Raw genomic sequence first — 72,089 nt, 5'->3', positions numbered from 1 at the left:
AGCCCCTAACTTATTTAGGGGCTTCAATGCAAAGGGGGTGAATACATATGCACTCACCACTTTTCAGTTGTTTTGTTAGGAATTTTTGGAAATAAGTAATTTTTTCTCATTTCACTTCACCAATTTTGACTATTTTCTGTATGTCCATTACATGAAATCCGAATAAAAATATTTTAAAATTTCAGGTTGTAATACAACAAAAAGGTAAAACGCCAAGGAGGATGAATACTTTTGCAAGGCACTATATAGTGATGCCTCTAGCACTGAGATGCAGTGACTGCTGCACCACTCGGGAGCCCAACATACACCTAGCATCTGGAAACGAGTCACATATACATGGTCAGTTCCAATCGTCTCCAATGCTCAAGTGGTTGCAGTCAGAGTGTGCTTCAATAGAAGAGAGAGATTAAGGAAGGAGACCAGAGAAAAGCTTAGATAGAAGAAGTGTGGTTGAGGAAATGTATAGATAAGCTTGTTAAAGGGGTTGGAATCGTGTTGTTCAGCTTCTGATGGCATGATGAAATGCTGCGTCGCCCCCGTCTGCCTGTCTGTCTGTCTCTTCCCTCACCCCACTCTTCCCCTCTGCTTACATTAAAGTTTGTGATGTGCTGTTGTTGTACAGAGCAGATCAGTGATCTGAGAGTAGGTTTATCAGTCATGCTGAGCTGAGGAGAAGGATGCCGCGGTGAGAGAGAGAGAGAGAGAGATGCCACCCTGCTCCATGTCCCTAGCAGGTAGCACAGTGGAGGCTGTTGAGCCTTCCTCCCATCACCAGCTTCCACTGAGGTAGCCTATGGTACAGTACAGTCAGGGGCCATATTGAAAGGTTGTCAGAGACGGAGAGATGACGGGGTAATTGTTGCTGTTCCCACTGGCCTGTGAGGATAATTTCACGCCAGTATCCATTGATCCTTTCTCAACCTTAAGGTTCGCCCTGAACTTCCCTATTTACTGTCGGATAAAGCCAGTTACCACAGAGCTCCAAGCCTCCAACATGAATCAATATCTAGACAAGTTACTGTACACACGCACCCACAAACACACAGACACACACCAGTCCAGCCAGCTAAGCCAGTGGGTGATATCCAGGCCTGTGCTGGGCATGCATGGGATTACTTCTCTTGGTTACACTTAGGCTTCATACAGTAGGCTGCATGACCTCAGTTATTTTACCTGTTTGTTATTGGACGAATTCAATAATTTGCTATTTGTGGATGTGATGACGAAGGATGGTTGAGATACTAGGAGTTTGGGGCATGTGCTTGATACATACCACGATCAAACCAGAAAGCCCAGCACTCAAAAGCAGTCAAATTCCTTTACCTTGATGTTTGGAATGCAGTGTCTGTAATCAGTCTTGGATTTATTGTTGTTGTTGACTTGAAGATGGGCGAGGAGAGGAGGGAGAGGAGGCATGAGCCTGTTTGGTCCAGCAGCTGTGATCTGCGTCTGTTGGACAGCCTACGTATGCAGGAGGAGGAGAAGCTACATATGGAAGAAGAGGAGCTACATATGCTGGCCAGTCTATGGCAGGAGCAGGAGGAAGAAGAGATGGGAGGAGTACCAGGTCTCAGTGTCTCTCAGGTCCACCAATGTAACATCAGCATCAGCACCAGGAGTGATGACACATCCACCTGGACACACATAGCAATGGTGAGTCATGTACTCCTCATAGACCCAATGCATTCCTCTGGCTCTCTTCATAGGCTATATGATTGAGTCCTAGAATACAAAATCAGAAAGTGTTTACAAAGACTTTAGGATTGTTGACTTTGACTTGTAGTTTGAGAAAAGTATGGCTATTATAAGCTTACATTCTTGTTTAACAACGTTGAGTTGACATGAACATGTGTAGGGGAATATAGAAATCCCCATCAACTGAGGAGTGGTCACCAATATGTAGGTGGATGGAAATTATCCAATCATTATGTAGAAATTATTTTGAATATAATAATAAACTACATTCATCAATCTGACTCCAATATTATGTGTATATAAATTATGTGTATATAAAATATTATAAATGCAACAGGTCCTGTACATCTGGTGGAATCTAGTTAAGGTAGTGAGCCTTACATCACCTCTCAGTATGACTATAATGAACTTGTGTCTTACTTGCATCATTATACAATCATTAAGAGACTAGATACAAACAACTAATCCTGGAAACCAATGTTATAGCATTAATTTATTGAGGGAAGAGGATTAGAGATGTCAAGGTGGTACCCAAGCATGTGCTATGTGTATAGTGTAAATAACAACTACCAATAGACCTACTCAATTAAAAGTGTTCAGTCAATCAAATACTAACTCTGCAAAATGAGCAATGCATTTACTCAATTCAACTAATATAGTGTATTAGTCACCAACAAATTAACACTCAAACAATTACAGTGTAGATGAGATACACGAAACATTATAGAATAAAAGGAGCCCTATGTCGCACCCTCTGAACTATCCGCCATCCAATTAACAAAATAACCCAGTTTCCCAGTAATAATAAATCCATATCACTTACAGTACAATAAAACATGTACAAATATACAGCTCTTTATGAACTCTTGAAACAATCCAAACATGACAATTTAATTCACACGGTAATATTATATCCTCAATAAAAGTTTTCATCAGTCTTCTCCTCCTCCTGTTAGTAACCCCAAGACATTCATGGGAACGTCTCTTCCTCGAGATTTCCACAGATAAGGTGTGTTTGTGATAACCCACAATGGTCAGCCATCCAAACAATGTCATTAATCGTGATTGAGTCATTATGCTGGTCTCCGACACCAGCCAGTCGCGAGTATCACCTTCTCTCATTCTTCCATTACGCATGCCCTCTGTATCCGTGTGAGTTAAGACTGGTTTAAACTTAGTCTGACATGTCTGTAGGTAATAATAATGTGACAAGTTTCACTGGTATAAACAACATTTAGTTTGTTCTCTGGTGGAATGTTTGTTGACCATCGCGCCCTTTGTCATTCTGACTGAGACAGCGACGAAACAGTGCACAAGTTAAAACATTATCAAGTAGAATGCCCTGCTTTAGTTTTATCACATTCACAACCGTAAGCTATTTTCTGTAATTAGCTAGTTAGCCATTACCTGCCCCAGTATTTGTGCGTTAGAGATGTCGACGATGAGTATGACGTATCTCTTCTCTAATGCCTGGGGAGCGCTGCAAGCATTATAATGTCAAAATACACAGTTTATTAGGTACACCATCTTCACTGATCAAAAATATGAACACAACATGTAAAGTTTTGGTCCAATGTTTTATGAGCTGAAATAAAAATCCCTGAAATGTTCCATATGCACAAAAAGCTTATTTCTCTAAAATGTGCACAAATTTGTTTACATACCTGTTAGTGAGCATTTCTCCTTTACCAAGATAATCCATCCACTTGACAGTTGTGGCATATCAAGAAGCTGATTAAACAGCATGATCATTACACAGGTGCCTCTTGTGGTGGGGACAATAAAAGGCCATGGATGTCTCAAGTTTTGAGGGAGCATGCAATTGGCATGCTGACTGCAGAAATGTCCACCAGAGCTGTTGCCAGAGAATTGAATGTTCATTTCTCTACCATAAACTGCCTCCAACGTCATTTTAGAGGATTTGTCAGTACATCCAACCGGCTTCACAACCGCAGACCAAGTGTAACCATGCCAGCACAAGACCTCCATATCCGGCTTCTTCACTTGCGGGATTGTCTGAGGGGGTTGAGGATGGATGCTGAGGATTACTTCTGTGTGTAATAATGCCCTTTTGTGGGGAAAAACTAATTCTGATTGGCTGGGCCTGGCTCCCCAATGGGTGGGCCTGGCTGCTAAGTGGGTGGGCCTATGCCCTCCCATTCCCACCCATGGTTGCACCCCTGCCCAGTCATGTGAAATCCATAGATTAAGGCCTAATTTATTTATTTAAATTGACTGATTTCCTTATATGAACTGTAACTCTTTGAAATTGATGCATATTGCGTTTATATTTTTGCTCTGTATAGTCCCAGCTCGGACTCCCCTTTGCCTCCAAAACAAATATTTTTTGGTCTCACGGTAATTGACCGTTAATTAACATGAACACATTTATCATCTCCTGGCCTACAAGCCACTGATGCAGACCTTTGGAACATCTACATTTTAAAAAGTTTAATAAATCCATGTAATATAGCCTACACCTTCACAATAAATCCATTATTTATTTTATACAGGTCTAAAGAAGCATAATATGAAGAAAATGTCTGTTTCAGAAGAAAATAATAGCATACTCTGAGTTGTCTTTATGGATTCCGTGGGCTGAAGAAATTTGGCTTGGCACCTAAAACCCTCACAAACATTTACAGATGTACAATTGACAGCATCCTGTCAGGCTATATGCCGAGCCATTGCCTATTCACCCGCTATAGTCGAGAAAGCGAGGTCAGTAAAGGTGCATCAAAGCTGGGACAGAGAGACTGAAAAACAGCTTCTATCTCAAGGCCATCAGACTGTTAAATAGCCATCACTAGCACATTAGAGGCTGCTTCCCTATCACTGGCCACTTTAATAATTGGAACACTAGACACTGTTTACATATTTTGCATTACTAATCTCATATGTATATACTGTATTCTATTCTACTGTATTTTAGTCTTTGCCGCTCCAACATTGTTCGTCCAAATGTTTATACATTCTTAATTCCATTACTTTACTTTAAATTTGTGTGTATTGTTGTTAAATTGTTACTGATATTACTTATTAGATATTACTGCACTGGAGCTACAAACACAAGCATTTCAATACACCGGCAATAAAATCTGCTAAACATGTGTATGTGACCAATACAATTGATTTGATTTGATGTTAGGTCCTGATGTGACTATGCCAAATGGCTGTTGGCTACACTAGTTCATTTAGCAGACAAGATTGGCTTAGAATTCTGTCGCATAATTTTATATTATTTTATAGTGTGAAGAATACAATTGAACAAAGCTGAATAAAATGTCAATATTTTCTCCAAACAATTTGAGGGCGCACACGTGTTGAGCGGTTAACAAAGAAATAAGTATTCATATACAGTATCTTGCAAAAGTATTCATCGCCTTGGTGTTTTTCCTATTTTGTTGCATTAAAACCTGCAATTTAAATGGATGTTTATTTGGATTTCATTTAATGGACATCCCAAAAATTGTCCAAATTGGTGAAGTAAAAAAAATATATATATTATTTCTAAAAATTCAAAAAAAAAAACACCTGAAAAGTGGTGAGTGCATATGTATTCACCCTATTTGCTTTGAAGCACCTAAATAAGATCTGGTGCAAACGATTACCTTCAGAAGTCACATACATAATTAGTTAAATAAAGTCCACCTGTGTGCAATCTAAGTGTCACATGATCTGTCACATGATCTCAATATACCTGTTCTGAAAGGCCCCAGAGTCTCCAACACAACTAAGCAAGGGGCACCACCAAGCAAGTGGCAACATAAAGACCAAGGAGCTCCCCAAACAGGTCAGGGACAAAGTTGTGGAGAAGTACAGATCAGGGTTGGGTTATAAAAAATTATCAGAAACTTTGAACATCCCACTGAGCACCATTAAATCCATTATCTAAAAAATTGAAAGAATATGGCACCACAACAAACCTGCCAAGAGAGGGCCACCCACCAAAATGGACCAGGCAAGGAGAGCATTAGCCAGAGAGGCAACAAAGACACCAAAGATAACCCTGAAGGAGATGCAAAGCTCCACAGTGGAGATTGGGGTATATGTCCATAGGACCACCTTAAGCCATACACTCCACAGAGCTGGGCTTTACGGAAGAGTGACAAGAAAAAAAGCCATTGCTTGAAGAAATAAATAAGCAATCATGTTTGGTGTTTGCAAAAAGGCATGTGGGAGACTCCCCAAACATAAGGAAGAAGGTGTTCTGGTCAGATGAGACTAACATTTTGCTTTTTGGCCATCAAAGAAAATGCAATGTCTGGCGCAAACCCAACACCTCTCATCACACCGAGAACACCATCCCCACAGTGAAGCATGGTGGTGGCAGCAGGGACTGGGAAACTGGTCAGAATTGAAGGAATGATGGATGGTGCTATATACAGGGAAATTGTTAGGGGAAACCTGTTTATCTTTCAGAGATTTGAGACTGGGACAGAGGTTCACCTTCCAGCAGGACAATGACCCCAAGCATACTGCTAAAGCAACAATCGAGTGGTTTAAGGGGAAACATTTAAATGTCTTGGAATGGCCTAGTCAAAGCCCAGACCTCAATCCAATTGAGAATCTATGTTATGACTTAAAGATTGCTGTACACCAGCGGAACCCATCCAACTTGAAGGAGCTGGAGCAGTTTTGCCATGAAGATTGGGCAAAAATCCAGGGCTAGATGTGCCAAGCTTATAGAGACAAGTCCAAGAGACTTGCAGCTGTAATTGCTGCAAAAGGTGGCTCTGCAAAGTATTGACTTGGAAGGGGGGTGAATAGTTATGCACACAAGTTTTCTGTATTTTTTTTCTTATTTCTTGTTTGTTTCACAATGAAGTATATTTTGCATCTTCAAAGTGGTAGGCATGTTGTGTAAATCAAATGATACAACCCCCCCAAATATCTATTTTAATTCCAGGTTGTAAGGCATCAAAATAGGAGAAATGCCAAGGGTTGTGAAAACTTTCGCAAGCCACTGTAGGCTTAATATAGAATTGTTAATATAACTTCAGTTTTTCTACAAACGTGTTTTGATTTTTAACCTCTCAAGGGTAGGTGGGACGAAATCGTCCCGCACTATTCAACAGCCAGTGACACATCAGAGCGCCAAATTTAAAACCATAAAATGTCATAATTCAAAGTTCTCAAACCTATGACTATTTTACACCATTTGAAAGACAAGACTCTCGTTAATCTAACCACATTGTCCGATTTCAAAAAGGCTTTACAGCAAAAGCAAAACATTAGATTATGTTAGGAGAGTACATAGCCAGAAATAACCACACAGCCATCTTTCGAGCAAGCATATATGTCACAAAAACCAAAAACACAGCTAAATGCAGCACTAACCTTTGATGATCTTCATCAGATGACACTCCTAAGACATTATCTTATACAATACATGCATGTTTTGTTCAATCAAATCAATTTATATCAAAAACCAGCTTTTTACATTAGCATGTGATGTTCAGAACTAGCAACTAGCATACACACAAATTCACTTCCGGTGAATTTACTTAATTACTCAGGATAAAACGTCCACAAAATACATAACAATTATTTTAAGAATTATAGATACAGAACTCCTTTATGCAATCGCGGTGTCAGATTTTAAAATAGCTTTTCGGCAAAAGCACATTTTGCAATATTCTGAGGAGATAGCCCGGCCATCACGGCTAGCTAATTTGACACCCACCAAGTTTGGCCCTCACCAAACTCAGATTTACTATAAGAAAAATTGGGATTACCTTTGCTGTTCTTCGTCAGAATGCACTCCCAGGACTTCTACTTCAACAACAAATGTTGTTTTGGTTCGAAATAATCCATAGTTATATTGAAAAAGCTCAGTTTTGTTCGTGCGTTGAGGTCCCTATCCGAAGGGGGATGCGCGAGCAAATTTCGTGACAAAGAAATTCAAAATATTCCATTACCGTACTTCGAAGCATGTCAAACGCTGTTTAAAATCAATTTTTATGCGATTTTTCTCGTAAAATAGCGATAATATTCCAACCGGGCGACGTATTCATTCAAAGACTGAAAGGACAAAATGGAGAATTCACATGAACGCGCATCTCCAGTGTCACTGTCCTCAGCCTGACCAGTAACAAACAGAGCTGCTGTACTTAGCCCAGAGACTGCAGACATCTCATTACACTTTCTGGCGCCTTCTGAGAGCCAATGGAAGCCTTAGAAAATGTCACGTTACAGCACAGATGCTGTATTTTTGATAGAGAGGCTAAAGAAGGACAATAAATTGTCAGACAGGGCACTTCCTGTATGGAATCTTCTCAGATTTTGGCCTGCCATATGAGTTTTGTTATACTCACAGACACCATTCAAACAGTTTTAGAAACTTTAGAGTGTTTTCTATCCAAATCTACTAATTATATGCATATTCTCATTTCTGGGAAGGAGTAGTAACCAGTTTACATCGGGTACGTTTTTTATCCGGACGTGCAAATACTGCCCCCTAGCCCCAACAGGTTAATATAGTGTAAGGCTGCATGATGAGACTCTCATTATGATTTGAAAAGAGTTTTGCTTTTTTGCCAAGCTGTACGCACTCCAATAGTCTTTCATTCACAATTAGACAAGCACTTGATGATGCCTTGAATTTCATGGCGGCATCCTCTTTGTGGCCGTAATGCAGCCTAAAAAAATCCATACCTTTTATGGCCCGGAGTGCTGCGTTGTGCCCTTCTCCTTGACTGCTGCGCAATCTGAAGCGCCTCTCACTGACATGGCTCTCCAGCATGTGATCGGGATTTCTCACAGGCTACAAGTGAAGACAGACATATCGGGGACGCAACTGCACGCGTCCTTATCCAATTCTGAGGTGCAAATTGAAGATATTAGAAGAACTGTCCTGTTACGGCTGTTATAAGGATTGGACCAAAATGCAACGTCGTTGTTGTTCCACATATTTATTAAAGCGTGAAACTGAATGCGATACACTTAATTACTAGAACACACAAAACAACAAACCGTGACGCAGAGAGACAACACACTACTCAAGAAATATAATCACCCACAAACAACATGCAGAAACACCCCTACTAAATATGACCTCCAATTAGAGGCAACGAGGACCAGCTGCCTCCAATTGAAGGTCAACCCAATAAACCCCAACCTATAAATAGACAAACTAGAACTACAACATAGAAGAGAAAACGTAGAACAAACACAAAAACACCCCCTGTCACGCCCTGACCACTCTACCATAGAAAATAACAACTTATATTGGTCAGGACGTGACATGTCAACATTTAATTTTTGTCAGCCAACAAGATGAGTAGGCCTAACGAACAGCAAAAGCCCTAGCCTATATCAATCTACTATCCCCCATAGTACAAAAGTCGACCTATTCTATTCTATGCGATAAATAAATATTCCAAATATAGTCTGGGACAGTTGTGGAGTGCAGTAGATCCGAAATGAATACAACCACTAGCATCAACAAAACATTTGTTATGCAATGTGGCTGACGCAAAAGATCAGAACGTTTTTCGTAAGATGTTGATAAACTATAAGGCTTTTTCTTCACAATATAAGTGCAACAATGCCCACATGGCAGTAGGTTATAAGCGCAAATGTTCCATTAGTGGGAAAACAAATGTGATTATCTATGTAATGCTATTATTTTTATGGTGAAAATGAACTTCCCCAAACTTGAAATTCACGCCCTGCTTATGTATACCACTTAGGCTCTAAACCCCTTGTAAAGTGGATTAATGTGCTTAATTTTAAGAAGTTATTTAGCCACTTTAGTTGTGATACAAACCTTACATTAAACATTAAGGCCTATGGGCTAGGCTAGATGAGGTGTGCGACAATGATTCAAAAAAGTTTCTTATGCTGGGCATCATTCACAAGCATTTTGCTACACCCACAATAACATCTGCTAAACAAGTGTATGTGACTTATAAAATGTGATTTTGATTTGATTTAAGTGATAATATATAATTCACAAGTGACAGGCTAATATTGACACCCATCAGACTATTCTTGATTTAATTTTGTCTTTACTTATACTAAATAATGTATGTGTGACATTTCTTTTGATTTAGAATGGACCATTATCATGCACCTGTCTCGAAAACAGGGGCAGCGGAAAAAACACGTCATCTATGCACTTAAATAGCGAATGAAGGATGCTTTTCCTGTGGTTAATTTTCATGCCAGCCAGGTAGGCTTTACTCCTGTTGTAAAGATAAACAATGTGCTCAAAATTAGTACAGTTCAGAAATCAATATATAGTAGGCCCAGCCTATAGAAAGCTGATGGGATCCTCCTCTTTTTATTAGAGGCCATCACTCTGTTTTCTCGCACAATTGCATAGCCTAGATAAATGTTGCGCAATTATGAGCCTGTGGGCTCTCATGAAGTGTTTGATTCGATTTTTGATTACATTTGCAAAGATGTCAGAGTGATTAGAGGGACATTAGAGTGCTGAGTACCAGGCATTTAGCAAGTTTGGTAGGCTTCTAATGACCATCAGCAGCATAAGAGCTTGGAAAAGCCTAATTACCATGACTAAATGGTCACGTGGAATTTGAAATGCCATTTTGCACACCACTGTTGCACTGTGCCATTATTTGCCTGTTTGTGGCCCACCTGAAAGCTTGCACGATTATTGCCATTCTCCTTCAACCTCTCTCATCAACGAGCTGTTTTTGCCCACAGGACTACCACTAACTTGATGGTTTTTATTTGTCGCACCATTCCTGGTAAACCCTAGAGACTGTCGTGCGTGAAAAGCCCAGGAGGGCGGAAGTTTCTGAGATACTGGATCAGGAACTGTCACGGGTGTCGTAGGGTTTAGACCAAGACGCAGCGGGAAAATGTATACTCATCTTCTTTTATTAAAGGACAAAGAAGAAAAACCTAAAAACGCGTATACAAAAAGCCACGACGACAAAGAACAGACCGGTAAGGCACAAAGCTATACACAGCAACAATCTCCCACAAAATCCCATGACAAAAACACTCCTAAATATAGGACCTTCAATCAGAGGCAACGATAGACAGCTGCCTCCAATTGAAGTCCCCAATCCCCAATACCAAAACATAGAAATACAAACGACTAGACTGAACATAGAACTAAACTAACATAGAACAATTACCAAAACCCTGGACTAATAAATCAAATACCCCTCTACATAAACAACCACCCCAAACCATATAAACCAAATACCCCCTCTACATGAACACATACACAAACACACCCTGAACCACATAAAACAAATACCCCCTGCTACGTCCTGACCAAACTAAAATAACAAATAACCCCTATTACTGGTCAGGATGTGACAGGAACGCCTGGCACCGACGATCATAACACGATCAAAGTCGCTTAGGTCACTCATTTTGCCTATTCTAACGTTCAATCGAACAGTAACTGAATGCTTCAATGCATGTTTAGCAAGCCACGGCCACGTGACTCACTGTCTGTAAAAGCAATCAAATTTCGTGAACAGGGTGGTGTACCTAATAAACTGTCTGTGAGTGTACATTCGATAATCACCAAATATGGCGTTTCACTGAGCAACTATTTTCATATACTCCCGGTATGTTTTTTTTTTTTAAATGTCTAAAATAAAAATGTATAATCAACTGAAAAAAGGTCTCTTCGGCACCCCCAATGTATTGAGCTGTTGTAGACTTCCAACCATTGCGTGGCAGTAATAACTTACAATGGAGGTGCCGCAATTTTTTGGGTTGCTGGTCAATTTTTATTTCAACCTTTTTTGGAAATACATAGTTGCTCAGTGAAACTCCATATTTTGTGAGTAACAAATGTATTTTGACATTAGCACGCTTGCAGAGCAATCTAATGGGAGTTTGAATCTACACTTCCTGGGCGTTAGAGAAGAGACACGTCATACTCATCTTCGGCATCTCTAATGCACAGATACTGGGGCAGCCATTACCTTGTAACAATTTTCTTGCTGTAAATTTATTTGCCTGTAACAATGTGTAACCCTCTCACCAGGCTCGAATATGACTCTCACAATATTAACTTATGTAGAGTGCCTCAACAGCATGGGATGTTAGGTGAGAAGGACATCTCCAATAAGAATTCCTATTGTAAACTATCTAGGGTTATGACAATAGGGTATTAACTTCAGATTAAATTATTATAGGTTTCTGTTATTGAATCAGGATAAACCATCCCATGCATTAAATTAAATTGAAACAATCAATGACTCCACCAAGGCAACATACGTAACGTTCCATATGTGTATTAAAACATTTTCAAACACAACATCAAAATAAATAAAAAATAATAAACCCCAATGAGTCGTGCACAACCCGTGTCCAAATTATTTCAAGTTTGCTTAAATAAACCATTGGCGCGCGTTGGAGCTCAAAAACAAAATGACGACACCCAAAAATATCCAGAAGCACCTCACGTTGTGGTTACTCACTACTTGTTCGATATTCCCTCAGCGAAGTATGGCAGTTCCATGCAGGTTTCCTCACAAAGTCCAAGGCAAGCACAGCTACCCAGGCAGACAGTACTCCTTAGCCATAACCGATATCCCATGGGAACACGAACTCGTTAAGCTTCCCAAGCAAATATATCCCGGTGTCACACGATGCTAGGCTAACCTCAAGGCTGGCAAATACCTCCACGACGAGACGGTAGCTTCAGTCTTTACTAAGTTTTAACAAAATTATAACAACTCTTTTATAAAATAAAACATGTATTTCCCTTCATATCTTAGTAGGTATGGGTTTTGTTCTAGTTCTGTCGTCTTCTTTTATAATTTTTCTTCACCAACCATCCTAAGGTAAAACTTCCATCCTTTCATTAACGTCTTTTTCCCTCTCTCTTTCCCAGGCCTCCCGTTAACCAGGTCAACTCCCATTGGCCACAACTTAACAAGCGATCTTATTGGTCAAAACTTAAACTTCAAAGTAAAACAAACTATTCACTTATACATTAAATAAATATTTCTTCAAAAAGCATAATGCATTAACAACATTACAGTTTAGGAGCAATTCAATCATCTTTTAAATATAATACCAATTAATTATAACAAATAAACTCCATACCTGGTTCAAACAAGGGTATTACAAATGAATAAAAATGGCAGCTATGCTCTGGGGCCTCATTTATAAAACTGTGAGGAGGATTAACATCAAAAGGTAGCGTACGGACAAAACACAGGAAGTGCTTACGCACAAAAATATTCTGATTTATATCCCAGTGCGCACGCAGGTCCCACGCTGGTTTTCCTTTATAAATCCCAATCAACTCAAAATTTGGCGCCCGTGGGCGAGCGTCTTGTCCCACCCTTTTAACGCCCATAGTTGCCTATAAATAGTCAGTGAAAACGCCCCTAATTAAAATTCATCCATCCTGACTGCATGACGACAATGATGGTAAATCCCGACAGAAAGGCTAAAAAAAGAAATTTCACCCAGTATGAAATGGAAGTTCTTGAAGCAAGAAAACATATATATTGTTTGGTGGACACAGTGGGCATTACAAATGTGGGCATTACAAATGCCAAAAAGGCATTAGTGGCAGCATGTGGCAGACGCTGTGAATGCTGTTGGCTCAGAAGGTTGGACCCTCTCAGAAATAAAAAAGAAGTGGTCTGACATAAAAGTGGAGGCCAAAAGGCCTTACAAAGACAAAGTGTTTGTGCCACGGGTGGGGGAAAGGGGACACCGGATCTCAACTCCCTTGATGAGCGACTTGCTGCTATTATAGGAGAATCCCTCCTGAGTGGAGTAGTGATACCTGGATGATCCAGGTATGTAATTAGTATTCCCTCGTTTGAAAAGAGTAAACCAAATGCATTCAAGTTGTTTAAAAATGTATTTACACAAACAATTGTGACATTTTCTATTGTTTTTAGTCGCTGCGTGTTCCAGCGTGGTCGGTGGTGCTGCAGCTGAGCAGCAGCTGATTTCTGCGGGTGCTTCTCTGTAAAGCTGAGCCCAGTACAGCACAGAGATCCAAGAGAACAGCTCTTGGTAATCGGAAATGGCTCATAAGCCACTCATCATCATTGGCCAAGAAATCTTACTGGTCTGTGAAAATCCGCTGTCACCGAATTCTTCCATTCGCCAATCTTCCAACAGTGCCAATGCAGCCATTGTGTGTCATTACGCATTGTAATAGCATGCCTTTTTATACCCACCCATTTGATCTACCCAATTGCATAACACCTTCAGTTGTGGTAATTACCCTGATTGTAACTGACAATGACAGGGCCATTATCACATTGACAGTTCTGCGCAACGAACATGTGATAACAATATATGAAACTGTGCACTGCCCGACTGAGGCATCGAAAACGATATATTTAGATTTATTTTACACAATGGTATTAATTTCAAAGCGTCTCTCGAGTTTCATCCTTCTGCCATCGGAGTCGCAGTTTCTCATTTCTCCAGTTTATGTGTGTACGTATGGGTCAAAGTGTTCGTGGAGGACCACACATTCTCCAGTCAAGTTATTTTTTTATAAATCCCAAAGTTTGCTTAGAAAGTGGAGTACGTCTTCTTTTGTGCCTACGAAATGCTTATAAATGAGGCCCCTGTTCATTATTTGAACTGGCTAGCCAGCTAGAAACTAACCAAGACATGTTTTAGAAAGTCGCTTTTTGTTGCCTAGCTTGCTAGATTGATATATACTAAATTCATTTTTTAACGGATGTGATTATTGGTGCTAAAGTACAGCAGTTATGATATTTGGACCACCAGAATGGCGATGTCTGGCAGCCTTTCCTTTTTGTGTTGGGTTTCCCTCTTGCTTGTGGGAACAATAGAGAAACAATAGAGAACCCCCCACTTCTGATCCACCTATTGAGATGTGCCTTTTGTTAAGTAAATCAGGTGATAAATGAGGTGAAAAGGAGTCTAGAGTGCGACTTTAATGATTATCCTCAGAAGCCCTCTCTCCAGTCCAGACTTACTCTAGTGAATCTTGCCACAGGCCATCACACATTATTATGGTGTAGCCTCCATTAGCATTACAAGCGCACTGTAGAGAACTCAAGGCCTTTCCTCTTGGTAGGTTCACTCTCCAGTGAATGGGGCCATTACAGACACTATAACTGTCGGGCTACTACCATAACACGCACACGTACACACACACACACACACACACACACACACACACACACACACACACACACACACACACACACACACACACACACACACACACACACACACACACACACACACACACACACACACACGCACACAGACACACAGACACACACACACTGCATAGGGGGATGGTGGTGCTCATACATACACATACTGTACACAGTTAATTGAAGGAAGCAATGAAGTGGGCCCAGATACTATCTCTCCATTGTCCAGGTCAAATTGACCCTTGTGGACAATAAAGTATATCATATCAAATCATATTATCATGCCTTCCTTCATCCATAAGCTCTTATTTAAGCTCTTATTGGGCCTTATTGGGCCTTCTTATTGGGCCTTCCCACAGCTCTTATTGGGCCTTCCCTGTAGCTCAGTTGGTAGAGCATGGTGTTTGCAACACCAGGGTTGTGGGTTCGATTCCCACGGGGGGCCAGCACAGAAAAAAAAAAATAATGTATGAAATGTATGCATTCACTACTGTAAGTCGCTCTGGATAAGAGCGTCTGCTAAATGACTAAAATGTAAATGTAAAATGTAAATGTAAATTTACAAGCAGCTCTCCTGAATGATAATATAAGGTGCAAATTAGGCTTATTCTCTTCTCTCACTAAATTCAATTTCAATTTTCAATTTAAGGGGCTTTATTGGCATGGGAAACATATGTTAACATTGTCAAAGCAAGTGAACTAGATAATAAACAAAAGTGAAGTAAACAACAAAAATGAACAGTAAACATTAAAGTTCCAAAAGAATAAAGACATTTCAAATGTCATATTATGTCTATATACAGTGTTGTAATGATGTGCAAATAGTTAAAGTACAAAAGGGAAAATGAATAAACATAAATATATGTTGTATTTACAATGGTGTTTGTTCTTCACTGGTTGACCTTTTCTTGTGGCAACAGGTCACAAATCTTGCTTCTCTCTCTCTCTCTCTCTTCCTTCCTATCTATCTCCCCCCTGCTCACCTTGATTTACTGTAGTACTCCTCTGCACTCGGTAGTAACATATGTCGCAACAGCGCCACCATCAGGCAGTTGACGGAGGTTCAATGAAGGTGTTTGTCGCTACACAGATTGTAATTAAAATATAACTAGTTAGAAAAGATGACAACATGCTAAATGTGTGTGGAGGATACTTTTTATTTATTAGTCTCGTGACCGAAAGCCTTTAAATTGAAACGTTAGCGGCCAATGTGCTTGTGAGATTGGGTTCTAAGTGCCGAGATTAGTATGTGATTGATTATAGCATCATTAGTAGATCATGACGTTCTCTTTTCCTCATCTGTTGTGTTGTGTTCTGTTGTTGTCAGCCAGAAAATCAGGGCCATCAGTACCAGAAGGAAATGAACCCACTCTTAGACTCCAATCCAAGGTGAGCATACAACGGTTGGGGTTATTTCCACAAATTCAATTCCAATTCAATTCCCTCTCCCTGTAAATTCCATTTAATTCAAGTGAAATTCCAGGTCAGTCTTTGATTTCAGAGATAACTGGAAAAGGACACTTCCCAAAGAAAATGTGTGTGCTTGCTAGTCTTGAAGTATTTATGGTTGTGAAATAGTGGTAGTAGTCGTAGTAGTAGTGACTGCAGTAGTAATGGTAATAGTAGTAATGGTAGTAATAGGGTTGTCATAGGCTATGGGTTAGTTAAAGTGAGTTATTTTTGGGGTGGTGTGTAGGTGTGGAGTTATTATAATTGTTTTAATACTTTGATATTTTTTATCATTAGTCCACTGTTGATACGGTTCCAAAATGTTTTACATGTCAGCAATCAAGTTTTCTAAATATTGGACTTTCAAGAAGCAGAGTGTCACCAGCCACATCATCATGATAAAGCAAAATTCTAAATGAGGTTTCTACATTATGTAAAAGCATATTTTCCAATTAAGATGCATTACATAAAAAATTGTACAGTGTCTTTTTAGGAGTGTTAAGTTTGTGATGACGACATGCAAGACATCTGTCATTCATTCACTGCTGTGCCCACAAACATTTTGATATACTGGTAATATACAGCTAGCTAGCTAATGATGTAGCAAACATGACTGAACAAGGTGTAAAAAAAATGGTTAACGGCCCGCGAATAGTTTTCGAATGTGAAATCCGTACCCCCCGTACCCCCAAAGAAAAAATGTTGCGCCAGAAATATGGGTGTGATCTTTTGAACTATTTGGCCTAGAAACAAGCCGTTTTGAATGTGCACTTTGGAATCAGCACTCGGAAAACAACGGTACAGCCAAGCCTTATTATTTCAACAATTGTATTTCATTTTTTTTATTATAAGATTCTTTTTTTTGTTGCACAGGTGCTCCCAAACTAAAACTGCAGGTCACACAGCAAAACATTACGATGCGTATGTGACCAAATTGGTCGCGTTTTAGAACCCTGCTTATAAAGTATGAATGGCAAAGGACAAGAATGACAAGAGACAAAAGACAAGATGCCTCCCCCACAGCTCTGTTTCTAGCCACTAAGCAACTTTGCAGTATTTTTTTGTTTGTTGTTGTGTTATTTCTCCCAATATTAGACCAGAACGTTTTTTTTTTAATTATTACCTACATCCAGAAAGAACTTTTGGATATCAGAAATTGATCCTTTGTTGGTACCCCCCAAGGGAATTGAACTTATCCCAGAGGCTGCTCCAAGATGCCGCTGGTGGGGAAGAGGTATTCAGAGTGAACTTTTAGTCCTACTCATGAAGCGTACACACCATCCACCACTTCCGAGTATATTACACACTAATGTTCAGTGTCTGGACAATAAAATAGATGAGATCAGGGCGAGGATCTCCATCCAGAGAGACATCAAGGACTGTAACATACACTGTTTCTCAGAATCAAGGCTCTCTCTGGATATACTGTCCCCGTCCATACAGCCAACTGGGTTCTCAGTATGTCATGCTGATAGGAATAAAGAACTCTCCGAGAAGAAGAAAGGTGGAGGTGTATGTTTCATAATAAACTACTCATGGTGTGATTGTGGTAATGTACAGGAACTCAGTCTTTTTGTTTACTCAACCTAGTATACCTCAAAATTAAATGCTGACCGCATTACCTCCTGAGAGAATTATCTTCGGTCATCATCACAGCCGTGTAAATTCCCCCTCAAGCCGATACCACGACGGCTCTCAAGGAACTACACTGGAAACTAGAAACCACATATCCTGAGGCCACATTTATTGTAGCTGGGGACGTTAACAAAGCAAATCTGAGGAAAGCGCTACTGAAGTTCAGTCAACACATTGCCTGTAGTACTCATGCCTCAAAAACTCTCAACCATTGTTACTCTCCCTTCCAGGATGGCTAGACGGCCCTCCCCCACCCTCCCTTTGGCAAATCAGATCACGACTCCATTCTGCTCCTCCCTTCCGATAGGCAGAAACTCCTGAGGTGGGCTGCTGCCGAGTAGGTCTCATTCTCTGTGGCCAATGTGAGCAAGACATTTAAGCGTGTTAACCCTTGCAAGGCTGCTGGCCTAGACGTTACCCTAGAGTGTTTACAGACATATTCAATCTCTCCCTATAACAGTTTGCTGTCCCTATTTGCTTCAAGATGTCCACCATTGTTCCTTTACCCAATAAAGTGAAGGTAACTGATCTATATGACTATCACCCCATAGCACTCATTTCCGTCATCAAGTTAAGGATCATTTCACCTCCTCCTTACTCGACACCCTAGACCTACTGCAATTTGCATACCGCACCAATAGATCAACGCAGGATGCAATCGCCCAAATGCTGATGCTCTAGATACTCAACTAGTCTAAAGAAGGCCAGTTTTATTCCTTCTTTAATCAGAACAACAGTTTTCAGCTGTGCTAACATAATTGCAAAAGGGTTTTCTAATGATCAATTAGCCTTTTAAAATGATAAACCTGGATTAGCTAACAAAACGTGCCATTGGAACACAGGAGTGATGGTAGCTGATAATGGGTTTCTGTACGTCTATGTAGATATTCCATTAAAAAAATCAGCCGTTTCCAGCTACAATAGTCATTTACAACAATAACAATGTCAACACTGTATTTCTGATCAGTTTGATGTTCTTTAATGGACCAAAAATGTGCTTCTCTTTCAAAAACAAGGACATTTCTAAGTGACCCCAAACTTTTAAACAGTAGTGTATATATTTATACTCTGAACTCTGACATTGTTCGTCCTATTATTTCTATATTTCTTAATTACATTCGTTTACATTTAGATTTGTGTGTATTGTTGTGTATTGTTAGATGTTACTGCACTGTTGTAGCTAAGAACACCAGCCTTTCACTACAGACGCAGTAACATCTGCTAAATTTGTGTATGCTACCAATAAAACTTGGTAGTAAAAAGCTGTGTTGAACTTTTGAAGTTCAGTCAGTCATCAACATTGGTTTGGTGTTTGTAGCATAAACGTTTCAAGAGCAGTGGCAGATCCAACATGGAAGTTTGAGTGGTTGAATGTTGCTATTTGCAATGCATGAAATCATTTTGAATTAATACACTATTTAATCTTCTAAGTGTTTTGATCTGTTGTCATTTTCCTTGGCTGAAATATGAAATTATGAAATATTTTTCCGCAGAGCCTTCTCAGTACATGATAGGTACAGTTCTGACATGACAATTTCACCTGCCCTTTCCAGGAAAGAACAACATCTACACCAGGTATTTAGATTTCATGAACAGTTTCACTTGCCTGGCTTCCCAAACTCCTTGCTCCTGCCAAACGCTACGCCACGCTCCTGGACATTAGTTTCTTCTCCGCAATGAGTGTGGACTTGAGAACTTCCTCAACGATTTCTAGAAAGCAATCGCATTCTAACCGTTCTGAATGGCCCAAGAAACCGATGGGTTGGGCCAAAGCCAGAACACAGCTGGGTAAAGAACCGTTTTGAAAATTAGTTAAATCAAATCAAATCTAATCTATTTATAAAGCCCTTCTTACATCAGCTGATATCTCAAAGTGCTGTACAGAAACCCAGCCTAAAACCCCGAACAGCAAGCAATGCAGGTGTAGAAGGACGGTGGCTAGGAAAAACTCCCTAGAAAGGCCAGAACCTAGGAAGAAACCTAGAGAGGAACCAGGCTATGAGGAGTGGCCAGTCCTCTTCTGGCTGTGCCAGGTGGTGATAATAACAGAACATGGCCAAGATGTTCAAATGTTCATAGATGACCAGCAGAGTCAAATAATAATAATCACAGTAGTTGTCGAGGGTGCAACAGGTCAGCACCTCAGTAGTAAATGTCAGTTGGATCATTGAGAGTATCTCTACTGCTCCTGCGGTCTCTAGAGAGTTGAAAACAGCAGGTCTGGGACAGGTAGCACGTCCGGTGAACAGGTCAGGGTTCCATAGCCGCAGGCAGAACAGTTGAAACTGGAGCAGCAGCATGGCCAGGTAGTCCTGAGGCATGGTCCTAGGGCTCAGGTCCTGAGAGAGAGAGAGAGAGAGAGAGAGAGGAGAGAGAGAGAGAGAGAGAGAGAGAGAGAGAGAGATACTTAAATTCACACAGGACACCAGATAAGACAGGAGAAATACTCCAGATATAACAGCTGACCCTAGCCCCCCGACACATAAACTACTGCATCAAAAATACTGGAGGCTGAGACAGGAGGGGTCGTTCGCTTGGATACTGTGATTGGTTAGAAATGATCCAATCGCTCATTTTGACGTCACCACAAACAACTTCAACGATGGAAGTCTCAGACTGAAGTACAGTATGTAGCAAACATAAAGCAATGGAAGAATTCAGTTGGAGTCGTCAGGTAACAGTTTCACAGATCCAGGCAAAAGTACATTCTCGGCAAGGTATGGAGGTCTCATGAACAGTTTTACACTGTTTACTTCAGATATAGTTGAAGTCGGAAGTTTACATACACCTTAGACAAGTACATCAAACTCAGTTTTTCACAATTCCTGACATTTAATCCTAGTAAAAATTCCCTGTCTTAGGTCAGTTAGGATCACCACTTTATTTTAAGAATGTGAAATGTCAGGAAAATAGTAGAGAGAATGATTTCCCAGTGGGTCAGAAGTTTACATAAACTCAATTAGTATTTGTTTGCATTGCCTTTAAATTGGTTTACTAGGGTCAAACGCTTCAGGTAGCCTTCCACAAGCTTCCCACAATAAGTTGGGTAAATTTAAATTGTTTTACTTGGGTCAAATGCTTCAGGTAGCCTTCCACAAGCTTCCCACAATAAGTTGGGTAAATTCCTCCTGACAGAGCTGGTGTAACTGAGTCAGGTTTTTAGGCCTCCTTGCTCGCACAAGCTTTTTCAGTTCTGCACACAAATGTTCTATTGGATTGACGTCAGGGTTTTGTGATGGCCACTCCAATACATTGACTTTGTTGTCCTTAAGCCATTTTGCCACAACTTTGGAAGTATGCTTGGGGTCATTGTCCATTTGGAAGACCCATTTGCGACCAAGCTTTAACTTCGTGACTGATGTCTTGAGATGTTGCTTCAATATATCCACATAATTTTCCTCCCTCATGATGCCATCTATTTTGTGAAGTACACCAGTCCCTCCTGCAGAAAAGCACCCCCACAACATGATACTGCCACCCCCGTCCTTCATGGTTGGGATGGTGATCTTCGGCTTTGGTAATGGTGATCTCCCCCTTTTTCCTCCAAACATAATTATGGTCATTATGGCCAAACAGTTCTATTTAGACGTGAGGACATTTCTCCAAAAAGTACGAGATTTTTCCCCATGTGCAGTTGAAAACCGTATTCTGGGCGGCCTTTCAGGTTATGTCGATTTAGGACTCGTTTTACTGTGGATATAGATACTTTTGTACCTGTTTCCTCCAGAATCTCCACATGGTCCTTTGCTGTTCTTCTGGGATCGATTTGCACTTTCGCACCAAAGTACGTTCATCTCTAGGAGACAGAACGTGCCTCCTTCCTGAGCAATATGACGGCTGCATGGTCCCATGGTGTTTATACTTGCGTACTATTGTTTGTACAGGCATTTGGAAATTGCTCCCAAGGACGAACCAGACTTGTGGAGGTCTAGAATTATTTTTCTGAGGTCTTGGCTGGTTTCTTTTGATTTTACCATGATGTCAAGCAAAAAGGCACTGAGTTCGAAGGTAGGACTTGAAATACATCCACAGGTACACCTCCAATTGACTCAAATGATGTCAATTAGCCTATCAGAAGCTTCTAAAGCCATGACATAATTTTCTGGAATTTTCCAAGCTGTTTTAGGCCGCAGTCAACTAAGTGTATGTAAACTTCTGACCCACTGGAATTGTGATACAGTGAATAATAAGTGAAATAATATGTCTGTAAACAATTGTTGGAAAAATGATTTGCGTCATGCACAAAGTAGATGTCCTAACTGACTTGCCAAAACTATAGTTTGTTAACAAGAAATTTGTTGAGTGGTTGAAAAACTAGTTTTAATGACCAACCTTAAGTGTATGTAAACTTCCGACTTCAACTGTACCTCTTGAAAAATTTCATCAAGTAAAACCTTGTGATAATTCAGTAAGAACACTTCTGTAATCTGACACATTTGTTCGTATTACTGCACAGCTAGTAGTAGGAACCAATATAATTTGATGAGCAAGGTACAGTACGGTCTGAAATGATTGGATTCCCTGTTAAAGCTAGGCAAAAAAATGGTGTAAAATAAACAAGACAAATATTGATCTAAATTGTATTCTCCAAAAAATGGAAAATGTATATTATTTTATACTAATACAAATGCTCAGGAAAATAGATTTTGTGTAACAAGTAATAAGAGGTATCAATAACTCCAGGCTCCCGAGTGGCGCAGCGGACTAAGGCACTGCATCTCAGTGCAAGGGGCATCACAGCAGTCCCTGGTTTGAATCCAGGCTGCATCACATCTGGCCGTGCTTGGGCGGCACACAATTTGCCTAGCGTTGTCAGCGTTTGGCCGGGGTAGGTCATCATTGTAAATAAGAATTTGTTCTTAACTGACTTGAATAGTTAAATAAAGGTTTAATAATAGAAAAATCTGAAGGATTGGGATCAAAATGATTGGATCCCCTGTTTTCAATACTCCAGCACCCTACCCTTGAGGGGATAATAAAACTGAGGCTTTTTCTAAAATGTCTTCTGAGATTTATCACTGCTCATTGTTTGTCTATTGTTACTGTAATTTTTTTTATAACCTGCCCAGGGACAGCTGTTGAAAATTAGCCGGCTGGCTAAAACCATCACTTTTACTGAAACATTGATTAATGTGCACTGTCCCTGTAAAAAATGTATTAACTCAACTCAAACATTTGGAGGGATCTTATACCTTAGCCCTACTGTAAAATATGGTGGTGGATCTTTGATGTTGTGGGCCTATTTTGCGTCCACCCGGGAGCCCTTGTTAAGGTCAACGGCAACATGAACTTTACTAAGTACCAGGACATTTAAGCCAAAAACCTGAAATGTTGCTGCAAGTGGATCTTCAAGCAAGATAATAACCCCAAGCAAACATTAAAATCCACAACGAAATTGTTATGACCATCTATTTTGCAATGACCATCTTGAACTCCATCAAAAACCTGTGGTTTGAATTGAAGAGGGCAGTCCATAAGCACAGACAAAGGATATCAAGGATCTGGAAAGATTCTGTATGGATGAATGGTCTAACCTTTTCCGCAAATGCATTGTTCCTTCGAAGGACAAACCCACCACTGGTGTGCATGGCCAAAGACTTGTATTTTTATGTCATATGACCAGGGGCGGAAATCCCGGGGGGGACGGGGGGGACACGACCCCCCCATCCTGGGAAAAATATGATTTGTCCCCCCCAATATATCACTGAAACATAACTATGTAATTGAAATAATATTAATAATACACAATGAAAGCAATTGTGCTGATTATAGATACTTAATAGCGCATTTTTAAGTTTCAAAAGATTGCGACCCCCCCACCCTTTGCCTCACAATGGTTTGATCCACTGCCAGTTCCTTTGTTGGCAAGGTAACAGGTCGTGTCTACTGTCTGAAAGGCACTCAATGAACGTAACTGACGTGAGGTTAATCCAGTCAATCGCGCACACACACTAGCTGAATATGCAGAGCTAGCGCGCAAATATTAACTATTAAGCTAGCTAGTACCTATTCCCTTTATGTGGCCTCGTCAAAGATGGAATCTTTGCTATCGTCAATTTATTCCAAGAATCAGCATGCAGATGATGTAAGTTAGTGCTTCAAAGTCCCTGTGATAAGGTTAGCGATAAACTGAAGTCCAAACTGAACAGAACTACACTCTCTTCTACCATTGTCTTAAATATATTTAATGGTCTCGTTGCAAAAGCTAAATTGTCGCAAGGGAACTTTTATTTATTTATTTTATTTAACCCGGGTAGCAAAGATTATAGCAAACACCACTGAAACGGAATTGGTGCTCGCTAGCTTTGCAAATTCAGCTATTGTTGGAAGCCAGCCAATATGAAACAAACTATTAAAATTACAAAAGGTTGCAGCATATGTTGTGTAAATGGTGAACTCATACAGCTGTCAACTCTTGTCATTTTAATCCGTTTCACATTTGCTAGCTACCTTTTAGATCGAAGCCCAAATAGAATGATAAAAGATAAGATGATAGAAGCCCATCTCCTACTGTAAATAACCTACACACTGTGTGTGTGTGTTTAGCCAGCCAACCAGGTAGAAAAATGGCAGACATCAGAGTATTTTTAAGTACACCAAAACGCAAAGTAAGAACCCTAGTAGCTTAATATCTCAAAGACTAGTTGATAAAATGTTCATAAGAAAGAAATGAAATTCTAATGGAAATGTTTCACAATGATGTCATTAGGCAGAGCAGGAAACAGATGGCACACAGACAGCAGAGTTGGGGACAGATATGCAGGGACAGACTGGCAGAGACAGGGAGTCTCAGGTAAGTTTGTTGAGTCTTTGTTTGGCAACATTATGAAAGGTTCTCCATTTTTTTTACTTGTAAAATAGGAACATAATTGGAAAATGCCATGGATACCCCCACTCTCAACTTAAACTGGTGACTGAACTAAGATTTGTTAAAGGCAATGGTATTGCGGTTGTGATTAGTTGTGTAGTTTTGGGTACCGGTAGTTAGGAGTACGGCAAACACCTTATTTCTTTGGTTCCTCAATATACATTTACCATATTACAATGTAGGCTATGTGTTACAGCACTACTTTTGGTGTCCCCCTCAGGAATTGCTCTTGAGAAAATTTCATGTAATTGTCCCCTCCAAAGTTGATAGCAGATTTTCGCCCCTGCATATGACCATAGTACTAGTAGTTGTAGTAGTATTGACTGTGGTAGCAGTAAGCAGTAAGTAATAGTAGCAGTGATAGCAGTACACTGCAGTAGTAACAGTGAATGTTGTAGATAGGTTGGCCTATAGTCAGGTAATCATATGGGTTAGCTAAGGTAAATGAGGTAGCTATTGCAGAATGTTTAGTGAGTGAGGTTGTTATAGTGGGTTATTTTGTGGGTTGGAGTGAGCTGTGTGGCATAATCAGTCTTAGAATATGCTCACCCAATGCTATAATTAGATAATTCTGAAAGTTCCATTGCAGTTAATTCAACAGTGGGAAATTAGCTTCATGAAAAAGTAGTTGATGCGGTTAAAAAAACACCTGTATCGCTTGATTCCTACCACTGTATTCCTATGGTTTTCATTCAAACCCATATTCATTTTACAAATATAAAATTGTTATTGTTCAAAACGTATAAATAAATTAAAGCTGTAAGCAAACAATCTAAGTTGAATCAGTCGGCAAATGTCAACATTGTTTTGGAGTTGATAGCTTAAACAGTTTGAGAAGAGTAGTGTCTACATTTTTACTGAAAGCAATCCAGGACTTCAGCAAGCACACTAATTCAATTCCTCTCATTTCCAATGTTTCGTAAATTCCAATAATTTAATTCCCAATTCAATAATATCCCCAACAATTCCAATTCAATTCTCTCAGGCTTTCGGGCTGATCATGACACTGTTCAGATAGCCAAGCTTATGGTTTCCCAAAATGTGCACGTGTTGGTTTTTGCCCTAGCACTATATAGCTGATTTAGCTGTACAGTGTTAGGGGAAAAAAAACGTGCATTCCTTGGAGTCCCGAGGACAGAATTTGGGGAACACTGGCTTAGCTATACTGGAAATATAGAAATTCAAGTTGAAATTATACAATACAAATCCTGCAGTACATTTTTCATACTTTTGCATTAATTCCAACTAGGAAATGTACTAATATTCAATTCCAATTTAATTCAATTCCAAAGATATAAGGTTTTTACAATTTCAATTATAATTTAAACATTAAAAACAGTCTAATTTCAATTCCAGAACTTGAAGATTGTTGAAATTCGAATTTAATTCAATATAAATTCTCCACTTCATGAGTGAATTGGAATTGATTCCAACCCTGAAGCTTATATCTCTCTCCCAAATAAAAAATACATAAACAATGTTATGTCTTTTAGAGGGGGCAGTGGTTAGTGATGGGAGAAACAATCGATGCACTTACATATTGCAATATTATTTTGGACGATATTCTATAGATACTTTGGACCCCAATTAATTTTTTTACAATTGGCTAGGTAGCGTTAGCTAGCACTAGTCGGCTCGTTGGGTGCACTTATATTTCCATGACTGATCAAAACAATGTTTTATCATGGCTATCTCTTTTCTCTCTGCAGCAGACATACAGTATAGTAAGACATATGTTTGGAACATAAAATCGCAATACATATAGAATCACAATACATATCGACCACAGAGAAGTACATTTACATTTACATTTAAGTCATTTAGCAGACGCTCTTATCCAGAGCGACTTACAAATTGGTGCATTCACCTTATAATATCCAGTGGAACAACCACTTTACAATAGTGCATCTAAATCTTTTAAGGGGGGGGTTAGAAGGATTACTTTATCCTATCCCAGGTATTCCTTGAAGAGGTGGGGTTTCAGGTGTCTCCGGAAGGTGGTGATTGACTCCGCTGTCCTGGCGTCGTGAGGGAGCTTGTTCCACCACTGGGGTGCCAGAGCAGCGAACAGTTTTGACTGGGCTGAGCGGGAACTGTGCTTCCTCAGAGGTAGGGAGGCGAGCAGGCCAGAGGTGGATGAACGGAGTGCCCTTGTTTGGGTGTAGGGCCTGATCAGAGCCTGAGGGTACGGAGGTGCCGTTCCCCTCACAGCTCCGTAGGCAAGCACCATGGTCTTGTAGCGGATGCGAGCTTCGACTGGAAGCCAGTGGAGAGAGCGGAGGAGCGGGGTGACGTGAGAGAACTTGGGAAGGTTGAACACCAGACGGGCTGCAGCGTTCTGGATGAGTTGTAGGGGTTTAATGGCACAGGCAGGGAGCCCAGCCAACAGCGAGTTGCAATAATCCAGACGGGAGATGACAAGTGCCTGGATTAGGACCTGCGCCGCTTCCTGTGTGAGGCAGGGTCGTACTCTGCGAATGTTGTAGAGCATGAACCTACAGGATCGGGTCACCGCCTTGATGTTGGTGGAGAACGACAGGGTGTTGTCCAGGGTCACGCCAAGGCTCTTAGCACTCTGGGAGGAGGACACAAGGGAGTTGTCAACCGTGATGGCGAGATCATGGAACGGGCAGTCCTTCCCCGGGAGGAAGAGCAGCTCCGTCTTGCCGAGGTTCAGCTTGAGGTGGTGATCCGTCATCCACACTGATATGTCTGCCAGACATGCAGAGATGCGATTCGCCACCTGGTTGTCAGAAGGGGGAAAGGAGAAGATTAATTGTGTGTCATCTGCATAGCAATGATATGTGAGACCATGTGAGGATATGACAGAGCCAAGTGACTTGGTGTATAGCGAGAATAGGAGTGGGCCAAGAACAGAGCCCTGGGGGACACCAGTGGTGAGAGCACGTGGTGCGGAGACAGATTCTCGCCACGCCACCTGGTAGGAGCGACCTGTCAGGTAGGACGCAATCCAAGCGTGGGCGGCGCCGGAGATGCCCAGCTCGGAGAGGGTGGAGAGGACGATCTGATGGTTCACGGTATCAAAGGCAGCAGATAGGTCTAGAAGGATGAGAGCAGAGGAGAGAGAGTTAGCTTTAGCAGTGCGGAGAGCCTCCGTGACACAGAGAAGAGCAGTCTCAGTTGAATGCCCAGTCTTGAAACCTGACTGATTAGGATCAAGAAGGTCATTCTGAGAGAGATAGCAAGAGAGCTGGCCAAGGACGGCGCGTTCAAGAGTTTTGGAGAGAAAGGAAAGAAGCGATACTGGTCTGTAGTTGTTGACATCGGAGGGATCGAGTGTAGGTTTTTTCAGAAGGGGTGCGACTCTCGCTCTCTTGAAGACGGAAGGGACGTAGCCAGCGGTCAAGGATGAGTTGATGAGCGAGGTGAGGTAGGGGAGAAGGTCTCCGGAAATGGTCTGGAGAAGAGAGGAGGGGATAGGGTCAAGTGGGCAGGTTGTTGGGCGGCCGGCCGTCACAAGACGCGAGATTTCATCTGGAGAGAGAGGGGAGAAAGAGGTCAAAGCACAAGGTAGGGCAGTGTGAGCAGGACCAGCAGTGTCGTTTGACTTAGCAAACGAGGATCGGATGTCGTCAACCTTCTTTTCAAAATGGTTGACGAAGTCATCCGCAGAGAGGGAGGAGGGGGGGGGGGGGAGGGGGAGGAGGATTCAGGAGGGAGGAGAAGGTAGCAAAGAGCTTCCTAGGGTTAGAGGCAGATGCTTGGAGTTTAGAGTGGTAGAAAGTGGCTTTAGCAGCAGAGACAGAAGAGGAAAATGTAGAGAGGAGGGAGTGAAAGGATGCCAGGTCCGCAGGGAGGCGAGTTTTCCTCCATTTCCGCTCGGCTGCCCGGAGCCCTGTTCTGTGAGCTCGCAGTGAGTCGTCGAGCCACGGAGCAGGAGGGGAGGACCGAGCCGGCCTGGAGGATAAGGGACAGAGGAAATCAAAGGATGCAGAGAGGGAGGAGAGGAGGGTTGAGGAGGCAGAATCAGGAGATAGGTTGGAGAAGGTTTGAGCAGAGGGAAGAGATGATAGGATGGAAGAGGAGAGAGTAGCGGGAGAGAGAGAGCGAAGGTTGGGACGGCGCAATACCATCCGAGTAGGGGCAGAGTGAGAAGTGTTGGATGAGAGCGAGAGGGAAAAGGATACAAGGTAGTGGTCGGAGACTTGGAGGGGAGTTGCAATGAGATTAGTGGAAGAACAGCATCTAGTAAAGATGAGGTCAAGCGTATTGCCTGCCTTGTGAGTAGGGGGGGAAGGTGAGAGGGTGAGGTCGAAAGAGGAGAGGAGTCGAAAGAAGGAGGCAGAGAGGAATGAGTCGAAGGTAGACGTGGGGAGGTTAAAGTCACCCAGAACTGTGAGAGGTGAGCCATCCTCAGGAAAGGAACTTATCAAGGCGTCAAACTCATTGATGAACTCTCCAAGGGAACCTGGAGGGCGATAAATGATAAGGATGTTAAGCTTGAAAGGGCTGGTAACTGTGACAGCATGGAATTCAAATGAGGAGATAGACAGATGGGTCAGGGGAGAAAGAGAGAATGTCCACTTGGGAGAGATGAGGATTCCAGTGCCACCACCCCGCTGGCTCGATGCTCTAGGGGTATGCGAGAACACGTAGTCAGACGAGGAGAGAGCAGTAGGAGTAGCAGTGTTATCTGTGGTAATCCATGTTTCCGTCAGCGCCAGGAAGTCTAGGGACTGGAGGGTAGCATAGGCTGAGATGAACTCAGCCTTGTTGGCCGCAGACCGGCAGTTCCAGAGGCTGCCGGAGACCTGGAACTCCACGTGGGTCGTGCGCGCTGGGACCACCAGGTTAGAGTGGCAGCGGCCACGCGGTGTGGAGCGTTTGTATGGCCTGTGCAGAGGAGAGAGAACAGGGATAGACAGACACATAGTAGACAAGCTACAGAAGAGGCTACGCTAATGCAAATGAGATTGGAATGACAAGTGGACTACACGTCTCGAATGTTCAGGAAGTTAAGCTTACGTTGCAAAAATCTTATTGACTAAAATGATACAGTACTGCTGGCTGGTGGAGTAGGCTAGCTAGCAGTGGCTGCGTTGTTGACTTTGAACGATCTCCGCCATGGCACAACCCAAGGGGGGGGGGGCGCCAACCCAGACAGGAAGACCACGTCAGTGACTCAACCCACTCAAGTGACGCACCCCTCCCATGGACGGCATGGAAGAACACCAGTAGGCCAGTGACTCAGCCCCTGTAAAAGGGTTAGAGGCAGAGAATCCCAGTGGAAAGAGGGGAACCGGCAAGGCAGAGACTGCAAGGGCGGTTCGTTGCTCCAGCCTTTCCGTTCACCTTCACACTCCTGGGCCAGACTATACTTAATCATAGGACCTACTGAAGAGATAAGTCTTCAGTAAAGACTTAAAGTTTGAGACTGAGTCTGCGTCTCTCACATTGGTAGGCAGACCATTCCATAAAAATGGAGCTCTATAGGAGAAAGCCCTACCTCCAGCCGTTTGCTTAGAAATTCTAGGGACAATTAGGAGGCCTGCGTCTTGTGACCGTAGCGTACGTGTAGGTATGTACGGCAGGACCAAATCAGAAAGATAGGTAGGAGCAAGCCCATGTAATGCTTTGTAGGTTAGCAGTAAAACCTTGAAATCAGCCCTTGCCTTAACAGGAAGCCAGTGTAGGGAGGCTAGCACTGGAGTAATATGATCAAATTTTTTGGTTCTAGTCAGGATTCTAGCAGCCGTATTTAGCACTAACTGAAGTTTATTTAGTGCTTTATCCGGGTAGCCGGAAAGTAGAGCATTGCAGTAGTCCAGCCTAGAAGTAGAGAAAACATGGATTAATTTTTCTGCGTCATTTTTGGACAGAAAATTTCTGATTTTTGCAATGTTACGTAGATGGAAAAAAGCTGTCCTTGAAACAGTCTTGATATGTTCTTCAAAAGAGAGATCAGGGTCCAGAGTAACGCCGAGGTCCTTCACAGTTTTATTTGAGACGACTGTACAACCATCCAGATTAATTGTCAGATTCAACAGAAGATCTCTTTGTTTCTTGGGACCTAGAACAAGCATCTCTGTTTTGTCCGAGTTTAAAAGTAGAAAGTTTTCCGCCATCCACTTCTTTATGTCTGAAACACAGGCTTCTAGCGAGGGCAATTTTGGGGCTTCACCATGTTTCATTGAAATGTACAGCTGTGTGTCGTCCGCATAGCAGTGAAATTTAACATTATGTTTTCGAATGACATCCCCAAGAGGTAAAATATATAGTGAAAACAATAGTGGTCCTAAAACGGAACCTTGAGGAACACCGAAATTTACAATTGATTTGTCAGAGGACAAACCATTCACAGAGACAAACTGATATCTTTCCGACAGATAAGATCTAAACCAGGCCAGAACTTGTCCATGTAGACCAATTTGGGTTTCCAATCTCTCCAAAAGAATGTGGTGATCGATGGTATCAAAAGCGGCACTAAGATCTAGGAGCACGAGGACAGATGCAGAGCCTCGGTCTGACGTCATTAAAAGGTCATTTACCACCTTCACAAGTGCAGTCTCAGTGCTATGATGGGGTCTAAAACCAGACTGAAGCGTTTCGTATACATTGTTTGTCTTCAGGAAGGCAGTGAGTTGCTGTGCAACAGCTTTTTCTAAAATTTTTGAGAGGAATGGAAGATTCGATATAGGCCGATAGTTTTTTATAATTTCTGGATCAAGATTCGGCTTTTTCAAGAGAGGCTTTATTACTGCCACTTTTAGTGAGCTTGGTACACATCCGGTGGATAGAGAGCCGTTTATTATGTTCAACATAGGAGGGCCAAGCACAGGAAGCAGCTCTTTCAGTAGTTTAGTTGGAATAGGGTCCAGTATGCAGCTTGAGGGTTTGGAGGCCATGATTATTTTCATCATTGCGTCAAGAGATATAGTACTAAAACACTTTAGTATCTCCCTTGATCCTAGGTCCTGGCAGAGTTGTGTAGACTCAGGACAATGGAGCTTTGGAGGAATACCCAGATTTAAAGAGGAGTCTGTAATTTGCTTTCTAATGATCATGATCTTTTCCTCAAAGAAGTTCATAAATGTATTACTGCTGAAGTGAAAGCCATCCTCCATTTGCGAAGGCTGCTTTTTAGTTAGCTTTGCGACAGTATCAAAAATAAATTTCGGATTGTTCTTATTTTCCTCAATTAAGTTGGAAAAATAGGATGATCGAGCAGCAGTGAGGGCTCTTCGATACTGCACGGTACTGTCTTTCCAAGCTAGTCGGAAGACTTCCAGTTTGGTGTGGCGCCATTTCCATTCCAATTTTCTGGAAGCTTGCTTCAGAGCTCGTGTATTTTCTGTTTACCAGGGAGCTAGTTTCTTATGACAGATGTTTTTAGTTTTTAGGGGTGCAACTGCATCTAGGGTATTGCGCAAGGTTAAATTGAGTTCCTCGGTTAGGTGGTTAACTGATTTTTGTCCTCTGACGTCCTTGGGTAGGCAGAGGCAGTCTGGATGGCATCAAGGAATCTTTGGGTTGTCTGAGAATTTATAGCACGACTTTTAATGCTCCTTGGTTGGGATCTGAGCAGATTATTTGTTGCAATTGCAAACGTAATAAAATGGCGGTCCGATAGTCCAGGATTATGAGGAAAAACATTTAGATCCACAACATTTATTCCATGGGACAAAACTAGGTCCAGAGTATGACTGTGGCAGTGATTAGGTCCAGAGACATGTTGGACAAAACCCACTGAGTCGATGATGGCTCCGAAAGCCTTTTGGAGTGGGTCTGTGGACTTTTCCATGTGAATGTTAAAGTCACCAAAAATTAGAATATTATCTGCTATGACTACAAGATCCGATAGGAATTCAGGGAACTCAGTGAGGAACACTGCATATGGCCCAGGAGGCCTGTACACAGTAGCTATAAAAAGTGAGTGAGTAGGCTGCATAGATTTCATGACTAGAAGCTCAAAAGACGAAAACGTCATTGTTTTTTTTTTTTGTAAATTGAAATTTGCTATCGTAAATGTTAGCAACACCTCCGCCTTTGCCGGATGCACGGGGGGTATGGTCACTAGTGTAACCAGGGGGTGAGGCCTCATTTAACACAGTAAATTCATCAGGCTTAAGCCATGTTTCAGTCAGGCCAATCACATCAAGATTATTATCAGTGATTAGTTCATTGACTATAACTGCCTTGGAAGTGAGGGATCTAACATTAAGTAACCCAATTTTGAGATGTGAGGTATCACAATCTCTTTCAATAATGGCAGGAATGGAGGAGGTCTTTATACTAGTGAGATTGCTAAAGCGAACACCGCCATTTTAAATTTTGCCCAACCTAGATCGAGGCACAGACACGGTCTCAATGGGTAAGCTGAGCTGACTACGCTGACTGTGCTAGTGGCAGACTCCACTTAGCTGGCAGGCTGGCTAACAGCCTGCTGCCTGGCCTGCACCCTATTTCATTGTGGAGCTAGAGGAGTTAGAGCCCTGTCTATGTTCGTAGATAAGATGAGAGCACCCCTCCAGCTAGGATGGAGTCCGTCACTCCTCAACAGGCCAGGCTTGGTCCTGTTTGTGGGTGAGTCCCAGAAAGAGGGCCAATTATCTACAAATTCTATCTTTTGGGAGGGGCAGAAAACAGTTTTCAACCAGCGATTGAGTTGTGAGACTCTGCTGTAGAGCTCATCACTCCCCCTAACTGGGAGGGGGCCAGAGACAATTAATCGATGCCGACACATCTTTCTAGCTGATTTACACGCTGAAGCTATGTTGCGCCTGGTGACCTCTGACTGTTTCATCCTAACATCGTTGGTGCCGACGTGGATAACAATATCTCTATACTCTCTACACTCGCCAGTTTTAGCTTTAGCCAGCACCGTCTTTAGATTAGCCTTAACGTCGGTAGCCCTGCCCCCTGGTAAACAGTGTATGATCGCTGGATGATTAGTTTTAAGTCTAATACTGCGGGTAATGGAGTCGCCAATGACTAGGGTTTTCAATTTGTCAGAGCTAATGGTGGGAGCCGTCGGCGTCTCAGACCCCACAACGGGAGGAGTAGAGACCAGAGAAATCTCGGCCTCCGACTCCGACTCGCTTAATGGGGAGAACCGGTTGAAAGTATCTGTCGACTGAAAAAGCAACACCGGTTGAGCATTCCTACAGCGTTTCCCTCCAGAAGCTATGAGAAAGATGTCCGGCTGGGGGGACCGTGCGAGGGGGTTTATACTAACGTTACTATCTGTACTTACTGGTGGCACAGACGCTGTTTCATCCTTTCCTACATTGAAATTACCCTTGCCTAACGATCGCGTCTGAAGCTGGGCTTGCAGCACAGCTATCCTTGCCGTAAGGCGATCGTTCTCCTGTATATTATAAGTACAACGACTGCAATTAGAAGGCATCATGTTAATGTTACTTAGCTTCGGCTGTTTGAAGTCCTGACGAACCATGTCCAGATTAAACCTCCGGGGTGAAAAAGTTGAATGAAAAAAGTTGAGTGAGGGAAAAAGTAAAAATATACGGTAATGAAAAAGTAAAAAACCGTCAGGTAGCAAAGTAAGATCGGCAACAAAACGCACACCAGTCATGTGAAATAAATAATTAGGATCTAATTTACTGATTTCCTTATGAACTGTAACTCAGTAAAATCTTTGAAAATGTTGCATGTTGAGTTTATATATTTTTTTTCAGTGTATAACAAAAAATATACATGAGAAATAAGAAAGGAAGGTTTGCATTCATTTGTGGTTGTCCATCAATCATTTCCTATGATATGTTACGAATTTCAAAAATGATAATTTGTTACAAATTTGCAAAACGTACAATATGTAACAAATTTGAAAAACATATATGTTTAACATTTTAGCCAATGGAGGTGACTGCGTGGCTAACGCTAGCTAATGGTTAGAGGTTAGGGTTAAGTTTATGATTTAGGTTAAAGGATTAGGATTAGAGGAAGGGTTAGCTAACATGCTAAGTAGCTAAAAAGTAGTTGAAAAGTTGCTAATTAGCTAAAATGCTGAAGTTGTTCTTATGAGATTCGAACTCAAAACCTTTGGGTTGCTAGACATTCGCGTTATCCGCAAGAGTTAAGGTTAGGGAAAGGGTTCGCTAACATGCTAAGTAGTTGGAAAGTAGCTAAAAAGTTGTTGAAAAGTTGCAAATTAGCTAAAATGCTGAAGTTGTCCATATGAGGTCCAGAACTCAAAACCTTTGAGTTGCTAGATGTTTGCGTTTATACGCAAGGGTTAAGTTTAGGGTTAGGGAAAGGGTTAGCTAACATGCTAAGTAGTTGCAAAGTTGCTAATTACCTAAAATGCTAAAGTTGTCCGTGATGAGATTCAAACTCGCAATCTTTGGTTTGGGAGACATTCACATTACATATGCCTGACCAACTACCCACCCACCCTACTTTTGTTTTTGCCTTAAGTAAGCATCTGTCTTATCTAACCATACCAAACATAGCATATCATACTAATTTGAGTGTCCTGGATTTGCATTTACCAGGATGGCCATGGCTGTTATGGGTGATTAGCAAAAAGTTGGTTCGAGTTTCTGGTGGCGCAGAGCCCAAACACACAGAGGTCTAATACACTAGTCACCTGGCTGTCATTACTTGGCTGTCATCACCTGGGTCTGGCTCACGTCAGTGCTTCACCTCAGCGTGCTGCTTTGTTACAGTATGTCATTACTCCGTCGAGCTCTAGTCAACCTCTCTGCTTGCCTCTCAATTAGATGCAGGGCTCTGTTATACTGTGTTCTGTCACTCATCTCTCTCTCTGCTGCAGTGGATCTGAGAGCTGGGTGTGATGTGGTATGCCAACCAGCTTTAACTAGCTCTCTGTCAGTGGGAATTTTGGATTTTTTTCTCTTCTCTCTTTTCTTTTTCTCCTATTTCTTTTTTTTATTCCCTGTATTCTGTCAGATCCCTGAAAGTGTTTTTGTGTTCTGTAAGCCCGAAAGTTAAATATTTGTTATTGGGTGTCCTACTGGCACCATTGCCTGCAACTCACTGGGCACACCACGTCATTTCAATGTGGAAATGTGGGTAATATTTGGTTGAGACATTGATCAATGAGATTTCAACATTTATTCACCCACTCAAAATGACAGCCAGAAGTTTGTTTAATTCCAAATGTGTTATCACTATGCTTTCAATCATCTAAAGGCACAACCATCAATCCAATGGAAAAACAATGTCACATTTTTTGTTTAGTTATCACTGCACTTTCAACCATTTAAAAGCACAACAAAGTTCAAATGGGAATACAATGTCAGATAGGTTGTATTTACACAACAACTTAATGTGTCATCACTATGCTTCATCTAATTGCTCAACAAAATGATCTGGATTGTAGTTGAGATTACATTAACCCAATAAGTCACACTATCGCACCAGCCTGATTTGGGCCTAATAACCCCTTTAAACATTGTGTGTTTGAGCTACACACTTCTGGGTTGTACCATTTGATTAGTCTATCTGCTTCCTTTGTTACCAACCATTAGTCTGTGTGATTAATGGGGGCTGAGTTAGCACCGTGTTTGTGAAACAAGGGTGGATCCTGAAGGGGCCCAGGGCTGGTCTTTTTAAAAAAAACTTCAGTGGAGTCTGAATGGTTTGAGCTACAAACTATTAAAAGCTATCCATGAAAAGCTGAGACTCACAAAAACACGTGTAACAGTGTAACATGTTATGCTCTATGACAAGCTACACAAGTGTCGTTAGAATGTAAGGGCTTCTTCTACATAGGAAATCCCAGGACATATTGTCATTGATTGGTTGGATATTCATTTCCTACTGAGCAAAGAATTTTTGTACTCACAGCATTTACAGAAACTTAAAGCATTTTTGCTTAATTTATTTTTATTTTCTTGACATTTGTCAAGAACTCATGAATGCAACTGTTTATGTCAATTGTAAAACACTTCATTGTGAGGCTAAATATAAGGGCTGGACATGCAGATAAATGAAAGTCAGGTAAATGAAAAGCCGATGTTTGCTGAGGTCTCGGGACTGATAAGGTTAAAAGTACATAGTGCAAGTGATCAATGCTGTAGTGAAAATCTCCACAGACCTGCGACTTTTGCATGCATGCTTTCTACAGTATGATTACATCATAGTACTTTTGTAGTTACAGTAGGCTAACCTCAATGTGGCCATGGATGTGTTACTCATTTCAAGGTTGAATAACATAATAATTACATTACTTTGTAAGAGCCTTAACTTTAGGCTATTTATTGTATTACAAAAATATGATTGAATTGTGTTTGCTTGACAACACAACCAAATATAAACATCTAAAGGATATCTAATGCTTGGATAGTTTCATCTGAGCCACTGGCTTAATCCTTTAACTTTTATATTTGGTTTAGTTGGAGACGTGAATCCAACATTTTATTTGTAACTTGTCAACAAGTTAATAGGCTATTTGCTGTATTGAAAGAGTGAAAGTGAATTGTCAACAAATTCCAGTTTGTCTACAAATTAATAATTTATATGTTGGATTAATGTCTCCATCTCAACCAAGAATCAAAGTTAAAGAACAGGACTACATCAAATCAAACTTTAATTAAAAAGCATTTAAAGTTTTATTTGATTTAGTCCTATTCGCTAGCTGTCTGAATCACCGTGTCTCCAGCTTGCCTAGCTACTCACTGGTCCCTATGATCACTTGGCTACACATGCCTCTCCCTAATATCAATATGCCTTGTCCATTGCTGTTTTGGTTAGCGATTGTCTTATTTCACTGTAGAGCCTCCAGCCCTGCTCAATATGCCTTAGCTAGCCCTTTTGTTCCACCTCGCACACATGCAGTGACCTCACCTGGTTTAAATGGTTTCTGTAGAGAGAAAACCTCTCTCATTGTCACTCAAAGCCTAGGTTTACCTCCACTGTAGTCTCATCCTACCATACCCTTGTCTGTACATTATGCCTTGAATCTATTCTTCCGCGCCCAGAAACGTGCTCCTTTTACTCTCTGTTCCGAACGCGCTAGACGACCAGTTCTAATAGCCTATAGCTGTACCCTTATCCTACTCCTCCTCTGTTCCTCTCCTGATGTAGAGGGTAATCCAGGCCCTGCAGCGCCTACCTCCACTCCCATTCCCCAGGCTCTCTTATTTGTGGACGTCTGTAACCGTAAAAGCCTTGGTTTCATGCGTGTTAACATTAGAAGCCTCCTCCCTAAGTTTGTTTTATTCACTGCTTTAGCACACTCTGCCAACCCGGATGTCCTAGCCGTGTCTGAATCCTGGCTTAGGAAGGCCACCAAAAATCCTGACATTTCCATCCCTAACTATAACATTTTCCGACAATATAGAATTGCCAAAAGGGGCAGAGTTGCAATCTACTGCAGAGATAACCTGCAGTTCTGTCATACTATCCAGGTCTGTGCCCAAACAATTAGAGCTTATACTTCTAAAAATCCACCTTTCCAGAAACAAGTCTCTCACCGTTGCCACTTGTTATAGACTACCTTCAGCCCCCAGCTGTGCCCTGGACATCGTATATGAATTGATTGCCCCCCATCTATCTTCAGAGCTCGTACTGTTAGGTGACCTAAACTGGGACATGCTTAACACCCCGTCCATTTTACAATCTAAGCTAGATGCCCTCAATCTCACACAAATTATCAATGAACCTACCAGGTACAACCCCAAATCCGTAAACATAGGCACCTTCATAGATATCATCCTGACCAACCTGCACTCTAAATACACCTCTGCTGTCTTCGACCAGGATCTCAGCGATCATTGCCTGCATCTGTAATGGGTCTGCGGTCAAATGACCACCCCTCATCATTTTTAAACGCTCCCTAAAACACTTCAGTGAGCAAGCCTTTCTAATCGACCTGGCCCGGGTATCCTGGAAGGATATTGACCTCATTCCGTCAGTAGAGGATGACTGGTTATTCTTTAAAAGTGCTTTCCTCACTATCTTAAATATGCATGCCCCATTCAAAAACTTTGGAACCAGGAACAGGTATAGCCCTTGATTCACTCTAGATCTGACTGCCCTTGACCAGCACAAAAACATCCTGTGGCGTATTGCATTAGCATCAAATAGCCCCCGTGATATGCAACTTTTCAGGGAAGTTAGGAACCAATATACACAGGCACTTGGTTCTGTAGCACAAACTCCAAAAATTTCTGGGACACTGTAAAGTCCATGGAGAATAAGAGCACCTCCTCCCAGCTGCCCACTGCACTGAGGCTAGGAAACGCTGTCACCACTGATAATTGAGAATTCAATAAGCATTTTTTTTACGGCTGGCCATGCTTTCCACCTGGCTACCCCTACCCCGGTCAACCCCCACAGCAACTTGCATAAGCCTCCCCATTTCTCCTTCACCCAAATCCAGATAGCTGATGTTCTGAAAATGTTGCCAAATCTGGACCGCTACAAATCAGTTGGGCTAGACAATCTGGATCCTCTCTTTCTAAAATTATCCGCCGCAATTATTGCAACCCCTATTGCTAGCCTGTTCAACCTCTCTTTCGTATCATCTGAGATCTCCAAAGATCGGAAAGTTGCCGCGGTCATCCCCCTCTTCAAAGGGGGAGAAACTCTAGACCCAAACTTTTACAGACCAATATCTATCCTACCTTGCCTTTCTAAGGTCTTCGAAAGCCAAGTTAACCTGTTTAGGATAAGGGGCAGTATTTTCACGGCCGGATAAAAAACGTACCCGATTTAATCTGGTTATTACTCCTGCCCAGAAACTAGAATATGCATATAATTGTTTGATTTGGATAGAAAACACCCTAAAGTTTCTAAAACTGTTTGAATGGTGTCTGTGAGTATAACAGAACTCATATGGCAGGCCAAAACCTGAAGATTCTATACAGGAAGTGCCCTCTCTGACCATACATCTAGATGTTCTGCTAGCGGAACACCGCTCCAATATCCAATGATAGGGCGTGGCGCGAATTACAAACTCCTCAAAAAGGCCTCATAAAGAGGCCTTCTATAGCCTCTTTATGGAAAACAGAGGATCTCTGCTGTAACATGACAATTTCTAAGGCTCCCATAGGCTCTCAGAAGGCGCCAGAACTGGGAATGATGACTCTGCAGTCCCTGGGCGAAAAACAGTAGCGCATTTGGATAGTGGTCGATCTGAGAACAATGAAACGGCGCGCGCATGCACGTGAAGAGTCCATTTTACATTTTCAGTCTTTGAACGAAAACAACGTCTCCTGGTCGGAATATTATCGCTATTTTACGAGAAAAATCGCATAAAAATAGATTTTAAACAGCGTTTGACATGCTTCGAAGTACGGTAATGGAATATTTTGAATTTTTTTGTCACGATATGCGCCGGCGCGTCACCCTTTGGATAGTGTCGTGAATGCAAGAACAAAACGCCGCTATTTGGATATAACTATGGATTATTTGGAACCAAAACAACTTTGGGTGTAAAGTAGAAGTCCTGGGAGTGCATTCTGATGAAGAACAGCAAAGGTAATCCAATTTTTCTTATAGTAAATCTGAGTTTGGTGAGTGCCAAACTTGGTGGGTGTCAAAATAGCTATCCATGAATATTGCAAAATGTGCTTTCACCGAAAAGCTATTTTAAAATCTGACATAGCGATTGCATAAAGGAGTTCTGTATCTATGATTCTTAAAATAATGTATGTTTTTTGTGAACGTTTATCGTGAGTAATTTAGTATATTCACCGGAAGTTTCGGTGGGTATGCTAGTTCTGAACGTCACATGCTAATGTAAAAAGCTGGTTTTTGATATAAATATGAACTTGATTGAACAAAACATGCATGTATTGTATAACATAATGTCCTAGGAGTGTCATCTGATGAAGATCATCAAAGGTTAGTGCTGCATTTAGCCGTGGTTTTGGTTTTTGTGACATTATATGCTAGCTTGAAAAATGGGTGTGTGATTATTTCTGGCTGGGTACTCTCCTGACATAATCTAATGTTTTGCTTTCGCTGTAAAGCCTTTTTGAAATCGGACAATGTGGTTAGATAAAGGAGAGTCTTGTCTTTAAAATGGTGTAAAATAGTAATATGTTTGAAAAATTGAAGTTTTGGGATTTTTGAGGAGTTTGTAATTTGCGCCACGCTCTATCATTGGATATTGGAGCGGTGTTCGCTAGCGGAACATCTAGATGTAAGAGGTTAAACAGATCACCGACCATTTTGAATCCCACCGTACCTTCTCCGCTATGCAATCTGGTTTCCGAGATGGACATCGGTGCACCTCAGCCATGCTCATGGTCCTAAACGATAACATAACCGCCATCGATAAGAGACAATACTGTGCAGCTGTATTCATCGACCTGGCCAAGGCTTTCGACTCTGTCAATCACCACATTATCGGCAGACTCAATAGCCTTGGTTTCTCAAATGACTGCCTCGCCTGGTTCACCAACTACTTCTCAGACAGAGTGCAGTGTGTCAAATCGAAGGGCCTGTTGTCCGGACCTCTGGCAGTCTCTATGGGGGTGCCACAGGGTTAAATTCTTGGGCCAACTATTTTCTTTGTATACATCACTGATGTCGCTCTTGCTGCTGGTGATTCTCTGATCCACCTCTACGCAGACGATAGGGGGTCCAGATTTGTATACTTCTGGCCCTTCTTTGGACACTGTGATAACTAACCTCCAGATGAGCTTCAATGCCATACAACTCTCCTTCGTGGCCTCCAACTGCTCTTAAATGCAAGTAAAACTAAATGCATGCTCTTCAACCGATTGCTGCCTGCACCTGCCCGCCCGTCCAGCATCACTACTCTGGACTATTCTGACTTAGAATATGTGGACAACTACAAATACCTAGGTGTCTGGTAAGACTGTAAACTCTCCTTCCAGACTCACATTAAGCATCTCCAATCCAAAATTAAATCTAGAATCGGCTTCCTATTTCGCAACAAAGCATCCTTCACTCATGCTGCCAAACATGCCCTCGTAAAACTGACCATCCAACCAATCCTTGACTTTGGCAATGTCATTTACAAAATAGCCTCCAACACTCTACTCAGCAAATTGAATGCAGTCTATCACAGTGCCATCAGTTTTGTCACCAAGGCCCCATATACCACCCACCACTGCAACCTGTATGCTCTCATTGGCTGGCCCTCGCTTCATATTCGTCGCCAAACCCACTGGCTCCAGGTCATCTATAAGTCTTTGCAATGTAAAGCCCCGCCTTATCTCAGCTCACTGGTCACCATAGCAGCACTCACCCATAGCACGCGCTCCAGCAGGTATATTTCACTGGTCACCCCCAAAGCCAATTCCTCCTTTGGCCGCCTTTCCTTCCAGTTCTCTGCTGCCAATGACTGGAACGAATTGCAAAAATCACTGAAGCTGGAGACTCATGTCTCCCTCACTAACTTTTAGCATCAGCTGTCAGAGCAGCTCACAGATCATTGCACCTGTACATAGCCCATCTGTAAATAGCCAATCCAACTACCTCATCCCCATATTGTTTTTGTTTTTTTGCTCCTTTGCACCCCAGTATCTCTACTTCCACATTCATCTTCTGCACATCTATCACTCCAGTGTTTAATTGCTAATTTGTAATTACTTTGCCACTACGGCCTATTTATTGCCTTACCTCCCTAATCTTACCTCTTTTGCACGCACTGTATATAGATTTTTTTCTACTGTGTTATTGACTGTACGTTTGTTTATTCCATGTGTAACTCTCTGTGGTGTTTGTGTCGCACTGCTTTGCTTTATCTTGGCCAGGTCACAGTTGTAAATGAGAACTTGTTCTCAACTGGCCTACCTGGTTAATTAAAGGTGAAAGAAAATAAAAACATGGAGTTAGCAGAACTAATTGCTTTTTACGTTGAACGTCTAGTTTAAAGTGTCATTCTACCAAATCACATCAGTCTTCAGACCATCAATATACAGTAGGGCTTCCATAAACAGCAGGGTAGAGAAAGTACCCATGAGAAGCCTATTTCTCACATATCCAGTTGTCTAAAGAGGAACACCGATAGTCATGCCATTCTCCTGATGAGTCATAAGAGATAAACACACAGCTCGAGTTTACACCACCATCAGGCAGTCCATCCCGCCAATACCTGCAGTAGAAACAATAGAGGTAGACTGGCCACTATCTCAGAATCTAGAGTATGAACAACACAGAGAATCAGTCCTACTCCTTAAGCTGTGGTCAGTGGTGTGCTGTTCACCAATTTCCAGATCCCCTCAATAACAGTCAGTCATGCCAATCCAAACATGATTAACTGATTGAAACCCATTGATAAATGTCTATTGTTGTGACAGAAAACAACATTGTTAATACAAAGTCTCAACTGCTGTTATCTCTCTCTCTCTAACCAACATCGAGAGAGAAAGAGAGCGAGAAAGAGATATCGTTGTATACATAATGAACTATACATCTTAACATCGAGGAAAAAAAGAAAAAAAAAGAGTAAGAAATAAACCACGGAACAGAATGAACAAGCGGGTTGAAGAGGTTACACAAAAGTGTCTGCTTTACAAGCTTCAATCCCAAATGGCACCCTATTTCCCTGTGTAGTGCCCTGTATAGAGACTAGAGTGCCATTTGGGATACATCTCAATAGTCTCCTTCTTATTGGTGGTTAGAGCCTTGAAACATCCTGCCACCTGCTGTGGGCCACAGACAGAGAACAGAGAAGGATCAGGCTTAGACACATCAGACCAACTACTCAACTACTACTCAGTCAGAAAGGTAATCATAAGTAAGTTAATGCTGTAAGCAAAAGTAAGTTAGAATCATAGACTGAATTAGCTGATTCATTGATTAATTGGGATAATCAATGAAATACGGTGCAGTTAGTTGAGATGGCCGACTATGTCAATAAACAGGTTATTGAATTAAACAAGGTTATTGGAGAAAACGAGAACAGAGCAACGAGGAGAGTAAAGACTGAGACCCATCTCTCAGGTAAGAACAAATAATTTCTCTCTCTCACACACACTGACACACACACATACCACATAAGCAACACTTTTTTATGGTTCAGTTGGTACGAGCATGGGGTTCAAAACCTGCTGGGGTCACATACACTAAAATGTATGCATTCAATGTATTTATTTGGAACTCTTTGGAACTATTTAAATACGATCAATTTAAATAACCTTTTAAAACAACAATGAAGTGGACACACTACCACTGTTTTTGGTAAACAGCTGAGGGATGGGGCTGGAGAAATGTAACCACTCTCAAATTCATAGACAGAGCTATGTGTGCAAGGACTGAACATCCATAAGATCAAAATGATAGTTTTAACCATTTGAGGCTATAAAGTGTTAGTTTACAATCCATTGTTAACAGTTCCATCGTAAAAGAAGCTTATAGTTTGGGTTCTGATGGGTTAGACAGTTCTAAGCTCATGAGGCATAAATAATTTACATTATTCAAAATTATATATATATAATATGTGTCGCATACAAATACACATTAGCATATGCTATTGAGGGTGTAGTGAAATGCTTGTGGTCCTAGCTCCAACAGTGCAGTAATACTGTATCTAACAATACACAACAATATGTACAATTCTAAAAGTAAAATAATGGAATTAAAAAATATAGAAATATTAGAACGAGTAATGTCGGAGTCCGGAGTATAAATATATGATGTGATGTATAGACATTATGGACAGTATGTGGATAGAAAATATAGTATATCTGAAAAATACGTAGCATAGAATAGTATATGTACAGCAATAGTTGAATAGGATGGCCTTGACTAGAATACAGTATATACATATGAAATGGGTAAAACAGTACGAAAACATTATTAAAGTATCCAGTGTTCCATTATTAAAGTGACAAGTGTTCCATGTCTATGTACATAGGGCAGCAGGCTCTAAGGTGCATGGTTGAGTATCCGGGTGGTGAAAGTGACTAAGTTCAGGGCAGGGTACTGGGTGGAGGCCGGCTAGTGATGGCTATTTAACAGTTTCAGTCTCTCGCTCCCAGCACCTGTACTGACTTTGCCTTCTGGATGATAGCAGGGTTAACAGGCCGTGGTTCAGGTGAATGAGGTCTTTGATGAAGTTCTTGGACTTCCTGTGACACCACGTGCTGCAGATGTCCTGGAGGACAGGCAGTGTGCCCCAGGTGATGCGTTGGGCAGACCTCACCACCCTCTGGAAAGACATGATGCGGTTGCAGACGGTGCAGTGATACAGCCCGGCAGGATGCTCTCAATGGTGCATCTGTAAAAGTTTGTGAAGGTCTTAGTGGCCGAGCTGAATTTCCATTGAGCCTTCTTCACCACACTGTCTGTGTGGATGGACCATTTCAGATTGCTCTATTATGGACAGTGCAATTGCTGTATCAGGCGGTGATATAGTTTCTCTCAATGGTGCATCTGTAGAAGTTTGTGAAATTCTTAGGGGCCAAGACACATTTCTTTACCACCGGTCACTGTTGTGACTTCTTCACCACACTACCTGTATGGATGGACCATTTCAGGTTGTCAGTGATGTGCACGCTGAGAAAGTCATGGGTGAACAGGGAGTACAAGAGGGGGCTGAGCAAGCACCCTTGTGGGGCCCATGTGTTGGGGATCAGCGTAGTAGAGGTGTTATTGCTTAGCTTCACTAACTGGGGGTGGCCGATCAGGAAGTCCAGGACCCAGTTGCACAGAGCAAGGTTCAGACCCAAGGCGCCAAGCTTAATGATGAGCTTGGAGGGTACTATAGTGTTTAAGGCTGAGCTGTAGACAATGAACAGCATTATTACATAGATATTCCTCTTGTCCAGAACGGATAGGGCAGTGTGCAGTGCGATGGCGATTGCATTATCCATGGATCTATTGGGGCGGTATGCAAATTCCAGTGGGTCTAGGATGTCAGGTAAGGTGGAGGTGATTTGATCCTTAATTAGCCTCTCAAAGCCCTTCATGATGACAGAAGTGAGTGCTACGGGGCGATAGTTAACACGCTTAAATGTCTTACTCGCATCGACTATGGAGAACGAGAACTCACAGTCCTCAGGGAATCAATAGGTAAATATCATTAATTTAAAAGTGAAAAAAAATGGATGTAGCAATCGCAGATTGACCCTGTAAATCACGCTACAGCTATATTGTGTAATTTCTTCATACATTAGCTTCCTGTTTATCCCATTTGAGATGACTGCACTCTTGAGCAAACTGTTGCTGCCAACCCTCAATCGGGGGAAAACCAATGACGCAATGGAAATGTTTGGTTGTCAGAATTTGTATTATAATCGTTAGTGATGTGGGATGATGTGTGTTCTGTTTTAATTATATTGATTAGTGATGTAGAATGATGGTGTGCATGTGTGTCCGTGTGTTCCTCTGCAGATGGAAGAACAAGACTCTACAAGCTGGCTGCTGTGTGTTTTGGGATGATGTGTATTCTACAAGTCATTCTCAACATCTCCCTAAAGCTAGCTTTCTGTGAGTGAGTCAGTATCCTAAATTACACAATATCAGCGCTCTTCCATTTATAGTACATTACTTTTGACCAGGGCCCACAGGACTCGGGTCAAAAGTAGTGCAATACATAGAGTATAGGATGCCATTTGGGACCCTTTTCCATGTATAGTGCATTCATTTTAACCAGTACCCATAGTGCAGGTATACAGTGGCTTGCGAAAGTATTCACCCCCCTTGGCATTTTTCCTATTTTGTTGCCTTACACCTTACAACCTGGAATTAAAATAGATGTTTGGGGGGTTTGTATCATTTGATTTACACATCATGTAAACCGCTTTGAAGATGCAAAATATTATTTATTGTGAAACAAACAAGAAATAAGACAAAACAAACAGAACTTGAGCGTGCATAACTATTCACCCCCCAAACAAGTAATCTTTTTAAATTTCACTTCACCAATTTGGACTATTTTGTATATGTCCATTACATGAAATCCAAATAAAAATCTATTTGAAGTACAGGTTGTAGTGCAACAAAATAGGAAAAATGCCAAGGGGGTAAATACTTTTGCAAGGCATTGTATATGTATTTTACTATATTACTATAGTTCTATACTCACAAAGCAAGGATCACAATTCAGACAAGACTTGATGTTACATAGCTTGTGGGACCAGTAGTTTGTCAATAATGTTGACACACAAAAAAAGAATGTCGACATCATCCATAGATAATTGAGTGACTACTGTAACTCGTGCCCTTGGCCTTGTGTACGTCACTGAACATGGTGTACAATGCATTACTGTACTGTAAAATACATAGGGTGCCATTTGGGATGCATCCCAGGAGCTTCTCTTTTTCTTTATTTCTTTCTCCGATGAAGAGTTGGAGGACCAGCATGGCTGGAGGGAGTTTCCACCATATTCCTCACACCATTTCAATCCATGAGGGGGAGTGTACACGTTGGGATAAGGGTGGTGAATCGGAATTTAGCCCGTCAGTTAACTACACCCCGTCAGTTAACTACTCCCCTCAGTTAATTACAATGTTAGAATGTGTTGTTCAATACATGTAACATATATTTCTCCAACAAAGTTAAACAGGGGTAAACCTGTCCTGAAGGAAATCTGTCCTAGAAATCTTGCCCTTTTTCCAAATGTGTGCAATTGTACAGTTCCCTTCATGGATTTTAAAGGAAATGACTGGTACATGGGAATTCCCTCGTGTCCATCCCTACACCAAGCCAATGCTTTTAGATTTGTGGGATGTAGTGGACAAGTGCACACTTCAGGAGAATGGAGAGATTATTGGGACGCAGCCCAGATCTGAATAGTTTAAAACCAATATGGTGGACGCTGTGTGTGTGCTGTCTGTACTGTAGGTACCGGAAGAGTGGTGGAAGAGAGGGACATGGCGGTCCCAACGAGGACTGTGTTGGGGTGTGCTGAAGGATGGAGTCTGTCGGGATCCAGCTGTTACTTCCTGTCTACTGAGAGGAAAATCTGGGAGGAGAGCAGACAGGACTGTCTGGAGAGAGGAGCAGACCTGGTGGTCGTAAACAGCAGAAATGAACAGGTGAGAGAGAGAAAGAGAGAGAGAGAGAGAGAGAGAGAGAGATTCACACGCTTATGAATCAGGTAAATAATTAATACTCACATGTAATTGACATCTATATTTTTCTCAACAACAGAAATTCCTCACTGAATTAAACAGGAATATTAATGGTGTCTGGATCGGTCTGACTGATAGAGAGACAGAGGGGACCTGGAAATGGGTGGATGGTACACCACTGACCACAAGGTGAGAGATAATAATCTGGTTATATGACTAACCATTTTAAGTAGAACAACATCTGGGTATGACTTAGAATGTTTACCACAGTGTCTGACTGTCTGGTTCTCTGTGTTTTCCTTGCAGGTACTGGGGGCAAAACCAGCCTGATAATGGTGCTGTTTTTGTAGTATACATAGGAGAGGAGGACTGTGTTGAGATTAATTATGGGAATCTTGACCCTGTAAATAAATGGAATGACATAGCATGTAACTTACAATTTAACTGGATTTGTGAAAGGGTGATATAACAATAGCTTATTATGTACAGTAGCATTGCATGTAGGTCTTTCTCTCTATATATATGGTTAGGCATAAGATTAGCAGTGTGGTTAGGTTTACAATCAGATTTGAAGAAGATACATTTTAGAAATAGGCAGCGTTTCTGACTTTGCAATTAGGCCAGATAGTGACAACTGAGAAATATTGGTATTACAGACGTGACTATGGGCTCTTTCTCAACTCACCTTTCCTCGATTCCTCCTCACATCCTCTCTCCTCATCTCCTCAAAACACATTGGAGAATACAATCCAAGGGGAGGGACCTTGGGCCTCCTCTTATAGAGTTGAGGGTGAGGAGAGGAGATTAAATTAAATGTAAAAAACGTGGAGTAGACGTTGAATTTATGTCTGTGCCCAGTGGGACTGTACTCTGTAAAATGCTTGTATTAATTGATTTTATTAGGAACGTGTCATTCCATAGGCTTAGGCACTGAAAGTAAAGTAATAAAGGAGCAATGTCCTAGCAGGTGTACCAGCTTCATGCTTGAATGTGATTGGTTCGTTAAAATGGTGTGACCTGAACACAGAGGGTAGAACAGTAATACAAAAAGTACTACAAGAGTAAAATGTAAAAAGAGGACACAGATACATACCGCACGCCGAACGCAGGTACGTACACAAGCATGCAGGCAAGCACACACTTACACATACACACAAGTGTGAAGTTCAGCATACAGTAGATATTACCATTAGGAGTCAGTTAGAAAGGTAATCATACAGTAGATAGGAGTCAGTTAGAAAGGTAATCGTACAGTTAGTTAAGATGGATGACTACATCAATGACCAGGCTGTTGAAGAAAATGAGGCTATTGAAGAAAACGAGAACAGAGCAATGAGGAGAGTGAAGACTGAGATCCCTTGCTTAGAGTTTTCTTAGTTCTTACCTATCACACACACACACCTTGACAAATACTTACATAAACACCTGACATAAAAGCACAAAATAAATGCTCATACCAAGTACCAGTAAAAAAGATATATATATATTTTACCTTTAGATATGCAAATAGATGTATGTTTTAAGTGTATTAGGAGGTATTAAAGGGGCAATCTGCAGTTCAAATATAAACAAAGCAGGTCAGCACACCTGTCATAATTGTTGCCGTGTTGAAGGGAGGACCAATACGCAGCAGGAATGTGGATGCTCATCTTTTAATTAGATATAATGAAGCATACACAAAAACCAAGAACGACAACAGACAGTTTCACAGGCTAAAGTAATAATACTTAGCAGTGCATATTGTAACTACCCACAAATGACAAACCAAACACACACCTACTTATAGGACTCCAAATCAGAGGCAACTAGAAACACCTGCCTCCAATTGAGAGTCCAGCACCCAAACCTACACATAGAAAAACTAACCTAGAACATACTAATTCAGAAACATACACCCAAAACCCAGGAACACATAAATAACACACCCCTCTAAACCACACACAAAAAAAACCCACCATACAAAACAAACATACCTCTGCCACGCCCTGACCAAATATAATACAAATAATACCTAAATACGGGTCAGGACGTGACACCACCAACCATGTCGAGGCTATACTGTGTTTGTTTACAATTACAACTGAGTTTAAAAAAAACTTCTGTTTTTTTTTTACGACTGTTGAACTAAGTTCATGAGGCATTTATACATTATACAGTGGCTTGAAAAATAATTAACCCCCTTGGCATTTTTCCTATTTTGTTGCCTTACAACCTGGAATTAAAATGGATGCTTTGGAGGGTTTGTATCATTTGATTTACACAACATGCCTACCACTTTGAAGATGCAAAATATTTTTTATTGTGAAACTAACAAGAAATAAGACAAAAAAAATGAAAACTTGAGCGTGCATAACTATTCACCCCCCCCCCCCCCCAAGTCAATACTTTGCAGAGCCACCTTTTGCAGCAGTTACAGCTGCAAGTCTCTTGGAGTATAACACTATAAGCTTGGCACATCTAGCCACTTGGATTTTTGCCCATTCTTCAAGGCAAAACTGCTCCAGCTCCTTCAAGTTGGATGGGTTCCGCTGGTGTACAGCAATATTTAAGTCATTCCACAGATTCTCAATTGGATTGAGGTCTGGGCTTTGACTAGGCCATTCCAAGACATTTAAATGTTTCCCCTTAACCTGTTAGGGCTAGGGGGCAGTATTGACACGGCTGGATAAAAAACATACCCGATTTAATCTGGTTACCACTCCTACCCAGTAACTAGAATATGCATATACTTATTACATATGGATAGAAAACACCCTAAAGTTTCTAAAACTGTTTGAATGGTGTCTGTGAGTATAACAGAACTCAAATGGCAGGTCAAAACCTGAGAGATTCCTTTACAGGAAGTGGCCTGTCTGACCATTTCTTGAACTTCTTTTCCATCTCTATCTTTTACTAAGGATCTCTGCTCCAACGTGACACTTCCCACGTCTTCCATAGGCGCTCAGAGCCCGGGAAAAAACAGAATGTCGTCATTCCAGCCCCAGGCTGAAACACATTATCGCCTTTCTCAAGTGGCCGATCAAGGGACTCTGGGCTTATGCGCGTGACCCGACCGCCCCCGCCTTTGTGATTTTTTCCTCTGTTTGCCGAAAAGGAGATTCCCTGTCGGAATATTATCGCTTTTCTACGAGAAAAATGGCGTAAAAATTGATTTTAAACAGCGGTTGACACGCTTCGAAGTACGGTAATGGAATATTTAGAATTTTATTGTCACGAATTGCGCCATGCGCGCGACACTTCTTTACCATTTCGGATAGTGTCTGGAACGCACGAACAAAACGCCGCTATTCGGATATGACGATGGATTATTTTGGACCAAACCAACATTTGTTATTGAAGTAGCAGACCTGGGAGTGCATTCTGACGAAGACAACAAAAGGTAATCAAACTTTTATAATAGTAAATATGATTATGGTGAGTGCTAAACTTGCCAGGTGTCTAAATAGCGAGCCCGTGATGCCTGGGCTATGTACTTAGAATATTGCAAAATGTGCTTTCACCAAAAAGCTATTTTAAAATTGGACATATCGAGTGCATAGAGGAGGTCTGTATCTATAATTCTTAAAATAATTGTTATGCTTTTTGTGAACGTTTGCGGGGGGTATGCTAGTTCTGAACGTCACATGCTAATGTAAAAAGCTGGTTTTTGATATAAATATGAACTTGATTGAACAAAGCATGCATGTATTGTATAACATAATGTCCTAGGTGTGTCATCTGATGAAGATCATCAAAGGTGAGTGCTGCATTTAGCTGTCTTCTGGGTTTTGGTGACATTATATGCTGGCTTGAAAAATGGGTGTCTGATTATTTCTGGCTTGGTACTCTGCTGACATAATCTAATGTTTTGCTTTCGTTGTAAAGCCTTTTTGAAATCGGACAGTGTGGTTAGATTAACGAGAGTCTTGTCTTTAAATAGCTGTAAAATAGTCATATGTTTGAGAAATTGAAGTAATAGGATTTTTAAGGTTTTGAAAATCGCGCCACAGGCTGCAAGTGGCTGTTACGTAGGTGGGACGCAAGCGTCCCACCTAGCCCATTTAAACCACTCAAGTGTTGCTTTAGCAGTATGCTTAGGGTCATTGTCCTCCTGGAAGGTGAACCTCCATCCCAGTCTCAAATCTCTGGAAGACTGAAACAGGTTTCCCTCAAGAATTTCCCCGTATTTGGCGCCATCCATCATTCCTTAAATTCTGACCAGTTTCCCAGTCCCTGCCGATGAAAAACATCCCTACAGCATGATACTGCCACCACCATGCTTCACTGTGGGGATGTTGTTCTCGGGTGATGAGAGGTGTTGAGTTTGCACCAGACATAGCGTTTTCCTTGATGGCCAAAAAGCTAAATGTTTGTCTAATCTGACCAGACTACCTTAATCTATATGTTTGGGGAGCCTCCCACATACCTTTTGGCAAACACCAAACGTGTTTGCTTATTTTTTTCTGGCCACTCTTCCGTAAAGCCCAGCTCTGTGGAGTGTATGGCTTAAAGTGGTCCTATGGACAGATACTCCATAGGACCACTTGCAGCTCCTTCAGGGTTATCTTTGGTCTTTTTGTTGCCTCTGATTAATGCCCTGTACTTCTGTACTTCTCCACAACTTTGTCCCTGACCTTGGTCTTCATAGGGCCGCTTGCTTGGTGGTGCCCCTTGCTTAGCTGTGTTGCAGACTCTGGGGCCTTTCAGAACAGGCGAATGTATACTGAGATCCTGTGACAGATCATGTGACACTTAGATTGCACACAGGTGGACTTTATTTAACTAATTATGTGACTTCTGAAGGTAATTGGTTGCACCAGATCTTATTTAGGGGCTTCATAGCAAAGGGGTTGAATACATATGCACCCACCACTTTTCAGTTTTTATTTTTTTATTTCACTACACCAGTTTGGACTATTTTGTGTATGTCCATTACATGAAATCCAAATTTTAAAAAAAACATTTAAATTACAGGTTGTAATACAACAAAATAGGAAAAAGTCCAAGGGGGGTGAATACTTTTGCAAGGCACTGTAGTCTTCAATAATCTATTGGTATATATTATACATTTAAATATACAAAAATGGATGTAGAAACAACAGATTGACCCTTTAATGTAATTATTTGCTTCTAACATGTAACTTCCTCTAAAACAGTTGTGAGAAACGGTCCTCTTATAACTGGCTATACTGTATCACACCCACACCCACCATAACGTGTGTGGTGTGTGGTTGAATGCGTGAACGTATGAGTGCGTGTGTATGCCTGTGTAGGTATACTGAGTATACAAAACATTAAGGACACCTGCTCTTTCCATGACATAGACTGACCAGGTGAATCCGGGGGAAAGCTATGATCCCTTATTGATGTCACTTGTTTAATCCACTTTAATCTGTGTAGATGAAGGGGAGGAGACAGGTTAAAAAATTATTTTTCAGCCTTGAGACAATTGAGACATGGATTGTGTATGTGTGCCATTCAGAGGGTGAATGGGCCAGACAAAAGATTGAAGTGCCTTTGAACGGGGTATGGTAGTAGGTGCCAGGCGCACCAGTTTGTGTCATGAACTGCAACACTGCTGGGTTTTTCACACTGAACAGTTTGCCATCTGTATCAAGAATGGTCCACCACCCAAAGTATATCCAGCCAACTTAACACAACTGTGGGAAGCATTGGAGTCAACTTGGGCCAGCATCCCTGTGGAACTCTTTCGCCACCTTGTAGAGTCCATGCCTCGACGAATCGAGGCTGTTCTGAGGGGGGTGCAACTCAATATTAGGTAGGTGTTCCTTATGTTTTGTACACTCAGTGTACATGTCTGTGTGTATGTGTGTGTGTGGGAATCTACATGTGTGTGTGTGTGTGTGTGTGTGTGTGTGTGTGTGTGTGTGTGTGTGTGTGTGTGTGTGTGTGTGTGCTCACACCAACTTTGCTATTTTGTTGGTTTCTTCGCATTTTTTGTAAGTCATTTCGTACATAATTTTGCTGCTACCATCTCTTATGACCGAAAATAGCTTCTGAACATCAGAACATCAATTACTCACCCCGAACTGGGCGAATACTTTTTCTTTAATGAGTCCAACGCGAAGGATATACTGCTTCCCGTAGACCAGGCCCTCATCCCCACCATTCGCATGAAGAAAAGACGGAAATCCAGGGAGCGGAGGTTTGGTGCCTTGTGAGAATTTGTCGGCGAGTGAGTAAACCACCACGACACTCGGTATTACTGGCCAACATGTAATCATTTGAAAACAAACTGGACCTTCAACAATTAATAATATCCTAACAATGGGACATTAAAAACTGTAATATCTTATGTTTCACCGAGACTTGGCTGAACGACGACACAGATTATATAGAACTGGCAGGCTTCTCCGTTTTTCGGCTGTCACGCCCTGACCTGAGAGAGAGGGTTTGTTTCTCTATGTGGTTAGGTCAGGGTGTGGGGTGAGCATTCTATGATGTCTATTTCTTTGTTTTGAGCCAAGAATGGTTCATAATCAGAGGCAGCTGTCTATCGTTGTCTCTGATTAGGAATCATACTTAGGCAGCCTTTCCCCACCTGTCGTTGTGGGATCTTATTTTTGTACTGCTTGTTAAGCCTGCAAGACGTTACGGTCGTTGTCATTGTTTATTCTTTTGTTTGTAGTGTTCTGATTTATAATTAAATACAAAGATGAACACTTGCCACGCTGTACCTTGGTCTACTCCCTTTGACGGTCGTGACATCGGCAGGACAGAGCAGCTACGTCTGGTGAGACGAGGGGCGGGGGGATGTGTCTATTTGTCAATAACTGCTGGTGTGCGATGTCTAATATTAAAGAAGTCTCGAGGTATTGCTCGCCTGAGGTAGAATACCTCATGATAAGCTGTAGACTACACTATCTACCAAGAGAGTTCACATATATATTATTCGTAGCTGTCTATTTACCACCACAAACCGATGCTGGCACTTATACAGCTCATTGAGTGCGGTCTAAGGCCATAAGCAAACAAGAAAATGCTCATCCAGAAGCGGCGCTCCTAGTGTCCGGGGACTTTAACGCAGGCAAACTTAAATCCGTTTTACCGCATTTCTACCAGCATGTCACATGTGCAACCAGAGGGGAAAAAAACTCTAGACCACCTTTTACTCCACACACAGAGACGCATACAAAGCTTTCCCTTGCCCTCCATTTGGCAAATCTGACCATAATTCTACCATCCTGATTCCTGCTTACCAGCTAAAATTAAAGCAGGAAGTACTACAGACTCACTTAATACAGAGGTGGTCAAATGATGCGGCTGCTACACTACAGGACTGTTTTGCTAGCACAGACTGGAATATGTTCCGGGGTTCATCCAATGGCATTGAGGAGCATACCACCTCAGTCACTAGATTCATCAATAAGTGCATCAACGACGTCGTCCCCACAGTGACCGTACCTACATTTCCCAACCAGAAGACATGGATTACAGGCAACAGCCACGCCGAGCTAAAGGCTAGCGCTTCCACTTTCAAGGAGCAGGAGACTAATCTGGACACTTATTAGAAATCCCGCTATGCCCTCAGACGAACCATCAAACAGGCAAGCGTCAATACTGGACTAAGATTGAAACCTACTACATTGGCTCTGACGCTCATCGGATGTGGCAAGACATGAAAACTATTACAGACTACAAAGGGAAACCCAGCCGCGAGCTGCCCAGTGACGCAATCCTACCAGACAAGCTAAATACCTTTTATGTTCGCTTTGAGGCAAGAACTTGAGTGGGTTGTGTAACCGACGTGATCTTCCTGTCCGGGTTGGTGCCTCCCACATTGGTTGTGCCATGGCGGAGATCTTCGTGGGGTATACTCTGCCTTGTCTCAGGATGGTAAGTTGGTGGTTGAAGATATCCCTCTAGTGGTGTGTGGTTATATTCTGCCTGTTTGGCATTGTCCGGGGGTATCGTCGGACGGGACCACAGTGTCTCCCGATCCCTCCTGTCTCAGCCTCCAGTATTTATGCTGCAGTAGTTATGTGTCAGTCTGTTAGGGTCAGTCTGTTATAGCTGGAGTATTTCTCCTGTCTTATCCGGTGTCCTGTGTGAATTTAAGTATGCTCTCTCCAATTCTTTCTTTCTTTCGCTCTCTCGGAGGACCTGAGCCCTAGGACTATGCCTCAGGACTAGCTGGCCTGATGACTTCTTACTCTCCCCAGTCCACCTGGTCGTGCTGCTGCTCCAGTTTCAACTGTTCTGCCTGCAGCTATGGAACCCTGACCTGTTCACCGGACGTGCTACCTGTCCCAGACCTGCTGTTTTCAACTCTCTAGAGACAGCAAGAGTGGTAGAGATACTCTGAATGATCGGCTATGAAAAGCCAACTGACATTTACTCCTGAGGTGCTGACCTGTTGCACCCTCGACAACTACTGTGATTATTATTATTTATTAACTGTTCTGCCTGCGGCTATGGAACCCTGACCAGTTCACTGTGATTACTATTATTTGACCATGCTGGTCATCTATGAACATTTGAACATCTTGGCCATGTTCTGTTGTAATCTCCACCTGGCACTGCCAGAAGAGGACTGGCCACCCCTCATAGCCTGGTAGGTCTCTAAGTTTCTTCCTAGGTTCTGGCCTTTCGAAGGGGGTTTTTCCTAGCCACCATGCTTCTACACCTGTATTGCTTGCTGTTTGGGGTTTTAGGCTGAGTTTCTGTAAAGCACTTTGTGACATCAACTGATGTAAGAAGGGCTTTATAAATACATTTGATTGACCTATATGAGAATGCTGTTCATTGACTACAGCTCAGCGTTCAACACCATTGTGCCCACAAAGCTCATCACTAAGTTAAGTACCCTGAGCAACTGCTCAGCCTCTGAACGGAAGGCGCTACAGAGGGTAGTGCGTACGGCCCAGTACATCACTGGTGCCAAGCTTCCTGACAATCAAATCAAAATGTATTTGTCACGTGCGCCGAATACAACAGGTGTAGACCTTACAGTGAAATACTTACTTACAGGCTCTAACAAATAGTGCAATAAAGGTATTAGGTGAACAATAGGTAGGTAAAGAAATAAAACAACAGTTAAAAGACAGGCTATATACAGTAACGAGGCTATAAAAGTAGCGAGGTTACATACAGACACCGGTTAGTCAGGCTGATTGAGGTAGTGTGTACATGTAGATATGGTTAAAGTGACTATTGTTGGTGATGGAATGAGTAGAAGGGAGAGTCGGTCAAGGACTGATTCGGACAAGGCGCTAAATTATATGACAAGCGATAGTTTATTCAGAGTGAAGATATTTGGTACAGCGTGCACGGACTCGTTCCAGTAGCTCTGAGGGAGCCAGCGGAAGAGAGCCCCTAAAACAGTTTGTTTACATGTTTTATACAACACAGAAAGTAGGTTGAGTCTTGAAGTCCCGATCCTCTGGTTGGCTCAGGTCCAGGCGTTGTCACCGTCGATTGGCTCCATCTGTTCATGCGTCTTCCTGCGATCTTGCACAATGTTCTGATGATGTTAGGTTTCTATCAAAGCTCTAAATCTGGGTGTGAGTGCCTTGGATAAGCTATGGCATATGTGTGTGTGTGTGTGTTCCTGTTTTCACAGGGTCGAGCATGCCAGACACTGTTGCTGTTATCACGAGATGGGGCCCCCGCAGGCTTGTGGTTGGGCCAGTTCCTGTTATGTGCTGCAAGTGGAAACATCAGTTTGCTTGTGTAAGCTGCATTGAGACATAACTAGTTGGTTAGTGGAAAACATGTGTAATAGCTGCAATTCATGGTAATAACGTTTGTTAGCTTGATGCATGTTAGAGGCACACTAAGTAGAAAATCTTACAAATTTTAAAAATGTTGCTTAAGTACAAAATCTTACACTATGCATATATGATGAACAGAGAGTAGCAGTAGCATTAGGGCAATTCTCTGGGCGTACCAAGTTAAGAGGCAAGGTCTAGATTTTACTCAGATCCAATTTAGACAACTAACTTCACATTTCATCTTTACAAAAACATTCTCTTTGATTTGGACATTTTCCACACAACGTACAATGTATAAACATCAAGCACATACTAGGAAAACTCTTGAAGTTACAATGTTTTCATTATAACGTTGCCCTTTGACTTTTAATAACATAACAGAAATGACATTAATTTTCATATTCCATCTATCGTCATTACCACCATTGTGACTGACGAAACCATTGTTCCAAAGTCCATTTATTGCATGTTTAATGTTCTGAGGCCGGTTCTCCATAGTGCGAGGACAAAGGAATTTTGTCTGTTGCCTAAGATTTACAATGGGCGTGAGGGGTCATAAAAAAAAACACATCTTCATACCCCTAGATCTCTCCTCCTCTGTTGGGGTGAGAGACAATCTGTATGGTTGTGGTCTCCTGTAACCTGACCTGATCAGGACCGTCATGACATTATTAACTCTAAATGTTGGTTAAGGGCTTGTAAGTTAGCATTGCACGGTAAGGTCTACACCTGTTGTATTTGGTGCACATGACAAATACAATTTCATTTGAACATCTAATACATTTTGTTATCTGTGTACAGCAGTACTCACCAACCGGTCGATCACGATCTCCAAGGCTTTCCTAGTCGATCGGGTAGTCGAAGTGCTCCCATTTTGAACCATTTCATGTGTCTGAAGGTACAAACTCTGCCTACCCGGTGGGCCTGGAGAGCAAATCAAGTGCACCTATAGGCCTACGGCTTGTCAATCAGATTGCTCAGGTCATCGTGACTGCAGCTTCTAGGAGCCTAGTGAAGTTGATAGTCCACTCTACTATGAGATTTCTAAACTTTCAAAACTATGACTAGAGAGACACTGACTAGAGAGACACGAATATAGCAAGAAGCTGCTGTTTTTATGAGTGAGTTCAAGTTTGTCAACACTCTATTCAACACTTTTATAAGCCATGAAATGCCCTCTCCCTATCCACTCGCCCTACAAAGTGTATCGATAGACTTGTGTTGTTATTAGCGGATTGTCTTTCTAACATCGAGGAGTATTTCATGCTCTCTGGTTAAATTGGGGCGGCAGGGTAGCCTAGTGGTTAGAGCGTTGGGCTAGTAACCGAAAGGTTGTCAGCTCGACTCCCCGAGCTGACAAGGTACAAATCTGTAGTTCTGCCCCTGAACAAGGCAGTTAACCCACTGTTCCTAGGCTGTCATTGAAAATAAGAATTTGTTCTTAACTGACTTGCCTAGTGAAATAAAGGTAAAATGAGTAACAACATAAATTGGTGCATGAGGCAGAAATAATAAAGTGCGACTTGAGTTTTGCCATCAGCTGGAAGACAGTGTCCCATTTTGGTCTCTCTAAAAAAAAAAGATCTGTCTGTCTCTGTCGCTCTCTCTCCATCCAATGAGACTGACTATGTTGCGTAGGTGTCATGTCCTGACCAGTAAAGGGGTTATTTGTTATTGTAGTTTGGTCAGGACGTGGCAGGGGGGTGTTTGTTTTGTGGTTCGGGGTTTGTTGGGATATGTGTTTATGTAGAAGGGTGTTTGTTTAGAGTATTCCGGGGGTTTTGGTTATGTTCTATGTTTTGTATTTCTATGATCAATGTTGTGTATTTCTTTGTGTTGGCCTGGTATGGCTCTCAATCAGGAACAGCTGTACATCGTTGTTGCTGATTGGGAGTCATACTTAGCTAGCCCTGTTTTCACATGTCCCTTGTGGGAAGTTGTTTTTGCACTGCTAGGGTTAGCCTGCAAAACTGTTTAGCTGTCATTTGTTTTCTTGTTTTTGTTACGTGTTCAAGTTTATTAAAATAAACGTTAAAATGAGCACTCAACCCACTGCGCCTTGTCCTACTCCCTTTGATGGCCGTTACAGAACTTCCCACCACAAACGGACCAAGCAGCGGGGTAAGGAGCAGCAGAGGAATTAACCTGTTGGGGCTAGGGGGCAGTATTTGCACGGCCGGATAAAAAACATACCCAATTTAAACTGGTTACTACTCTTGCCCAGAAAAGAGAATATGCATATAATTAGTAGATTTGGATAGAAAACACTCTAAAGTTTCTAAAACTGTTTGAATGGTGTCTGTGTATAACAGAACTCATATGGCAGGCCAAAACCTGAGAAGATTCCATACAGGAAGTGCCCTGTCTGACAATTTGTTGTCCTTCTGTTGCATCTCTATCGACATTACAACATCTGTGCTGTAACGTGACATTTTCTAAGGCTCCCATTGGCTCTCTAAAGCCGCCAGAAAATGGAATGGGGTGTCTGCTGTCTCTGGGCGAAGAACAGCCGGAGAATTTGTGAGTGTTCAGCCTGGGGACAGTGACACTGGAGATGCGCGTTCACGAGAATTCTCTTTTTTTTTTCTTTCAGCCTTTGAATGAATACAACGTTGCCCGGTTGGAATATTATCGCTATTTTACGAGAAAAATAGCATAAAAATTGATTTTTAAACAGCGTTTGACATGCTTCTAAGTAAGGTAATGGAATATTTTGAATTTTTTTGTCACGAAATGCACTCGCGTGTCACCCTTCGGATAGTGACCTGAACGCACAAACAAAACGGAGCTATTTGAATATAACTATGGATTATTTGGAACCAAAACAACATTTGTTGTTGAAGTAGAAGTCCTGGGAGTGCATTCTGATGAAGAACAGCAAAGGTAATCCAATTTTTCTAATAGTAATTCTGAGTTTAGTGAGTCCCAAACTTGGTGGGTGTCAAAATAGCTAGCCGTGATGGCCGAGCTATGTACTCAGAATATTGCAAAATGTGCATTTGCCGAAAAGCTATTTTAAAATCTGACACCGCGATTGCATAAAGGAGTTCTGTATCTATAATTCTTAAAATAATTTATGTATTTTGTGAACGTTTATCATGAGTAATTTAGTAAATTCACCGGACGTTTTCGGTGGGTATGCTAGTTCTGAACATCACATGCTAATGTAAAAAGCTGGTTTTTGATATACATATGAACTTGATTGAACAAAACATGCATGTATTGTATAATTTAATGTCCTAGGAGTGTCATCTGATGAAGATCATCAAAGGTTAGTGCTGCATTTAGCTGTGGTTTTGGTTTTTGTGACATATATGCTTGCTTTGAAAATGGCTGTGTGATTATTTTTGGCAGGGTACTCTCCTGACATAATCTGTTTTGCTTTCGCTGTAAAGCCTTTTTGAAATCGGACAATGTGGTTAGATTAACCTCTCTAGGCTAGGCGGGACGAATTCGTCCCACCTACGTAACAGCCACTGCTATCCTGTGGCGCGATTTTCAAAACCTTAAAAATCCTATTACTTCAATTTCTCAAACATATTACTATTTTACAGCCATTTAAAGATAAGACTCTCGTTAATCTAACCACACTGTCCGATTTCAAAAAGGCTTTACAACGAAAGCAAAACATTAGATTATGTCAGCAGAGTACCAAGCCAGAAATAATCAGACACCCATTTTTCAAGCCAGCATATAATGTCACCAAAACCCAGAAGACAGCTAAATGCAGCACTCACCTTTGATGATCTTCATCAGATGACAACCCTAGGACATTATGTTATACAATACATGCATGTTTTGTTCAATCAAGTTCATATTTATATCAAAAACCAGCTTTTTACATTAGCATGTGACGTTCAGAACTAGCATACCCCCCGCAAACTTCCGGGGAATTCGCTAACATTTTACTAAATTACTCACGATAAACGTTCACAAAAAGCATAACAATTATTTTAAGAATTATAGATACAGACCTCCTCTATGCACTCGATATGTCCGATTTTAAAATAGCTTTTTGGTGAAAGCACATTTAGCAATATTCTAAGTACATAGCCCAGGCATCACGGGCTCGCTATTTAGACACCCGGCAAGTTTAGCACTCACCATAATCATATTTACTATTATAAAAATGTCATTACCTTTTGTTGTCTTCGTCAGAATACACACCCAGGACAGCTACTTCAATAACAAATGTTGGTTTGGTCCAAAATAATCCATCGTTATATCCGAATAGCGGCGTTTTGTTCGTGCGTTCCAGACACTATCCGAAATAGTAAAGAAGTGTCACGCGCTTGGCGCAATTCGTGACAATAAAATTCTAAGTATTCCATTACCGTACTTCGAAGCATGTCAACCGCTGTTTAAAATCAATTTTTACGACATTTTTCTCGTAGAAAAGCGATAATATTCCGACAGGGAATCTCCTTTTCGGCAAACAGAGGAAAAAATCCCAAAGGCGGGGGCGGTCGGGGTCACGCGCATAAGCTAGTGTCTCTTGATCGGCCACTTGAGAAAGGCGATAATGTGTTTCAGCCTGGGGCTGGAATGACGACATTCTGTTTTTTCCCGGGCTCTGAGCGCCTATGGACGACGTGGGAAGTGTCACGTTAGAGCAGAGATCCTTAGTAAATGATAGAGATGGAAAAGAAGTTCAACAAATGGTCAGACAGGCCACTTCCTGTAAAGGAATCTCTCAGGTTTTGACCTGCCATTTGAGTTCTGTTATACTCACAGACACCATTCAAACAGTTTTAGAAAATTTAGGGTGTTTTCTATCCATATGTAATAAGTATATGCATATTCTAGTTACTGAGTAGGAGTGGTAACCAGATTAAATCGGGTATGTTTTTTATCCAGCCGTGTCAATGCTGCCCCCTAGCCCTAACAGGTTAACGAGAGTCCTGTCTTTAAAATGGTGTAAAATAGTCATATGTTTGAGAAATTGAAGTTATAGCATTTTTGAGGTATTTGTATTTCGCGCCACGCAATTCCACTGGCTGTTGGGAAGTTAGGGAAGTTATATGGACTATGGGGAATCATGGACATGGGAGGAAATTCTGGACGGGGCTGGACCATGGCACCAGGCTGGTGAATACCGTCGCCCACCGGAGGAAATAGAGGCAGCCAAGGCGGAGCGAAGACATTATGAGGCATTATACGCGCTGAGGGGCAAGTACGAGAGACGCCCCCAAGACATTTTTTGGGGAGGGCACACGGGTAGTTTGGCTGGGCCAAGGGTGAGCCCTAAGTCAACTCCCCGTGCTTATTATGGGGAGCATATGGAGTGGAGAGCGCCGGAGTATGTGGAAGTGCGCACGATCTCGCCCATGCGCACGCACAGTCCGGTGCGAGCGATCCCAGCTCCTCGTAAGTGCCGTGCTAGAGTGGGCATCCAGCCTGGAAGGAGGATGCCTGCGCAGCGCATCTGGCCACCAGTGCGCCTCCTAGGCCCAGGCTACCCTACGCCTGCTCTACGCACGGCAACCATCAGGCCTCTGCACAGCCCAGTTCGCCCTGTGCCAGCACTCCGCTCGTGCAGGGCCACTATTACCATCCAGCCAGGACGGGTTGTGCAGGAGGTGCGCTCCAGACCTCCAGTGCTTACCCATGGCCAAGGTGTACCCTGTTCCCACTCCTCGCACTAGCCCTGAGGTGCGTGTATCCAGTCTGGCGTCTCCAAAGCCAGCATCACGCACCAGGCCTTCAGTGCATCAGCCCAGTCCAGCTCGTCCTGTTCCTGCTCCTCACACTAGCCTTGGGGTGCGTGTATCCAGTCTGGTACCTCCACTACCAGCCCCACGCATCAGGCTTTCAGTGCGCAGTCCCCATCCAGAGCTTCCGACGACAGTACCCCGTCTAGAGCTTCCGGCAATAGTGCCCCGTCCAGAGCTTCCGGCGACAGTGCCCCGTCCAGAGCTTCCGGCGACAGTGCCCCGTCCAGAGCTTCCGGCGACAGTGCCCCGTCCAGAGCGTCCGGCGACAGTGCCCCGTCTAGAGATGGCCCACAGTCCGGGACCGAGTGAGACGGCCCACAGTCCGGGACCGAGTAAGACGGCCCTACAGTCCGGGACCGGCGCAGCCAGAGTCGCCCTACAGTCCGGAACCCCCAGAGTCGCCCTTATGCCCGAGGTCTACAGCGAAGCGCTTCAGCCCAAGGTATTCAGCGGGGGTGGACAGGTTAAACGGGGGACTAAGGCCAGAGCCTGAGCCACCTCCACAGTAGGAGGTTTGGGGGGGGGGGGGGGGTGTAGCACGGGAACCGGCGGTGACGGCAGCCACCCTCCCTTCCCTCCCTTTAGTTTGGGGGGTTTATTTTTGTGTTTAATTTTTGTGTGAGGTGCATCCGGGGTCTACACCTTTGGGGGGGGTACTGTCACGTCCTGACCAGTAAAGGGGTTATTTGTTATTGTAGTTTGGTCAGGACGTGGCAGGGGGGTGTTTGTTTTATGTGGTTTGGGGTTTGTTGGGATATGTGTTTATGTCGAAGGGTGTTTGTTTAGAGTATTCCGGGGTTTTTGGTTATGTTCTATGTTTTGTATTTCTATGATCTGTCTATGTTGTATATTTCTTTGTGTTGGCCTGGTATGGCTCTCAATCGTTGTTGCTGATTGGGAGTCATACTTAGGTAGCCCTGTTTTCACATCTCCCTTGTGGGAAGTTGTTTTTGCACTGCTAGGGTTAGCCTGCAAAACTGTTTAGCTGTCATTCGTTTTCTTGTTTTTGTTACGTGTTCAAGTTTATTAAAATAAACGTTAAAATGAGCACTCAAACCGCTGCGCCTTGGTCTACTCCCTTTGACGGCCTTTACAGTAGGCTTATGTTTATCTCAATTATGTTTATCTTATTCAACCACATTTAAAAAGTTTTTGATAAAACGTTGAAGATCTAAAATTGTTTTAAAGGTACAAATTCAACATAGTTTGTAAGTGTTGTTACATAGATGCTGTGTTCACTATGCATGATTAATACATAATTCAAGGTTTATTTGATGTAGTAAATAAATAAATGATTTATTGATGTATAGATAAGAATTTAAATGTGATGTAACAGGTAAATTAACGTTAGGCCATTGATTGTGTTTTTATGTTCCATCCCGGAACTAACGTTCTCTGTTGTGTTACTGCTACGGAATTTGTTAATTGACTGTGTGCAATCTAACTTAAGCAGATCTTAGTCTGAGTCATAATTGTTAATGGCAGAGGCTAAGAAAGACAGTAAAGGGACTTTCTTTCAAGAACCTCTTTTCAGGACAAGCAGCCAACGAGGTATTTTGTTCAACCTATAGAACTTTGTTTATAGTCGCGCCAAGTTCCATTTGTATTGTTGCGCCAAGCGCCTTTTGTATTGTTGCGCCGAGCGGCATTTGTATTTCTTTGTTTCAGTACTGTATAATTTATCAACGTTACTGTGTTCATTCAAACATATAGTTCTCACGGCGTGACGTGGATGCATCGGAGAAAAAAGACGTGCAATGCAATAAACGCCAGTTTCAAGGAACCAACCTGTGTCTGTTGTCGTGAAGAGAGCTAAAGTGAGAACTCGCCTGCTCAACACGGGTAGGAGAGACAACAAGATCGCCGCGGGTAACGACGCAACGAAGATCCAGCAGATCAGATAAGCAAAGCCCATGACATTGTCGGCTTAGCGACAGCAAGCAACGGTGATTGGACTGTGTTGAAAGCGCAACTTTTCAGGCCAAAAGCACTCTACCACAACATTCAAGTTAAGGTGGGATGAGAAGTGGTTCTACTTGGAAATTGCAACTAAGGACTCAGCTCTATGAATCGTACATACTGTGCTTAGCCTACATGTTTTGGGGATAAATCGAATGTGCTGGTGTTTGTGGTTGTTACGTGTTACGAGATTTAAAGGGAAACTTAACTCCATAAGCAAGTGAACACGTTTTGAGTAAAGATAAAAGATAATCATACATTGAAATTAAGATGAGTGTTTTATGAAAAGTGGTGTTAGCCAAGCTTAAAGAGCAATTTAAGCAAAGTTTAAAAGGTACCTCCACTGATGTGAAATTCTTTTATTATGTGAAGTGATATGTGATTTAATGCATTATATGCATATTCATTCTGTGATTAAGGTTTATACTAAGTTTATTTGTACCAAAGTAATTTTCAATCTTATTTTGAAATTGAAGTCAACTTGAAGTCTAGCTAAGTTTAAATGCTGATAGTTATCTTGATGCAATACTGAAGTTTATATTTAGAAGTTAGGCTACCCACCTAGTCTTCACACAGTTAAGGAATTCATACAGTTATTAACCTTCCTGGCTAATCACATTTAGGCCTACTGTAGCCTACATTCACCCATAGCCTAATATAAATCCAATTCAAGCTCAATAGTTGAGACACACATACCACATCCATCTCAAAATGTCAGACACAAACACTGAGACATGCCGTGAAATTACCAAATCACCTGCTCAACCCGACGCAACAGACACAGAGTCTGCAGAAGAAGTGGAAAGCCTACGAAGAAGTGAAAGAACCCGATCCCTAACAGAGAAAGGAAAATAACTTCAAGAAGAAAGGCTGAAGAGTGTACAACGTCGGTACAGGATCATCCATGAGAAGTGGAAGTATCATGCAAGAATAGGCAAGGAAATATTGACTGATTCGGCCTCCGAGGACGAATTAAATAAGCTGATTGAGAACATGAAAAGCACCTGTTCTGATGTACAGGTAATTTACGAAGAGTTACGTAGAATGCAAACTCCTGAACCAAACCTGCGACGCAGAATTGACACGTGCATTTCGCTTTCAGGATTTATCATTCAAAAGGCAGAAAGGCAACTTAAAGGGCATACATCAGATGAGGAGGAAGAACCTTGGCCCGATGTTGGCTCGATCCTAGACTCAACAGGTTCTCTACCAAGGCCACCGTCTCGTCGATCAAAATGTGTTTCTATCCACTCTAGCATCCACTCAGTTAAAAGAAATGAGGCTGCAGCTGAAGCTGCCGCATCCAAGGAGATTTTGGCAGTGTTGGATGAACAAGAAAGGGAAGCGATAGAACTTCAAAGGCTAGAGGCTGAAGGAAAACAGCGGCTGACACAATTTGAATCTGAGAACCTAGCCAGACAACAGGCAATGCAAGACAAGCGTAGAAAGCTTGAACGTCTAGAGGAAGTGAAGAAGTTGAACGCTGCAAGAGCTCGAGTAAAGGTCTACGATCAAGTCGAAGACAATTTTGAGACCACTGACTTTCTGCATGATGTTGAACCAGCAGGAGAACTTCAAGTTCTTAACCTCACAGTTCCTCCAGACCGCCCTCAATCTCTACCAGTCACAACGCAAGCCCTATATGCCTCAAGTCCCTCATTCATTCCTCAACCTCTACCAGTTACAAGTCAAGCTCTTAGTTCCCTATGTCCACAATTGGTACCTCAAGCTCCACCAACTTCAGTGTCCATGCATCAAGTGCAGAACAACTCTGATCTGGTCAACATGCTAGCAGAAGCTATAAGTGCCAATCGTCTCCCAACACCAGAGCCTGCATTATTCACTGGAGATCCTTTGAAATTCAAAGACTGGCAGCTATCTTTCGAAACATTAATAGACATGAAAAACATTCCAAAGAATGAAAAACTGTATTACCTAAGAAAGTACTTAGGTGGTGCCGCAAAGAAAGCTGTTGAAGGATTTTTCCTACTAGGCACTGAAGCAGCATACGACTCAGCCTGGCAGCTGTTGCAAAAACGTTTCGGAGACCCATTCATAATTGGGAAGTCCTTCAGAGACAAGCTGCATTGATGGCCAAAGATAAGCTCTAAGGATGGTTGTGAACTAAGAGACTTTGCAGACTTCCTCAAGAGCTGCGAGGCTGCCATGCCCCACATTAAGACATTGGAAGTTCTCAATGACTGCAATGAGAGTCAAAAGATTCTGCTGAAGTTGCCAGATTGGCTGGTATCCAGTTGGAACCGCAAAACGATGGAAGTCAGACAAGCAAACGCTGGGTACCCACCATTCAAGGTGTTTGTAGACTTTCTATCAAAGGAAGCAGATCTCGCTTGCAATCCTCTATCCTCAATACAAGCGCTCAAGAGTGTGGAAAGCGAGAAACCAAAGCATCCACGAAGTCAAACCATTCAAGCAAAGACACTGTCCACAAACACAACACAGAGCAACATCCCATCATGCATTTTTTTGCAAAAGAACAGGACATGTCCTCGTCAAGTGCAGAAAGTTCAGTGAACAGACGGTTCAAGATCGTGTCAAGTTTGTGCAAGCAGAAAAGCTTTGCTTTGGATGTTTGAAGACCGGTCATCACTCAAGAACGTGTGATAACAAGAGTACGTGTGAAAGATGTCCGAAGAGACACCCGACATGTTTGCATGATGACAAGTTCAAGGAACATCAAAGGTTGACACCTCCAAAGGTAGACGACTACTCAAAGCACAGGGCAGACACCAAGGAAATAGCTGCAGCAGCAATTACCAACAGAGTCATACAAGAAGGCCTAAGCACACAAACATCCTCAATCATACCAGTCTGGGTCACGTCCACAAAACAGCCAGATCAAGAAGTTCTCGTCTACGCTCTCTTAGACACGCAAAGCGATACGACTTTCATCCTAGATCATGTAGCCCAAGACCTCAACACAAACAAAGAGAATGTCAGTTTGCGGCTGTCCACAATGTCTACAAGGTCAACAGTCATACCCTGCCAGAAACTGACAAGTCTACAAGTGAGAGGGTACAACTTAAAGAAAAGGATCCCATTGCCACCACTTTTCACACGAGAATTCATTCCAGCAGACAGGTCGCACATTCCAACTGCTGAAACAGCTCTAAAATGGCCTCATCTGGAACAATTGGCAGACAAGATTCCACCACCACTGGATTGCGAAGTAGGCCTTCTGATCGGCTATAACTGTCAACAAGCCCTTCTTCCAAGGGAGATCCTGTCCGGTGAAGAAAATCATCCTTATGCACAGCGAACTGATCTCGGCTGGAGCATTGTTGGCTGCTCAACTCAAGCAAGTGACTACGGTGACGCAATAGGAACCAGTCACAGAATCATAGTGCGACAAGTGACACCTGCCGTGCAGCCATCAGTTGAGCTGAAGAGAGAAGTACACTTTGTGTGCAAAACTCAAGTCAGAGAGATCAATCCAACAGACATAATCAAGGTCCTCGAATCTGATTTCGCAGATCACACTGCAGATGACAACCCAGTTTCTCAGGAAGACCTTCTCTTCTTGTTTAAAGTGAAAGAAAGTATAAGGCAGAAGGAAGACGGCCACTATGAACTCCCACTTCCTTTCAAGACGGACAAACCTAATCTCCCAGACAATAAACGATGTGCAGTTCATAGGCTCACCTCGTTAGAGCGACGACTGAGGAGAAATAAGCAGTATTATGAGGATTATGTCCATTTCATGAATGACATAATAACCCGAGGAGATGCTGAGAAGGTTCCACAGCCTGAACTCGATAACCAACCAGCATGGTACATTCCGCACCACGGAGTCTACCACCCCCACAAACCTGGGAAGATCCGTGTGGTTTTCGACTGTTCGGCACGCTGTCAAGAAACCTCCCTAAACGATCATCTCTTGACCGGGCCAGACCTGACTAACACATTAGTTGGAGTGCTATGTCGATTTAGAAAAGGTCCAGTCGCCATTATGTGTGATGTTGAAAAGATGTTTCATCAGTTTCACGTTGCAAAGGAACACCAAGACTACCTAAGGTTCCTCTGGTGGAACAAAGGCGATTCTAGACTCCAAACCCTCTGTGTACAGAATGAAGGTGCACTTGTTTGGGGCAGCTTCATCCCCTGGCTGCTCCAACTTTGGACTCAAGCATCTGGCATCGCAGGGTCATGGAAGGTTCAGTGAAGAGTCCATCAAGTTCATCCAGAGAAGCTTTTACGTTGACGATGGCTTAATAAGCGTAAAGTCACCTGCTGAAGCCATACATTTGGTGGAAGAGTCAAGAGCCTTGTGCAAAACAGGAAACCTTCGGCTGCACAAGTTCGTGTCCAATGACAAAGAAGTGATTGCCGCTATACCACTTGCAGAACGTGCCCAAACCAAGGATCTAGACATGGCCCTAGGAGAACTTCACATCGAGCGAGCACTTGGAGTTCAGTGGTGCGTCGAAACAGATGAATTCCAATTCAGGGTCGTAGTTAAGGAAAATCCACTGACAAGGAGAGGTGTTCTCTCAACCGTCGCTTCCGTCTATGATCCGCTGGGGTTTGTGGCTCCGTTCATACTAGTTGGCAAACAGATCCTTCAGACGCTATGCAGAGACAAAGTAAGCTGGGACGAAGATCTCCCCGATCACATTCTGCCACAATGGGAGTCATGGCTTAAAGATTTGCCTCACCTTGCAGCCCTGAAGATCCCAAGAAGCTACCTTTCATCAAGCTTTGGCGACGTCAAGCGATATGAGCTTCACAACTTTTCAGATGCAAGCCTCAATGGATATGGTGCATGTTCGTATCTCCGAGCTATAAGTGAAACAGGACACATCAGTTGCTCACTTGTCATGGGGAAGGCAAGAGTAGCCCCTACCAAACTAACGACTATCCCAAGACTTGAATTGTCGTCAGCTGTGACTTCAGTCCGTAATGGTGATGTCGTCAAAAGAGAGCTTGAGATTGAAAACCTGCAAGAGTGTTACTGGACAGACTCAAAGGTGGTCCTTGGCTACGTGAACAACGACGCCAAAAGGTTTCACACGTTTGTAGCAAACCGGATCCAACGCATAAGATCAAGCACAAACCCTGAACAATGGCGATATGTCAGCTCTGAAAATAACCTAGCCGACCACGCCTCAATAGGGCTAAGTGCAGTTCACCTGAAAGAGTCTAACTGGCTGAAAGGACCCGACTTTCTTTGGCAGCGGAGTCTTCCACGTGAAGAGGAAATGGTGGGAGAAGTAGAAACAACCGACCCTGAGCTTCGCAAGGCCCATGTCCACGCAGTCAAGACGAAAGAAGTGAATTCAATAGCGAATCGCTTCATTAAGTTTTCTGACTGGTCCAGAGCAGTGAGAGCTATCGCCAGGCTCCAGAAATTTGTCAGGGAATTCAAAGGACTACAACCAAGAACGAATGAAGCAACTAACCTTGAAGAAAGAAGAAAAGCGGAAATCTTCATTATCAAGCTGGTGCAAGAAGAAGCCTTCGCTGAAGACATCCATAAAATCAAGCTCCAGAAAGAACACACCATGAACAAGCGCAACAAGTTACACCAGTAGAATGCCTTCTTGGACAAGAACAATGTCCTCAGGGTGGGAGGACGGCTATCCCAATCAGCATTGCACCATGACGTAAAACATCCCGCAATACTTCCGAAGAAATCTCATGTGTCAGCCCTGCTCATCAAACATCATCATGTGCGTGTACACCACCAAGGAAGAGGCATGACTATGAACGAGTTGCGTGCAAACGGAATATGGATCTTGGGATGCGGAAATATGGTCTCCTCACACATTTACAAGTGCGTACAATGTAGGAGATACAGAAGAACTACAGAAGTTCAACAAATGGCAGATCTGCCGGGTGAGAGAACAGAGACATCCCCTCCCTTTACTTACTGCGGTCTTGATTGTTTTGGCCCCTTCATCGTAAAGGAAGGAAGAAAGGAATTAAAACGATATGGATTGTTGTTTACCTGCCTATGCTCCAGAGCAGTGCATATTGAAACACTAGACGACTTGACAACAGATGCATTCATAAATGCACTTCGAATGTTTGTAGCTATCAGAGGACCTGTACGCCAATTGAGATGCGATCGGGGAACAAATTTCATGGGCGCTAAAAGAGTGTTTTTTTCGTCGCTCAAGGGAATGGATCAAGAACGTCAACGAGCAATCGGTTGTGAATTCGTTATGAACGTCCCATCAGCAAGTCACATGGGTGGAGTCTGGGAGCGCCAAATTCGAACGATTCGGAGCATTCTGACTACCATGCTCGACAAGTCCGCAAGCAGACTCGACACCACAACTCTGAGAACATTCCTTTACGAAACAATGGCTATAATCAACAGCAGGCCACTAAGTGTTGAACATCTTCACGATCCCACCGGTCCAGAACCTCTCACTCCTAACCACATACTAACTATGAAATCTTCAATTATTCTGCCCCTTCCTGGACAATTCTGCAAAGAAGATCTCTATCTGTGCAAAAGGTGGAGAAGAGTGCAGTTCCTAGCCAACGAATTCTGGCGAAGATGGAAACGAGAATACCTGCTAAACCTCCAACAATGACAGAAATGGCAAAGAAAATCACAAAACTCACAAGTAGATGATATTGTGATTCTACAAGATGACAGCTCACCAAGAAACGAGTGGAAGCTTGCCAGGGTTGTAGAAGCTCATCCTAGTGCAGACGGCATGGTGCGAAAGTTGAAGCTACTAGTCAGTGACACTACACTTGGTAAAGGAAAACAACACACTAGATCAGTCCACCTTGAAAGTCCTATTCCTACCTTACTAGAGGCTAACTAAATCACATGCGTTCATTCAGACTTAAAACATTTTATTAACTATTTTCATAATTTTGTTTAAAAGAAAATCCCACATTCCAAGTTAATGAGTGATTTGGTGGGAGTGTAAGTGTTGTTACATAGATGCTGTGTTCACTATGCATGATTAATACATAATTCAAGGTTTATTTGATGTAGTAAATAAATAAATGACTTATTGATGTA

The 72,089-nt window shown here is 42.2% G+C and overlaps 1 protein-coding gene across 1 annotated transcript; it reads left to right on the top strand.

Annotated features, from left to right (window-relative positions):
* The first annotated feature begins 43,336 nt into the window (after positions 1 to 43,336).
* On the top strand, positions 43,337 to 48,658 carry c209d (CD209 antigen-like protein D). The gene is given in 5 exon segments (NM_001141046.2): positions 43,337 to 43,623; positions 46,015 to 46,110; positions 47,468 to 47,661; positions 47,777 to 47,886; positions 48,004 to 48,658. Coding segments are annotated over 5 exon segments (666 nt in total). The 5' UTR covers positions 43,337 to 43,520; the 3' UTR covers positions 48,167 to 48,658.
* The last annotated feature ends 23,431 nt before the right edge of the window (positions 48,659 to 72,089 follow it).

The sequence above is a fragment of the Salmo salar genome, chromosome 22 (genome assembly GCF_965601325.2).
Source record: "Salmo salar chromosome 22, fSalSal1, whole genome shotgun sequence".
In the NCBI taxonomy this organism is placed as follows: Eukaryota; Metazoa; Chordata; class Actinopteri; order Salmoniformes; family Salmonidae; genus Salmo; species Salmo salar.
Note: the sequence above shows the minus strand (reverse complement) of the source record. Positions and strands in the feature narration are given on the sequence as shown.